Source organism: Berghia stephanieae, chromosome 1, assembly GCF_034508935.2.
Source record: "Berghia stephanieae isolate SIO BIC M18660-M18661 chromosome 1, UCSD_Bste_1.3, whole genome shotgun sequence".
Taxonomy (NCBI): Eukaryota; Metazoa; Mollusca; class Gastropoda; order Nudibranchia; family Aeolidiidae; genus Berghia; species Berghia stephanieae.
The window spans coordinates 33,068,138-33,135,219 of NC_088360.1; the positions used below are offsets into that span (position 1 = coordinate 33,068,138).

At 36.0% G+C, this 67,082-nt stretch overlaps 3 protein-coding genes and 1 long non-coding RNA gene across 7 annotated transcripts in view; 2 read left to right on the forward strand and 2 right to left on the reverse strand.

Moving 5' to 3' along the window:
- LOC144972263 (transmembrane 9 superfamily member 4-like) overlaps positions 1-16,365 on the reverse strand; it is a 33,031-nt gene extending 16,666 nt beyond the window's left edge. The window contains exons 1-8 of one of the 3 annotated variants that reach the window (XM_078913326.1): positions 16,316-16,365; positions 12,997-13,104; positions 11,342-11,444; positions 10,148-10,191; positions 9,586-9,719; positions 8,483-8,582; positions 7,958-8,010; positions 7,687-7,728 (exon numbers count right to left, since the gene is read on the reverse strand). In XM_078913326.1, the coding sequence (XP_078769452.1) occupies positions 7,687-7,728; positions 7,958-8,010; positions 8,483-8,582; positions 9,586-9,719; positions 10,148-10,191; positions 11,342-11,444; positions 12,997-13,104; positions 16,316-16,327 (596 nt within the window). In that variant the 5' untranslated portion in view covers positions 16,328-16,365. Of the gene's footprint in view, positions 1-7,686; positions 7,729-7,957; positions 8,011-8,482; positions 8,583-9,585; positions 9,720-10,147; positions 10,192-11,341; positions 11,445-12,996; positions 13,105-16,076 lie in introns of all 3 variants that reach the window. The other 2 variants (XM_078913336.1, XM_078913346.1) reach the window with 2 other exon arrangements.
- Positions 2,933-6,850, reverse strand: LOC144972281 (uncharacterized). Of its 2 annotated transcripts, none has more exons than XR_013645328.1 (3): positions 6,720-6,850; positions 3,900-4,006; positions 2,933-3,054 (listed from the first exon to the last, which is right to left on the reverse strand). It is a non-coding gene; the product is annotated as an uncharacterized LOC144972281 (long non-coding RNA). The 2 variants fall into 2 exon arrangements; XR_013645330.1 differs by lacking the exon at positions 6,720-6,850 and adding an exon at positions 6,432-6,555.
- A 7,085-nt stretch (positions 16,366-23,450) lies between the features above and the next one.
- LOC144972300 (small ribosomal subunit protein uS10-like) lies at positions 23,451-43,233 on the forward strand. The gene is made up of 4 exons (XM_078913389.1): positions 23,451-23,590; positions 38,221-38,338; positions 41,412-41,611; positions 43,107-43,233. The coding sequence occupies exons 1-4, from the start codon at positions 23,588-23,590 to the stop codon at positions 43,161-43,163; spliced, it is 378 nt and encodes a 125-aa protein (XP_078769515.1). The 5' UTR covers positions 23,451-23,587; the 3' UTR covers positions 43,164-43,233.
- Positions 43,234-50,147: 6,914 nt separating this feature from the next.
- On the forward strand, positions 50,148-54,692 carry LOC144972291 (uncharacterized). The gene is made up of 3 exons (XM_078913382.1): positions 50,148-51,555; positions 52,089-52,211; positions 52,569-54,692. Exon 3 carries the CDS (start codon positions 53,681-53,683, stop codon positions 54,452-54,454), a length of 774 nt encoding a protein of 257 aa, XP_078769508.1. The 5' UTR covers positions 50,148-51,555; positions 52,089-52,211; positions 52,569-53,680; the 3' UTR covers positions 54,455-54,692.
- Positions 54,693-67,082: the final 12,390 nt, after the last annotated feature.

Genomic DNA, 67,082 nt, shown 5'->3' on the forward strand with positions numbered 1-67,082 from the left:
GCTAAGGCACTTTACCGCTTACCCCACTCGATTGAATGAGTATCTGGCTACAGAAATGACGGGTAGTGACAGGTTTAGTACACAAGGGTCGCTTAACAGGCTGTATGACAAAGAAATATGGTTCCATACGGCTTGTTGAAGTGGGGGGGGGGGGGGGGGGGATAAATATGAAACATTGTGAAGCGCATTGCTCACGGCTATCTGAATCTGTTGAAATGCGCTGTATAAATATTCATATTTATGTACTTGGTCCAACTGTTACTATTTCTACTACTAGACCTCTACTACTAATATCATTATTAATAACAATAATAATAATAATAATAATAATAATAATAATAATAATAATAATAATAATAATAATAATAATAATAATAATAATAATAGTTATTATTATTGTTGTTGTCAATATCATCGTTTAATGGTAAAAGTGTTAAAGATACTTGCAAAATGTTGGTGTTGTGTGTGTTGTAGCAATCGGCCTCCAGCGACGCAACTCTGTCTACAAGAGACGCACAAGACCGTGGCACTAAACATCCCTGGCATGCATTTAGTCATACAACATGAAAGCAACATTCACGGTAGCGTTAACTACATCAAAGTCAAAGACAAATCAATAGTGACATACAACCAGGACATGACAGTAAGTGAGGTGGAAATTCTCAGAATTGAAGGCAGACACTTCAATGTGATATCTGTCAACAAACCTCCACCAACGCCATTCAAGTGGCCAGTTACATCCACCACTAGTGAGAAACCAATGATTGTGATAGGTGACTTTAACAGCCACAGCACCAAATGGGGATACAATGAGAACAACGAAGATGTAGATACTGTTGAGGAATGGGCTGACCAATATAATCTGACACTCTTCTATGACGCATGAATCATCCTTTTCAAGCGCTCGCTGGAGAACAGGTTACAACCCAGACCCTGCATTTGTGTCTTCCAGCCATGTCAAAAACTGTCGGCAACCCCATACCAAAATCACAATCCGGACCAATCGCCATTGAGGTAGGATCAGTCATCTCTACGAGAACAAACAAATTACATGAACTGTGTTCGTGGACCTGGCAGCTGCCTATGACACAGTAAATCACAGGAAACTGCTCCTAAAGGTTGCAAGGGTAACTCGTAACACAAAAATAGTTGCAATAATAAAATCCCTTATGTCAAACCATCACTTTTTTGTGAAATGGATGGGAAGAAAAGCAGATCACAAAAGAACGGACTCCCTCAAGGATCGGTAATTGCACCTATCCTTTTCAACGTTTATACCAATGACCAACCTCAGTTCGAGAACATCCAGGGGTTTCTATATGCTGATGATCTGTGTCTCGCGTCCCAGGCCTCTGATTTCAAGACCATTGAGGAGAGACTAACGGATGTCCTGGAGCCACTCTCTGAGCCCACATTTAAAGAACTCACAAAATGCTAACCCAGGAAAAACTCAAGAGTGTGCTTTCCATATAAAGAGCCGCCAAGTCTAAAGAAAACAGGAAACTGAACATCTCCTGGAATGGGGACATATTGGAGAACAACACATTCCCCGTGTACCTCGGTGTTACCGTAAACCGCACAATGTCCTTTTCTCAGAACGCAAAGAAAACAAAAGCAAAGGTGGCCAAAAGAAACAACTTCCTAAGAAAAGAGAAGAAAAACTTACACGGGGAGCAGATCAGAAAACAGTCAGGACAACCATACTAGCCCTCTGCTATTCAACAGCCGAAAAGGTCTCACCAGTCTGAGTAAGATCCTGCCATGTCAAAATAACACCTGCCGGATCATTAGAGTAACTTGAAACCGACTGCAGTTCCAGTCCTCCATCGGCTGGCTGGCATTGCACCTCCCCACATTCGAAGAGCCACTGCTTCCAAAGCCCAGAAATATAAACAGAAAATGGACCCAAGGCACCCCCAACATGACCACAGCCCAATAAAAAGTAGACTGAAGTCGAGAAAGAGCTTCATGACGGAAGAAAGCATCAACCCTGACCATGCAGCTGTATACAGGATTTCCACACAGAGTGGGACAATCATGCAAATGAAGCTGTTGGAGATCCGAGAGAAGAACTGTCCTACGGAACCGAGCTCCCCAGGAATGAATTGGTAACACTGAACACAGCACGGGCAAAACTTGTGAGAACAACTGGTGGCATGAAAAAGTGGGGGCTGGCTGAGACTAGCTTGTGTACATGTGAATGCCCAGAGCAGACATCCTTAGAGAATGCCAGGATGGGCTCAGCTGCACTGACCATGACCTAAGAGTCTGCTCCCCAATGCTGTGGAGTGAGTTTGGTGTTGGTGCGACAAGCTATGATGATGATGACTTGCAAAATTAATAAGTCTTACACCTGGCAACATATAAAAAAAAAAGTAAGATGACAAAGATTAAGATTAGAATGTTAGGATGATGATCTTTTTAATATCAAAATACTTTTGTAACCCGGCATTGCTAACTTTCATGTGTAACCCAGAATGAAAAGTTATTACAAAAGACGAATGCAAGATATTTAGATAAATTGCTAGTCTATCATTGTGGTAGACGTAAATGTATTAAACTTACATATCCAATAACCTGTAGGTTAACAGAGAAGGAAGGGCGCACAAGTTCATTGTAATTTGAAATTGAGGAGTTGGAGTTGGAACAAAGTTGATTTGCATTGAGTCAGAATTCAATCAAGTCTTAGATTGAAGAAAAAAGCCCAAAGAATCTTTCTTTAAAACAAGAAACAAAAAAAAAAACCCCAAAAAACCTACAGCGTGCACCAGAATGAATAAAACAGGACAGTCTTTAAACTGCATCAATGGAAATCACATCTTGCATACAAGACCTCTAGTGCTATTGTGAGGACTGGTTCTCAGTCTCACCCGTCCTGCCGTATCTGAGGGCCATAACACAACTTGTGAAATCGAAATAAATTAAAAGCAGATTATAAATTTATATCACTTTTATTGTCATTTCATTCATATTCATGTTATTCAAACTGAAAATCATTTTTAAAAATATAGATAAGATGTTTCTCCATTATAAAGGTATGCTTGTATTCTCATCCTGTGAAAGAGAAAGAAAAAAAATAAAGAAAATTGATAATTATTACTGAAACTGTGGAGTTCCATTTTTTTAAATCTGTGATTTAAGAGCCTTAGCAAAAGCTTTGATTAAGAAAGGTTCTGATATGCAACATCACATGGTCCCATCTATCAAATTCTACTACCATTACAAATCAGCTACATAAATAGATTCATCAGTACTCTTATCTTGTTGATAAATTAAATTATAAATATAGAAAAGGATATAATAAACTTTTAAAAATAATTAGAAAGTTAAATGGTAGACAAGATAAAGAGATATTTGCCTATTTCTTTTTAAATTTCTTATTCATAACCAAGGAAGCAGGTTTCTTTTGCTATATTCTTCTTGACTTCCCTATGTAAATGTTTCTTTCGAGTGTATAACAAGCTCACAGGGCATTTGTATAAAGAAACAGGAGCCAATACCATTAAAATGGAGATACCACTGCCAAAAATTACAACGGGATAGAAATGCATTGGTTTTAACGTGTATTAGACGCTGTCATTAGAAAAAAGTTTTTTAAAATCTTTACAAACTACAGTAAGCTGCTTTTAAAATTAAGAAACGCTCGAAAGCAAAATATGGTCCTGTTCTCTCAATCACCGCTCTCTAGTCTCTAGATTATACTTGGTAGGTCAATAAAGCTGAGAGGTTTTATGAAGAATATAGAATAAAAACATTAATTCCATTAAAAAAACATAGAAGGGTCCATAATGATATATGAGGAACTCTATAAGATACAGTAACAAATGAAAGCCATTTTGATAATCTTGAAGGATATGACTCAATGATGATGATGATGATAATAATAATAATAATGATACTTCTTCCTGAATATAAATTGTTTAATTCCCATGGTATAGGCAGGCCAATGCTTCCAGAACAATTAAAGGAATGCAGAGACTCATTCTTGTTGTAATGTTATTTAGATCTGAAAAAAAAAGATAAGCATGGCATCCTAAACCATTTTCCCATGGTCCCATAAAAAGCAATATCATCTCACACAAAATCATAAAGTAAAATTCATATGGACCAACCAATGAATAAAAGTTATAATTATCTTATTTTATCAATTATTATCATTGGATTTATTTAACTTTATATTTATTATTATTAATTAAATGCCAATTTGAAATTAAGATAGCAATGTTTGAATGAATAACTGGATCTAACTCTACAAGTAAAATGTAAATGTGCAACTTATTCAGAGTTCATCAAGCACTTGTTACAGTCTGTTGCTTCATGTTACAGGAAAAACTCCAGTTCCATGAGCCTTATGACTCTAAAGGACCAATTATTTCAAAGTAAGATGAAATACCATTTATTGTTTAAAGAAAGTTATCAAGCACTATTTAAGGTCTGTTGCTTCATGTTACAGAAACAGGAATAACTCCAGTTCCATGAGCCTTATTACTCTAAAGAACCACTTATTTCAATGTAAGAAGAAATACCATTCAATGTTGAATATATAGACATGACCTATTTCTTAATGGTTTGCTTATATTCAATAAAAACATTAGAAAACATAATGGACCTGGAACTCAGATACCACTAGGTTGTTAAAACTAAAACCGTTGTGTCAGGTCTAATTTTATCAGAGATTTATGATCATGAAGGCAAGATTACATAACCAATGTCGATTAGCTTTTAAAAAATGGGCTTTTATTTACCTTCTGGTGAACTCATTTGATCAGTATTTCCTGTATTTAACTTTTGATCACATAAGAAAAGTCTAATAAACATTGAATATTTTTTAATGCCTCTAGATTTCACTTTAAAGTCAAATAAAATATCTGATCACAAATAAAATTTTTGATAATTCGATCAATAGAGAGAGCTTTTCAAAATTGTTGGCTTATCATTCCTCAGGCAAAATTTAGATAAGACATCATGTCACATATCATGGTGTTTCCTATGAATTACAAAATCCTAAAAAGCTTCTTCTTCATAAAAAAACGTATGAAATAAAATTAGGTAATCTAAAGTAATCAGAGAGGTTTAGTTTTCATTTCAATCCAAGGTAAATCCGTAAAGAGTTGTGGGACCAGGCCCCACTTGATCATTACCCCCAAAATAGATTGAACTAACAGGGATGTGTATAGATAGTATGCAGATGACGTCACTCAGGCCTTTGTTATTGTTTTTGCCATCCGCGTTTGTGAGTTGTTCTCACTAAACTGTATTAACCAGACTATAAAAGTTCATGGTTACACAGAGTTTGTGTGTTGGTCCGTTATACTTCCGGATGGCAATGTTGTGAACTCCTTGGCCAACCGCATTCTATCTATAAGTATAAAACTGTAACAAAACCCCACGACCCCCCACAACACTCATACAAAAACTTAAACACAGTTTTTTTCATTTTCATTCCTCTTGAGCCAAGGGAAACTCGTTGCTCATTTTAGCTGCACAGATTCATTCAATCGCTCTCCCCCCACCCCCCCCCCCCCCCCCCCCCTTTTTTTAAAAAATCTTTTTTTTTTTTTGGAGCGAGTCTATTCTTTTATCCTTTTTTGTTTGGCCTTGTTCCGTTTCTGAGCATGAATTTCTTAAATTGTTTTTATTTTTTTTTTAAATAAAAAAATATTGTTTTTTTTTTTCCTCTATCGGTCTGGGAATAACCAATTTTCGTTATTGGCAGACCCTGTCTGGGAATAATCATAGCGACGACGAAAATATCAGACCGCACTCCCTGCATTTTACAATTGTATGTTTTCTTTCACAGAGCTACCGACCAAATAAGGCGAAACGGCTTGGAAGATCCAAAACGTCATACATGTAGTTTGACACCTGCCAAATATCAAAGATGCGAGAAGGGGTTGAGTGGGACATTTTCTTTTCCCAGACATTCTCATTTTTTCACCCCTTCCTCCCTCTCTGCCATTCCTTATCCCATCGACTCTCAGCAAAAACAATAACAACAAGTCTTATGTGGCAAAAACGGCTACCAACTTAAATCCCTCAAACAACACAAGATATTGAAAATCGGTGGCAGAGACCCTTTGTCTTGTTCCTTTTCCAGTTCCAGTCATGAATAGATAATGAGAGAATGAAGACTGTTTCGAAATCTATTATTATTATCAGGTCAGGAAAGAGCGAGAGTCAATAAAATATGACAAGCGGTGAAAGCTACGCGCCACGAAAGATGAGGATTTAAAAAAACAACTTTTGTTGAGATTTCAACTACTGAGGAGGGGGGTGTCTGCTCTTTTTTTTGTTCCTTTCTGTTTTGTTTTTCGGTCAAGTTATGACTGACGCTGACACTGACACACGTTCTAGACTGTAAACGTTACCCATAAAATGTCATAAATTACGAAAAGTGTGTTCTCTCACAGAGTAGTATTCGAATCACTCACTGAATGAGCATGAAGCAGACATGAGTGAAGGAAACGTAAACTCTGTAAGTGAGAATCGGCGAGTGAAGCTGTACTGTAACTGTAACTGTAATTTGTAATGACTGACAGCAGTCAAATTGCGAAGTGAAATGAAAACAAATAAACAAAGCATTCTAAAATTATGCCGGTGAGACATCCAAAGTTAAATACCCGAACGCTATTATGGATTAACATTGAACTAAATCGTTTCCTTCTCTCAAAACCAATCGATACAAATTACAAACTCAAACACTGAAATTGGCATCTTACCTTTGCATGAGTTGGACTGCCATTCTTTTCTGGTGATTAGGAACTTTAGCAGCCGGACAACGTTGCGCACAAAACAGGTCTCCCGTTTTTGTCGTTCAAATTGTAGATAATACTCAGTCAGTTAAAAACAAATACGTACAAATAAAATAGTTATTTATTTAAATTCTTTGTATATGGCTAAATTATTCCGAAAACCAGATTTCAAATAGTTCTTGTTTTGTTCACACAAGCGCATTGATTTTGGAGAATGAGATTGACCGTGGTCTAAAAATAGACCGACAGTAATTTTTGATAAATTTTACGATTTGTTTAATAAAAAATCAATATTTAGATATTATTTGACGCGTGATCGAGTATTTATGAATATGTGTTTCTTTTGCCACATAACAGCCAAATTTTAAAGGTTATTTTTTTCTATAATTTACATTGGAACGTGAGCTGTCAAGACAGGAACATGTGGTCTGCCACGTGCTTCTAGACCTTGTTTACGTTTGGGGCACCTTCCTTTACTGTTCTATAGATTCAATTTTCATCATCTTGCTCACTCTCACATTAAATAGTGCTCGGAAAACTTAAAACGTGTATCCAAATTATCATTTTAACATCCTTGTAATAAAAAAAAAACAGTTATAGATAACATAATGATACTAATGGTTGAGGAGAAAACTTTACCTCCATATACAAGAGTAATAATATTATGGAGCCCTTAATGACTCTGATGGTAGAAATATAAGCACAGAACTGTATGTAAAAGATCAAATATAAATTTCAAAATTCAAGTTCAGTTGTGCACATTCTTGTAAATGTTCACTTAGTTGCATATACTGAGTCAATGTGAGTATTAAGATGTGCTAATTCGTATTGGAATTGAATGTTACAAAAAATCCAGAGATCAAAATCATAAATCTTCATCATAAAACCTTTTTGATGTCTTTATAATATGAATATTCAAAATAATAGAACTTACCTTTTGGGTCTCACTTCAAACCCGACCACTCTGTAGACACCCCTATGAAAAATAAAGAAAGCTATAAGTTGGATCTCTGACGGTAGAATCTGACTTGATTTATTTTTATATTTATACAATGAGAATATATGGAATTATATTAGGATGAAGCTGTTGCAGCTAATTAATGGATGAGAGTTCAATCTATAACTCTTGTCCAGGTATAAGCATGACTGAGACAAATCTTTAAAATTAAAAAGAAATAAGAATTTATTTAAAAATCTCAACTTACTGTTCTCTTTCATGGTACCTCAAAATAAATTCTAAGTGGTTATTGAGATATACCTGAGGAGGAGGCAAAAGTTACATTTGAGGTAAACTTCACACACAAAAAAAAGAGTGAATTAAGCTAAAAAAAAAAAAGATTGATAAGGGTTTATCATAACTTAATACAAAGAAAGAGCTATTTTCCAGTTCTCAAAGACTATAGGAAATTTATTCTTTAAAGAAGGAATCTAGCAGAACCTAAGAAACGAACTAGGATGATGAAAGAGATCTATGCCATGTTATTAAATAGCTGTCTTCTTTTTTTTTTTAAACAGGGTTTTCTATTACTTCTTAACTTAAAGCATAGCTATTATAAGCAACTTAGATGTCAAGAAAAAGAAATTTTATTAAATTAAAAGATTAGGAAAGCCTGAGAAAAATGTAAGTTGACAGCTCATGATCTATTAATGCCTCTGTTATTTTGAGACTAAAATCAAAGAAGCCTTTGAATGTAATACACAAAAGATCCCTATATGCTTAGATAACCTACCTCATTTCCACGGACATAACCAAGTCTATAACCATTTTCATACAGGTTTTGGCCATCCGGCATCTTTATATGAGTAGCACACGGAAGATTGTCAGTTATCCTGAGAACAAAAATTGAAAAGCAAAGTAAAAGGTTTCTTATATTCACATAGCAGGTTTAGACTCAAAAAAAATTTCAATGATTCCCTCAATGCAAACTGCAACAATTCCCTCTTGGACTGATAAAATTATTAATTTTAATCACAAATGGATTTTTTTTTAAAGTGACGGTCCAGTCAGTCGAAAGGCGCTTTCAATCAGATCTGACAGACAAAACTACCCATCGATAAGAACAATAAAAGAGCTAGAGCAAACAAAAACAAGATAATTGTTCAACAATATCCAGCCTCACACAAAATGTAAGACAATGAAAATGCAAGGTTTGTGACCAATGTTATCTTGATGATGGGACCAATGACAGCCAATGTAATTGTAAGTTAATGAATCAATGATATCTTTCTCCATTGATGGAATAGATGCTGAAATGACAAGAATATCTGATCCGATTATGAAGATGAAGAAACTGTCCTACCGAGAAAACCTTTATCAAGCAAAGCAAGAGCATAAAATTGTTATCCTATTCGACAACTGCCCAGGCTCAAATCAGAGTTTATGATACTGTATGAGACCATCATCACAATTGAAAGAACTGAAAGTCAACTTCCTCATTGGGGGCCCAAATTATCCTGATTAAAATTAAGTTGCAACAGCATTTTACTAAAAAGTACAGGAAAAATATTAGTCACGGATTCAGTCTAGATTTCTTCAAACCCTGCTGTATGCCCAGAAATAATTAGGTTGATGAGTAGATGGATATGTTTGACCTTATGAAACATACTCGGAAATATACTGGCATTTCATCCTCCTCAAAAAAATAATAATAAATGAAGTTATGTTTAATGTACAAAAATGAATATAAAAGATTCAAAAATTAACAAAATACTAAACAATGCATCTGAATTAGACACTTTAAACTTTATTGAGACACGACAGAAAGTTAATCAGTGCAACGCACAACACAATTCTACAAACATAAACATTCTCACGAGGAATAACTTTACTTACAAATGAACATAATAATCCCGCTTGATTTTTTCAATAAAGGCTTGGCTTTGGATCTGGCTCAACTTGATGGGCTTATAGGTTTTGTCACCTCCTTGACATAGAGTTAGACATTCTTTGTCCTCGGCCATTGTCATCTGTTATTTTTTTTTTAAAGAGGAAAAAAAACATTTAAGCTCAATGGACATATGAGTATTTTACAATCTATTTCATTTTTTCATCAATAGTAGAAGCTCATTTAATCATTTAGACTGATCACAATAAAAATCTAATAATCAAGAAAATTGGGATTAAAAATTGGAACTAATACATTGTTTTCTAATGTAAAATCTAAATCCACAGGGAATTTGAAATACTTAAATGCTTCTTTCATGAAGAATTAACAGATCAATTCAAAATTACAATTTTCTAAAATACAAATCTTTTTTTTTAATCATCAACATAAAACTTGACACCGATGATAAAATCAAAATTTCTAGAAATTGCTCAGTTGCCAGTTCAAAGTTTCCTATGGAGTCAAACATAAATTATAATAAGTGAGAGAGCGAAGAGAGTGCAAACTCACATAATAAGGAGTGTTCACAATGCGATCACCTCTTAAGACCTCACCTGCAGAAAATACAAATAAGAATATGTAGAAATTATATATGTGATCATGATTATGATCATTTTTATTTATTAAGTTACCACTAAAATACATCAACAGACTTAATCATAATTATAATGACGCAAATCATATACTCCACATCTGTTCTATATACAAATGACTTCCGATGCTCTGTTTACAATACCAAAATGCAGGTACATGCACACACACACACACAAAAAATTGGATCAGACATTCTTACTAAGATAAATGATGTAAGGAGATATTTCTGTCCATCAAATATTTACTGATGAAACAGGTTTTATCGACAACCAAACTTATCCCTAAAAAGAACTTGGAAACCCTGTCATTAAATTATTGAAAATTAAGGTGATTCCAGCAAAAGGTGAAAGATTTTAAAAATCTATTCTGTCAATTTTAATCGTACATCTTTAAAATGTTGATCAAAAATTTTAATCCACACCAAATACTTTGATTGAGCATATTAAATTGTTCTTCATTATGATTTCATTTCAAATAATTTTTAAAAATCCATTATTCCATTCAAATCAGACCTGTAAAATGCTGGAAAATACAATATCCAGAACTTTTTTCAAACTCAAATTGCTTTTTTTACACCACTCTCAATAATTTAAAGGTCAACTGAATGACCGACATAAACTTCTGGTACTTTGAAATTGAGGCAAACTAGATTAACACTTGAAAGAACTGTCAGCAGTTAATCCATAAATCAAAAGTCGAGTAAAGATTTAAACAAAACCCCTTTTCAACTTACTTTGACATCATAAAATCATAGTTTCATTCAGCACAAGAAAACTATTTCAAATTTTGCATTGTCGAGAGAAAACAGCGAGTCAACACTTTGTAGAACTACAGACATTCTTTAACTTGCTGGATCAAATCACATAAGGAGAGCTACTAAAAGTAAAGTTTGCAAATCGACAATGCTTTGTGGTGTGGGAGGATGGACGGGAAATTGCCACACTCAAAATAGCACTTGGAGTGGAGCATTTGGCTTATCCTATTTTTCTCTTTGTAAACTTTCCCTTTTTTCCAATTGACTGAAGAGAGTTCCAGGATCGATTCTTGACCTATACTGGTGAGAAGGAATTCTGATTATAGACATTTTGAGTTCTGACAACTACAGCTTACCCAAGTTCTCTGTCTTGTATACAATGCCATTCTTAGGGTGACAAAACGGCAATGAGTAGTAGTCATATGGCAGTTGCGTTTTTGAACTTGTCAATTTGACGGCCTAAAATCAAAAAAATTTTTAAAAGAAAAAAATTGAAGTAAAAAGTAATTCATATAAAGAGTTGCAGAAAAATTGATTTCTGGGTATTATGTTTAAATTGATTTACTTACTAGCAATGGGTCTTTCCCTTGAATAATAATAATTCCATTCCATTGCTCTGTTAAAAGTTATCATAATTAATTATAATATTAATAACACAGAAACATTTAGCTTGCTCAGGTTTTAACAGATTCATATAAGCATAACTCACTAATAATAAATCATACACTTTATACATCCTTCAAATACCCAATTAATCCAACATCAAACCTGTACCCTTATTGACATTCTTTGACATAGAATGTCACATTCTGACTTGCCAAATTGAAATTTAATAAAGCCTAATCAAAAGAAAATCAATAAATAAATAAAAAGCCAAAATACCAAAAGTCATGAATATAAAAATGATGGACAAAAAAAGAAAGATTATCTTGAGAAATGAAAAAGAAAAGGATAGAAGTAATAAATACAAAATACGCTGGTTGATTTTTTGTTGTTGTGTCTTTCCCGTGATGAATAACATTAGTTGTAGACTCATTTAATACGCAAAATGCACTTGATCTACATTTCTGTAATATCTTGGGCACATTAAATTGATTCATAATATTCAATTTGAATTGCAATCTCATTATGTAAAACAATTTGAAATCCTTAAAAAAAGAGTCATTAGGCCCATGGAGCAAAGTTTATCCTGATTTCTATAGCGCGAAATGGACAATAGCAACTGCTTTTTAACCTTTGGATAGGACATTAGTCTATCGCTAAGTAATCTTACAGACCCAACTAGCTAATCACTGCTGGGTGGACAAGGGTGTCAGAAAAAAATCTCAACTTCACCCGAGATCCAACTCAGTCCCTTTGCGTGTGAAGGGAGTGCGCTACCAACTGAGCTATTGTTTTGTTTGTTTTTAAGAGTTTTAAGGCACTTGCAACACATTTAGATTATATCAGCGCGAGTAAAATGGTATAGTCAAATTCTAGAATTACAAGAAAAAGTAAGACAAAGGGAAACTGGGAACAAATTTAAATAGGGATCAGATGTAGATGCCAAGAGCATACCATCAATGTACTTAGTTTGAGATCACCTACAAGTCTCATCCGGACACCAGCACAAGATCCAACAAAGAGGAATACACTCAAATGCTTACATTATACATTCAAAATAACAAATATAATAATACATAACAGAGAGAAGATTTACAAGAAAAAAACTACCATCTCCCAAAACAATAACTATGCATTTTACTGTTTCCCTCCCAGCCAAGGACTCCGGCCAGGGCCAGGAAAAATCTCATTCCAAGACAAAGAAAGAAAGCAAATTAAAAAACAGCTATGAGGGGATAGAGGAGACTGTTGTAAGTGCCACCCTGCCCACAATGGGACGCCAGGAACCCCACCCAGCAACTGAGCTATCAAAACCCGTGGAGTTACAGAGAAGTGACTGTATTTACCTTGACAGACACCTCTCTGTTTTAGTATTAAGACTAACAATGAACTCCTGTCAATTTCATACCTTCACATTAACTACATCCCCTTTCTGGAACTCAGACGGAGCAACACCAGGAAGATAAAAGGAGTCTGTTAAACTCCATATTGACAGCAAAGTTATGTAGAGAAGCATCTGGGGAGATGACATTAGAGAGAAAAACACAGCTGTATTTGGCTAAAATTCTGTTGTTTTCTACAAAACATATAACAATTATAATAATAATAATAATAATAATAATAATAATAATAATAATAATAATAATAATAATAATAATAATAATAATAATAATAAAAATAATAATAATAATGATAATAATAATAATAATAATACTGTGGAGTTTTTATGCACCTCCGTTAGAGGTGGAAAATAGCACACCGTCTTTATGCACCTCATTTTGAGGTGTAAAAATAACCCACCATTTCTATGCACTGCTGTTAGGGGTGTAAACGAGCAGTGTAAAAATAGACCTACAGAAAAAATAGGCTTCTCTTCTTTTAAAATTTTTTCTGCTGTGAATAGACTCATCTACGTCTATGAGGTTTAGATAATTTTTAGATTGTAATTTAGCATGCTGCTTAGTGATTGCCGATGTATGTTGATACAAAGGTAGTAATTAAATAATAATTTTAAAAGATCAAAGGGGAAAAGAAACATGGGACTGATGACAATGACCAAAATATAAATAAATAAATAATTTTTAAATTTTTTAAAAACATGATAAAAAGTTTAAAAACAACAAAAGAAAACAAACAAAACAAGACAAAATTAAAAATGAGGTAAACAAATACTGATGATGATGATGATTAAGTATTAAAAAATGATAATCGATGATTACATATGCAGGTCTCACATCCTAATGCAATTATGTTATGGGCCTAGTTTAACATTGTTGAAATGGACAATATTTTGCGTCATTTTTAAAAATTTCTGTTACAACTTTGAGCCTATAATTATAATAAATTGGGTAATCAAACTTATAAGTGCATGTCGATTACAATGGTACCAATGTTGTTGTTTTTTTTATAATAATTATATTATAATAATAATAATAATAATAATAATAATAATAATAATAATAATAATAATAATAATAATAATAATAATAATAATAATAATTCATTCGAAGTATTAAAAACATATCTAGATAATAACTATAACAATAAAAAAAATTTTGTTAATTAATTGTCCAAAATGGGAATCGACCCCAGTACCGTCAAGGTTAGTGTCTCAAAGCTTAACGACTGTGCTACGGAGCCTCCTGGCAATTCATGATATTTAATCAACTTTTTCTTGAAAATTATTTTACCTTCAAGGCATCTTCTATTTTGTGGTTATAAATTTCGGCTGCATTTCGTCAGCACTTCTTGTTTTATAATTTTTCTATTAACAAAGACACATACAGATGTCACAATATAACTTTTGCCATGTCCAAATACGGAAACACATCATCATAATGAATAGCATGGATTACACAGATGTGCAATGGCGGAGCATAAAAATGATCCGTTAAGATGATATAATAATATATTAATAATAATAATAATAATAATAATAATAATAATAATAATAATAATAATAATAATAATAATAATAATAATAATAATAATAATAAATATATAATAATATGTTTTAGAATAATAATAATAATAATAATAATAATAATAATATAAAAATAATAATAATAATAATAATAATAATAATAATAATAATATATAATAATATTAATAATATGTTTTAGAATAATAAAAATAATAATAATAATAATATAATAATAATAATAATAATATAATAATAATAATAATAATAATAATAATAGTAATAATAATAAGAAGAAGAAGAAGAAGAAGAATTAATAGTTGCAAAAAAGTTGAAACATGTAAATAAATTTTAATAGAGATTAAAATTAATATTAAATATTATTAATAGTCTAAACTTTGATCTTCCTATTTTATTATTATTAGTATTAGTAGCCTAAATGAGGGGGTGTCTGTGTCATTTTGAGAAGACCTCTCTAATATAAATACGTAGTGTTTTTATGCACCTCCGTTGACGGTGTATTTTAACGGATCGTTTTTATACACCTCCGTCACGCATGCGCATCCCACCCAATTTCATCAGCGATATTGTGTTTTTGTATTTGGACATGGCAAAAGTTATATTGTGACATCTGTAAAATGCGTTTGTTAATAAATTTCTATAAAAATAATAATAACTTTAAAAATCGAAATATAAAACCAGAAAATAGAAGTTGCATTGAAGGTAAAATAATGTTTTAGAAAGACCTTATTAAATGTGATGAACAGTCGGGTGGCTCTGTAGCGCAGTGGACAAGTTGTCAGACTCTAACCTTAAACATATTGGGTTCGATTCCCATCATAGACAAAAAATTTTTAAGTTTACTTTATTGAGAAAGACATTTTTTTTTTTCTTTCTTTTTTTTTTTTTTTGTTTTGTTTTTCAAAACCTTTTAATCATGTTTTTTTAAAAACTTTGATTATTTATTTATTTGAGATCAGTATTTGTGTGCCATGTTTCTTTTTACTTTTGATTTTTAAATTTATTGTTATTATTCTTTAATTTATTATCATTGTATAAACGTACATCGGTAATCACTAAGCAGCGTGCTAAGCTACAATTTAAAACTATTTAAACCTCATGAACGTAAGCAGCAACATTTTCATTAATTTACCATCACCGCCAACGGAGGTGCATAAAAACGGTGCGTTTTTAGTTTTGTACACCTCCAACGGAGGTGCATAAAAACGCCACCATATAAATAACATAGTCTGACATAGCCCATAGTGAATCGACGCTTTTTACTGACTCTCAACTAGTTCGCCTAATAAAGGTCAGTTGTATCTATCTCCTCTCCTCAGCCTCAAAAACTGGAATAGATACTGATACTGTAGTATGTATACTGATACGACAGTCTACATCCGATTTTCTCAACCGACGTCTGAAAGTCTTGTGGCCTGAGTCAGATTCAGAAAAATATTAAACTGTAAACTATGATGATATTTTGAAAATAATAAGCCCCCAATCAAGTTGGCATCAAACAGAAAACTGATCTAATCTACTCGGACTCGGGCTGGATTAAACTCAACTGTCACTGTCACCGGTTCATTCAGTCCGTTCTTCACAATCTTCACTCTCTGGGAAATTGTTCTTTGGAGCTATTTGAGCAGCATACAACTCAACTGCGTCCTTCTTAGTGGTTGAACATCATGGAACCCTTAAGAATCCCAACGCAATGATACCTTGATAAAACAAATAAACTTGCTTGGATAACAACTAAAACGGTATTAGAAACCATAATACGTAGTCTGTCTGATAAAATACTTACTAAGGACGCCATTTTAACTACAAACGTGGAATACGTGACGTCATTCAACCCGTTTCATTGGTGTCGCATTGCACATTCGCCTATTGGCACTGATGACAAACGATGACCGCTAAATCAAAATGAATAGTGTTATTTTAAAAATTAAGATATCTAAGTAAAATCTTCTTTTAATTAAAACTGATCGGGTTGATCGGCTGATTGTGATTTTGAGAAATACTTGTACCTAATACTGACGTGAAGATGTAGTGGTGACGACTGTATTTGGAACGTCGCCTTATCGGAACAGCCGCTTATTTAGACCATCTGTGATTTTTTATATATATATATAATATAATTTCCACTGGTTAATCAGAACACATGCATGTCAATTGGAACAATTTCAAAGCATCAGCAAAAGTTTAGAGCATTTTTTTTCTTTACAAGTAATCAAAAAATATAAATATTCCTATTGAAAGGAACAATAATGGAGCCATCCCACGTCTTCAAATAAACCAAAAAGTTGGTTAATTAGCAATGGCATTGTGTCTATCATCATCCATTCCCTTTAATTCGGTAATATCTTCTTCTTCTTCTTCTTCTTCTTCTTCTTCTTCTTCTTCTTCTTCTTCTTCTTCTTCTTCTTCTTCTTCTTCTTCTTCTTCTTCTTCTTCTTCTTCTTCTTCTTCTTCTTTCTTCTTCTTCTTCTCTTCTTCTTCTTCTTCTTCTTCTTCTTCTTCTTCTTCTTCTTCTTCTTCTTCTTCTTCTTCTTCTTCTTCTTCTTCTTCTTTCTTCTTCTTCTTCTTCTTCTTCTTCTTCTTCTTCTTCTTCTTCTTCTTCTTCTTCTTCTTCTTCTTCTTCTTCTTCTTCTTCTTCTTCTTCTTCTCTTCTTCTTCTTCTTCTTCTTCTTTCTTCTTCTTCTTCTCTTCTTCTTTCTTCTTCTTCTTCTTCTTCTTCTTCTTCTTCTTCTTCTTCTTCTTCTTCTTCTTCTTTCTTCTTCTTCTTCTTCTTCTTCTTCTTCTTCTTCTTCTTCTTCTTCTTCTTCTTCTTCTTCTTCTTCTTCTTCTTCTTCTTCTTCTTCTTCTTCTTTCTTCTTCTTCTTCTTCTTCTTCTCTCTTCTTCTTCTTCTTCTTCTTCTTCTTCTTCTTCTTCTTCTTCTTCTTCTTCTTCTTCTTCTTCTTCTTCTTCTTCTTCTTCTTCTTCTTCTTCTTCTTCTTCTTCTTCTCTTCTTCTCCTTCTCTCTCCTTCTCTCCTCCTTCTCTCCTTCTCCTTCTTCTTCTTCTTCTTCTTCTTCTTCTTCTTCTTCTTCTTCTTCTTCTTCTTCTTCTTCTTCTTCTTCTTCTTCTTCTTCCCCTACTATAGAAATATGTTATACTTTAGCCATTTGCCAACTTCGATTAGCAACAAGTGATTAATGAGAGAGTGAGTAATGATGCAATGATTGACTTGTCTTTTGACTAGACATGCCGCGTTGATTAAAATGGTATTATGTGATATGGATTATTGCGGAACATGAATCATGTGTCATTGTTTCATCTTGGCCTCTCAAATGATGATTACACATATACAGAGGTGATCGCCTAAATGCCCGTTGATTGGGAAGCAGAAAAAAAAAATCCCAATAAAACGGGCATTTAAACGAAGTTGATCAAGAGCATGATAAATACATAACTTATGAACATCCATATCACGTATTTCAATCGATTCACAATGACAATTGCGCTCCACGTTGGTTTATTTGTTCCACAAGCAGACTAAGTTTAACTAAATTTCCATTCCAAACGGTACAAATTGTCTTCTAGTAAGGGTAGCGTGGCTCAGCGGGACAGTCTTTGCCTCGTACTCGCACCCGAAAGGAACCGAGTTCGATCACCCGCGTTGTGCCGTGTGGCCTCGAGCAAGTCACCTCGCCCCATGCCTCGCCCTAGCTCAATTTGCGATGCTGCACTGCGGCTAACGCCTGGGTTATTCCAGTCTTCTCTTGGAATAGACCCTAGAGACAAATTTCCCCTCTGGGATGAATAAAGGGATTTTATTTTAGAAGCAAGAGCAACCAATGTTTCTAACCGGTCTTCTATGTGGTGTGAGGGACCTCTCCCCTGCACCAAGCCTAATTTATGATACTTTCGTTCCAAAATGTAGGTAGTAAAAACACACACAAAACCTTGGACAGAGTACAAAACCAAGCCCTTCGCTTCATCTCCGGTGCCCTGAGATCGACACCCACAGCAGCATGTGAAATACATACTAATGTGGAACCACTTGGACTTCGCAGAGAATCAGCAGTGCTTGAAATGGTTGAAAGATACAAACGAAAAGAGGAAAACCATCCAAACAGAATTCTGGCAGAGAAATGGAAACCAAGAACAAGATTAAAACAAAAATCCCTGCTACACATTGCTAACAACTTGAATGAAAGACACAGACTCCCAGAAAACAGAGAAAAATCTATTTTAATCAGTCAAAAACCTCCATACGCCGAACTAAAACTTCCAAAAATAAAGACTAACCTCGTAGAAGAAACAACAAGAAATAAAAACAAATCAGATATACAAACATTAGCAATGAAGACAATACAAGAATACCCAGACAACTGGATACATGTTTACACAGATGGATCTGCCCACAAAGGAACTAAAAATGCTGGGTATGGGTTTGTAGTAGAATACCCAGATAAAACCTGTGATAAAATCCACAATTCTTGCGGAAGCTCCTGCTCAAACTACGAGGCAGAGGCAATTGCAATAGAAGCCTCACTGCGACACCTCTCTTCTGTTTTCCAGCTAAACCCTTCAAAACTTCAAAACACTGTCATCTTCACAGACTCCAAATCGGTTCTCCAAGCTCTCGATTTAGATAAACTCTCCTCAACGTTCAATAGTTTAAGATCTCAACTAGATGAATTCCTTACAACACACAGAGTAGACTTATCTCTCCAGTGGATACCGGGACATTCAAATATACCAGGAAATGACAATGCAGACAGACTAGCCAAACTCGGATCAACACTTTTACAACCATCAATTCCAGTTTCCTTAGACACAGCGAAACAAATAATCAAAACAAATAAGAGAGAAGAATGGATGAACAGTTGGGCAATGAGCACCACGGGTAGATGTATGTTTTCCCATATGACCACTCCTGTAAAGACTGATTGCCTAAATAAGCTCAGAAGACACCAGCAAAGCATCATCTTTCAACTAAGAACACAACACATACCGCTCAACAACCATTTAAGCAAAATTACAAAAGACACATCCCCTTCCTGCCCCCTATGTCAACACCCCAATGAAACAGTAACACACCACTTGCTTGAATGTCAACCTCTTGAAGACCTGAGATGCACATTCCTCCCACCAAATCCAAGCATCAGTAACACACTTTATAGTCACCTGGAACAACTACAAAAGACATCTAACTTCTACGTCATGGCACAAGACCGAAGGGCTAGAGCTCAGGTGGTCGCTGGTTCGGATAAGTAAGTAAGTAAGTATGATACTTTCGTTCACGTTCAACTTTTGAATGACTAAACTTCGACTTTCAATACATATTGAACGTTATACAACGTTGAATGCACTCAGGACAAAGTTGTCTGCACTGAGGATAGTCATATATTTTTCGCTTCTTGGTTTGTGCATTGCAGTGGTGCTGCAAGAAAATACGGTAGAAAGTCTGTTTTTTAAATACGGGTCTCGTCAAAAGTTCTCTCTGAATTTTGTCATTCCTGAATAGTTTTGAACATCGAAATAGGAAGGTTTTGATGAAAAATCTCTGGTTTTGAAGATCAAACACTTCTTCCGTTCGTAGAACTGGCTGTATCGCTATTATTATTATTATTATTATTATTATTATTATTATTATTATTATTATTATTATTATCATCATCATCATCATCATCATCATCATCATCATCATCATCATCATCATCATCATCATCATTATTATTATTATTATTATTATTATTATTATTATTATTATTATTATTATTATTATTATTATTATTATTATAGTGAATTCATCTTCTTCATATTTACATAACTAGATTGTCTCGGTCTGAGCATTAGATACTGTCGATGTATCATATTAAAAAATCTTGTTAAAATACCTTACTAATAGTCTATAGTGCATCTTAACTTTAAAGGTGTTTATATTGCACAGAAGCTTGATACCAGCAGGTAGGTTGTTCAATAATCGAAATTTATTTGGGGAAAATTATATAAATATGACCGTCAACATTAGTTGGGGGAATCCTACTATACCCTGACTGCCTAGTTTGTATTTTACTTGACTTCATTTGGTATTGATCTACTAGTATCTCTCTAAGACCACTTAATCCATGGCACAATGTTGTACGGAAGAGTCACCCTCTCCCCGGCCAGGCGGAGTTTTCGTACCAGTAAGGTCGCGGGTTCAAACCCCCATCACCGCCACGAAACTTTTATTCAGAATGCAGATTTGTAGAACCCTTTATAGGAGCGCTCCTGGCACTTCTAGAACGGGAATTTGGCAGTTATTTTTCTCCCTCCTCTTCTTCATTTATGAAGTAGCTCCTATTTATGAAGGATCAATCGACATTTGATATCTACACGAATACAAGAAAAGAAAGAAAGAAAAAAAAAAGGGTTGGGGGGGGGGGGGTAACACTTTTACTGACGTCACTAATCTGTGACACAGAAGGAAACAATTATTGTCAACAAAACACGATGAATGAAACACTGAAGATGAATTCGTCATAAGTGTTTCATTCACAGTGTTTTGTTGACAATCGGGAAACTCGAAACGTCGACACCTTCTTCTTCTTCTTCGTTCCTCTGATGGACATCTATGGCTGCAGTCCGATATCTGCTATGAAGTCTGTGGTCCGCTTTAGGTCCTCAGCCTCACCATAGAGCTTTGTGTTGAGTGTTGTAGGGGTGACCCAGTGGTTCGAACGTTCTTCGTTAATTATATTGATGCTTTCCTTGAGGCCATGAGCTCAACATACAAACGCCACGAAGTTTGTAAGCCAGCAGTTAAGCTTAATCTGTCATGGCAGTTTTTTGCATCGCCTGCCGCAAAAAAAAAAAAAAAAAAATGGCAAAAAATCGCTGAATTGCATTGCGGCCGCAAAATGTGCAATTTTTTGCAAAATTTTGCAAATTTTCGAGATTTTGCTAAAAAAAAAAAAATATTTAAAAAAAACGCATTATTTTAAAAAAATTAGTGGGGACCAGTGATGATAATTTTCCGCGGATTTTTTCATATGTTCGTTTTTTTTTTTTTTTTTTTGTCACGTTAAACATTTTCTGCTAAGTGGTAGTTCATGAAAAAAAATATGCCTTCGATCATTTTTTGACACCTCTGCTCAGTTGCATGAATTTTGGTGACACTCCTTTATTTATGACGCTAGTCTAGACACACTGGCGCCAAATGTCAAAAGTAGCACAAGACAATTGGGGGGCATGGATGAGAAGATGATCGAAAGGGAAGGGAATGGAGCAAATGGGTGTAAAGATTTATGTACCTTTTAGCTGTATCATGATAGTACATTTGGCGATGTTATAAGTTTTATAAGCCTGTCTTTTTTATTTTTTTCTTCCTTTTTGATTTTTTTGTTTTGTTTTTCTTTGATTGTTCTGAATTTGTTAATAGTATTCAATACAACTTGTGTCTAATTATAAAACAATTTTTAAAAAAATATATTCATCAATTCTCTCTCTCTCTCTCTCTCTCTCTCTCTCTCTCTCTCTCTCTCTCTCTCTCTCTTTCTCATATCCATATTACTCTCTCAGCCACCCTTCTATCTTCATATTATAATGTTTATAGATATCATTTGGTAATAGAGAGATAATAAGTTAGGCTGGTCGATTTAAGAAATGATTGTTTAAAGGCTGATTTAAATTTGATTTGTTGATGGAATATGTTTTGCAATTAATTAAAGATTCGTATTTATAAGCTGCATCATCACAAGGTTGCAATAATACAGACGCTAGCCGGGTTTGTTATGTAAAAACAAATACCTCCTGGTCTTTTGGCCAGAAGTTTATCATAATCACTTGATATAGTGGGCGACATTATAGGCCTTTAAAATGTTTAATTGGAAATGACAATTCATTAAATTATATTGGCAAAAGGTCAGGATGTGTCTAATGATCAGAAGTGTTTTAGTACTAATAATATATTAAATGACTATGAATAGCTATGTTATATTTGCATTAGATTTGGGTTTGACTGACTGGCCGGTAGATTTTCCTCCTTTTTGACAAATTTTCATTATCATCACTGGGGGGGACCTGTGCTTGTGTCAGGATGAAACAGTTAGATAATCTCAAAATAAGTACACTTATAGCGTGTTCTTCCTATTTCTTGGGTACTTTAATTGTAATTCTAGAACTTTTAACTAGATCCCATTTTCTTCCATTTTACTGGCGCTGATATGACCTTACATTTGTTGCAAGCGCCGTGAAACCCTTAAAAACAAACAAATAACTTTCTCTTTCATGAACGAATTATGGGTTTTTAGGAAAATTAATCGCAACTTTTTGCAAAATTTTTGCAAATTTTGTGCAAATTTGGGATTTATTTTTGCAAAAAACCGCCATGTCAGCTTAATAGCCATATTCTCAACACAAACATATAACATAGAGACGATTGAGACATTGAGTAAGCTCCGATTTCAGACGATATTGAGGGTGAATAATAATAGTTCAGAAGTACTAACCACTTTTTTTGAGTGGTGGATGGCTTCCTGTAGAGCTGATGGAGAGACTTCGGATGAGAACAGTACAGACAATGGACGTTTCGGGTACAAACCCTTCGTCGGCACAATAATAAACAAATGAACGTGGGAAACAAATACAATAAAATGCATGTATAAAATGTATCGATACAAGTAATATTGCATTTTATTTTATTTTATCCGAAGCCCCTCCATTATCACTCTTTCACTTTCGTTAATATTTTCACGATCTATTTAGGCGGAGTTGTCGTAACAGTAGGAACGTGCGTTCGAGCCCCCATCACCGCGAAGTTTTTATTCTCTATTGTCTTCTTGCACTTTTCTGCTCACTTCATTTCTTGATATAATCAACGCACGTGCCTCTCTTGGTTAAAATCACAACCGGTCTTTCAGTTAGGCGTTCTATCGACCATGAAGGTGTAAGTAGCTACCTCATTTTTATTTCCTACCTCCTCGTAAAGAGATTTTCTTTCTTCCTTTTCTGCCTCACATGCAACCAAGCCAGCAGGCTCACCGCTGTTCAGGAAAATAATTTATACTTTTTCGTGATTACGTCGGCCTGATTAAAGAAAATAACCATGGTAAGTTCTAAAAAGTTAAGAGTCAATTCGGGCAAGCATTGTTGGCCTTTTAAAAACATTGAAACTTGGTATAACTAGGGTGGAATCGTGAAAACCTGTTATCGATATCGATTGGTTCATGTGTGAGTAGGTACTTTGGTAAAAAATTCAAATTGGATTGAGCTCAATGAAACCTATATCATTTTAAAGTGCTTTTCAACACGATTCTAATGATACCAAAATTGTGAAAATCAGATAAGCAGAAAAAAAGTTGTGTTAGTTTAAAGGCTGAAAAATGGTCTTCTATTTGCCTTTGTTATTTACTGACGGATTTTGTGACCTGAAAATTGTTGCATTTCCGGTAGTAACCACCATTTGGATTTCAAAACTGGTCTAAAATGGCCGCTACGATTTGAGTAAGGATTTTACTGGAACGAATTTCATGGATGCGGTATACAACTTTGCCCTGAATTTAATTTTATAAAAAAGTTAAGATGTTAAATAAACGTGCCAGCATGAAATTTTGATTTACCAAGTTCTAATCTTATAATTATCCAAAGCAAAATTATACTCTATTTTATCCATAATCAAAAGTTATACTAAATTGTCATTGACTTTAAAATAAACTACACCAAACGATAGAGTAATTTCTCCTGAAGAAAATAAGACATAAATCATTAAAATCCATCCATAAACAAAAAATCTATGGAACTTTTTCTGAGACCCATCACTCAAAAGTCCAAAAAATCGGGTCACAGCCACTAGGCCATTTATCGGCTCCCTGCTGGAGGGCCAAATGGACGTTTACCAAAGTACCTAGTGTGAGTGTGGTTGGTTATTATGTTATTGTTGAAAATAAAGGCGTGTTTATGACTTAAGCTTAATTAAAAAGCAAGTGAAAAAAGAGGGTCAATTTTTATAACACCACCACCATCTCTTATCGTCATTCAAATCTATTTGTAAGTATCTATCTATTTAGTCTGCTGATGTACAAGTACAGGTGGTACAACAAGTCAGGAACATTTTATTTTTGGCGCAATTTTCTTTAGGTTATTCTAGGCACTTTGATAACTCCAGTCCAGTGGCCGCCGATAGGCTCACTGTCAGGTGAAACTCGTTTTTTGGAACTGTATCATTATATAAAGGGCGCAAAACAAGCTTTCTAACTCTAACGGTGTATTTTATTCTTAATTCCTGATTGTATTTCTCAGAAAGCTTATGTAATAAAAATTTATAAATTTTTGAATTATAATAATAATAAGAACTTTTTAGATTATGGATACATTTTAATTATGGTGGCGTTTTTATACACCTCCAGTGGAGGTGTACAAAAACACACCGTTTTTATGCACCTCCGTTGGCGTTGATGGTAAAGTTGCTGCATATGTCCATGAGGTTTAAATAGTTTTAGATTGTAGTTTATTAGCACACTGCTTAGTGATTACCGATGTACAATGATAATAAATTAAAGAATAATAACAATAATTTGAAACATCAAAAGTAAAAAGAAACATGGCACACAAATACTGATCTCAAATAAATAAATTTTAGAAAATTAAAATCGAAGTTTTTTAAAAGGCTGTCATTATTCTCCGCCGGGCGGAAAATAGTACATCTTTTTATTTTCCGCCGGGCGGAGAATAAGAAATTTGGTTATTTTCCGCCGGGTTTTTCAAGTTGATATTTGAGACTTAGCGGACTCCCATATTCTGACCTTCGTGGTGTCGTGTAAATAATCTGGTCGTTATTTGCCCCTCACCACCACCCCCCTCCCCCTTCGTTATTATTAGGGAATCAGTGGGTGATAGCGGTGGCGGTAGACGGTAGGAAATCAGTGGGTGATAGCGGTGGCGGTAGACGGTAGAGAATCAGTGGGTAATTAACCAGTAGATTTGAGACACACTTCAAGTTCAAGCTTGCCGGACTAAAATAATTTGGAGAATGAAGGGAGTTGACTTAACTCTGCTCTTTCTCACTGCCAGTTGTGTGATTAGTTCTCACTAGTGTTGCTCAATCAGACTACAAACGTTAAAGGTTACACATCGTCTGTACTGTGATGGGAACAAATAACCACTATGTGTCTATAGCGCTGGTGGTAGGGCCTCAGTGGGTACTCTACTGTGTGTCAAATCCCCCCCCCCCATCATGGTAAGGATGCAGTGGCCTTTAGTAATAGAGCAGGCGGTAGGGACTCAGTGGCTAATATTATTAGTAGGATGGTGGCTAATAGAACTGGTGGTAGTAGAGACTCATTGGCTAATACTAATAGAGCTGATGGTAAGGTCTCAGTGGACAATAGAGCTGGTAGCAGGGACTCAGTGGCCAAAAGTTTATCATAATCTCTTGATATAGTGGGCGATATTATAGGCCTCTAAAATGTTTAATTGGAAATTTTTACTGGCGCTGATATTCACTGATATGACCTTACATTTGTTGCTGTGCCGTGAAACCCTTAAAAAACAAACAAATACCTTTCACTTTCACTTTCATGAACTAATTAATGGGTTTTTAGGAAAATTAATCGCAATTTTTTATTTTTTTTAAGCTTGCAAAATTTGGGATTAAAAAAAAAAATCCGCCATGTCAGCTAATATAGCTGTCATGGCAGTTTTTTGCATTCTTGCGGCCTATTTCCGGCCGCAAAAAATGGCAAAAATTCGATGATTTGCATTTTTTTTGTGCAAATTTTCGAGATTTTGACCAAAATAATAATAATAATAATAATAATAATAATAATAATAATAATAATAATTTAGTGGGGACCAGTTATGATAATCCTCCGCGAATTTTTTCATAAATGTTCCATTGTTTTTATCATGTCAAACCTTTTCTGCTAAGTGGTAGTTCATGAAAAAAAAAAATGCCTTCTATCATTTTTTGACACCTCTACTCATTTGCGTGAATTTTGGTGACACTCCTTTATGTATGACGTTAGTCTAGACACACTGGCGCCAAATGTCAAAAGTAGCACAAGACACATGGTGGCCATGGATGAGAAGATGATCGAAAGGGAAGGGGATGGAGCAAATGGGTGTAAATATTTATGTACCTTTTTAGCTGTAGCATGATAGTACATTTGGCGATTTTATACGTTTTATAAGCCTGTCCTTTTTTTTTTTTCTTCCTTTTTCGTTTTTGTTTGTTTTGTTTTTGTTTGATTGTTCTGAATTTGTTAATAGCAGTCATTCAATACAACTTGTGTCTAGTTATAAAACAATTGTAAAAAAATAAATTCATCAATTTCCCTCTCTCTTTCATATCCATAGTTCTCACTCAGCCACCCTTCTATTTTCATTTTATGTTTAAAGATACCATTTGGTAATAGAGAGATAATAAGTTAGGCTGATCGATTTAAGAAATGATTGTTTAAAGGCTAATTTAAATTTGATTTGTTGATGGAATATGTTTTGCAATTAATTAAAGATTCTTATTTATATGCTGCATCATCACAAGGTTGCAATAATACAGACACTAACCGGGTTTGTTATGCACAAATACCTCCTGGTCTTTTGGCCAAAAGTTTATCATAATCTCTTGATATAGTGGGCGACATTATAGGCCTCTAAAATGTTTAATTGGAAATGACAATTCATTAAATTATATTTGCAAAAGGTCAGGATGTGTCTAATGATCAGAAGTGCTTTAGGACTAATAATATATTAAATAACTATGAATAGCTGTTATATTTGCATTAGATTTGGGTTTGACTGATGTGCCGGTAGATTTTCCTCCTTTTTATCAAATTTTCGTTATCATCACTGGGGGACCTGTGCTTTTGTCAGGATGAAACATTTAGAATATCACAAAATAAGTACACTGAGCGTGTTCTCCCTTTTTCTTGGGTACTTTAATTGTAATTCTAGAACTTTTTACTAGATTCCATTTTCTTCCTTTTTACTGGCGCTGATATGACCTTACATTTGTTGCAAGCGCCGTGAAACCCTTAAAAACAAACAAATACCCTTCTCGTTCATGAACGAATTATGGGTTTTTAGGAAAATTAATCGCAACTTTTTGCAAATTTTGCTGGGTTTTTTTTTTTAGCTTGCAAAATTTGGGATTTTTTTATTTTGTGCAAAAAACCGCCATGTCAGATAATAGGGCTGGTGGTAGGGACTCAGTGACTAATAGGGCTGGTGGTATGGACTCAGTGGCTAGCACGTCAGTGGGAGGGACTCAGTGGCTAACAGGGCTAGAGGTAGGACTCAGTGGCTAACAGTACAGGGCTAGTGGTAGGACTCAGTGGCTAACTACAGGGCTAGTGGTAGGACTCAGTGGCTAACAGTTACAGTACAGGGCTAGAGGTAGGTCTCAGTGGCTAACATTACAGGGCTAGTGGGAGGAGTCAGTGGCGAACAGTCCAGGGCTAGTTGTAGGTCTCAGTGGCTAACATTACAGGGCTAGTGGGAGGAGTCAGTGGCGAACAGTCCAGGGCTAGTTGTAGGACTCAGTGGCTAACAGTTACAGTACAGGGCTAGTGGTAGGACTCAGTGGCTAACAGTTACAGTACAGGGCTAGTGGTAGGAATCAGTGGCTAACAGTTACAATACAGGGCTTGTAGTAGGACTCAGTGGCTAACAGGGCTAGTGGTAGGACTCAGTGGCTAACAGTACAGGGCTAGTGGTAGGACTCAGTGGCTAACAGTACAGGGCTAGTGGTAGGACTCAGTGGCTAACAGGGCTGGTGGTAAGGACTCAGTGGCTAACAGGGCTGATGCAAGGAATCAGTGGCTAGTGGTATTTGTATGGACTCAAAAGCCAATAGGGCTGGTGGTGAGGACTCATTGGCTAATAGTAATAGGGCTGGTGGTAGGGACTCAGTAACCAATAGGGCTTGAGGTAGGGACTCAGTGGCTAACAGCAGTGGTATGGACCCAGTGGCTAACAGGGCTGGTGTAGTGGCTAATAGTAATAGGGCAAGAGGTAAGGACTCAGTGGCTGACAGGGCTACTGGTATGAACCCAGTGGCTCACATGACTGGTGGTAGGGACTCAATGACTAATAGCGCTGGTGGTAGGGACTCAGTGTGTAATAGCCCTGATGATAGGTACTCAAGTATGTGATAGTACTGGAGATCAGAACTAAGCAGTCAACTTATGTCACAACTGGCAGTGAATACATTTTATTATGAAAAAAAAATTTATCTCACGTTGGAACGCACTACAGTCCGCTTAAAACAAACCCTCATCTGAGCTAGAAAATATTTCACCTTAAAGGAGAACATGTAGTCAAAAATCCATTTTTTTTATCGCAGTGCCAATATTGGTATTCCCCTGTTATTTCAGGTGGTAGGTCTATTTTGATGATTAACACACATACACACAAAAAAAATAAATAAATAAAAAGCTAAAATCAAATGTGTGGCTATGTGGTTTTATGGTATAACAGACGCTTTCGGATCGGAAGGTCCTGGGTTCGAACCTCGCTCGGCGCATAGTTGAGTCCTTCGAAAAGGCTCTTTACTCACATTCTCTCAACATACTCAGATGTAAAAGGAGTACCCGGCTGTTAACAGTATTGTCTCTGTCCAAAAAATTGTAATATCGCATAACAAGCGTTGCTGTTGACCAGGGCCCCCTTGTAAAGCACTTTAAGCACATTTAGTGGATATTGCGCTATATAAAAAGCTCAATATATTTAAATGTCTTCAATGACACAGACAATATAGGCTAAAATGAGACCAACCCCACCCACCCCACACAAAAAATAATTTCCGACACATGCACCGAAAACCAACGAAATCTTCCAAATTTACTCACAATGTTTCCTACAAGAGCTACATCACGATGGAAAGGCTTAGCAAGTCTTGAAAAATTTATTTAAAGAATTGTTTTTCGATAACCATTGAAAATTTGACATGGAACGATAAGAAAAAATCCAATTTAAAAGTTCATAAAACTACCAAATTTTAGTTTAGCCCAAAACCAAATCCATCATGATGCAATACCCATCATACGAAAGATTCTGACCAAATTTGAACACAATCTGATGGGAAACAATCCAGATATGAATGTCAGAAAATCTGAAAATGATATCTTGAGAAAAAAAAACTAAATGTCTTTATTAATTTGATAAACAAGCTAATTTTGCAGACAACATCCATCAAATTTCAAAGTATAATCAATATGGAACAAGAGAATAGTCGAATTTTGTAAATTGATCAATTTCTGAAAAAACAAAATTGATTCACTAACCCATTCACTTAGAAATATTGAATGATATCAATTTTTCATTTTAAAAAAAAAAAATTTGGTGTTCAAATATGCTTCATAGTTACGGTAAATTCATAAACTAATAATGTGACGATAAACACACCAAAAAACCCCCAAAAAAACAAAGAAATACTATTATTATTATTTTTTTTTCATTTTAAAGGGGCTAAAATTTGATGTAAAACCCTAAAATATCTAACATAGATTAGATGCACCAAAAACCAGCATATAAATTTCTTTCAAATTTACACACAATCTTTATTAAATAAATAACTACATCATGATGAAAGAGCTTACCACTAGTCTAGAAAGAAATGCTGTACAATATTTTTTAATTTCGGCTGAAATTGTGGTGTGGATCGACAGGAAAAACTTAAGTTTTAAAAATTAAAAAAACTTCTAAATTTTAATTTACCCCAAAATGTTTCCATCATGATGCAGAACACATCATAAAAAAAAATAATCTGAATAAATTTGAAAATAATCTAAAGGAAAATGACATATATGGTTCTTAGAAAATCAGAAAATGACACAAAACGGAAATTTGAGAAAACACTTATTTGACATAAGCTGATCCATAAAATTTTCAAAATAATGACTATCATAGGACAAGAAAACACGAAAATTGTGTAGATTGATTTGTCTAAAAAATGATTCGCTAACCCATTCCCTAAGAAAATAAATGCTGAAAAATTTAAACACTATTGTGGTCAAATATGATTTATATCTTACGAATTCATCACTGTAATCACAAAAACTAATATGATATGACGCATTACCCTCATGTTTTTATTTTTTAAAATGCTGCTTGTGAGATAAGTATCTAATCAATTTGAACTACAAAATCAAATCTATTTGAGACAAAAAACAAAACAGGTAAATGGCGAAAATAGATTTAGCTCCAAATCAAATGCAATTTGCTTTCGCAAACTCCCAGAAAAATTTTTTTCTTTTGGCTCAATACAGGAAAATTCAACACCTCTTGTTTGCAACCATTTTGTCTGATGTTCCACAAAGATGGTTGATCTTGCTCTGGTTTGAAAAATGGAAATAGAAAAGAGGCATTTCGTTAGCAATTTTTGGAAAGGTCTATATAATCAAAATCATTGTCATAAATTGAATTTGTCAAAGACGTACCAATTTTTTTTAAATGGCCATCATTCTCACCATCACCAACACAGTTGAAATTTCATTGGCTTTACCATACAGGACAAAACTCTTGACAACAAACTATCATTTAGATTAACGTGCATTTATACTCAAGCATGCAAATCTCGAAATCACGGAAATCTCAAACTTGGTACAATTCCCAGTTTTAATCCCTTTATTTCGTTCATATAGTGGACACTCCCTTGCGATCTGTTGAATTTTTTTCCCCACTAATTGATTGTGTTGAACTGACAGAGAAAAGGAAATTGCAGTCTCACTATCGACTCTCTACAGAGTTCATAATAATGGGGAGTTATCATTATACATTATAATTATAATACGAATTTTATCAAGACCACCCACATTTACCTCCCTCAAATCCTGTGTAAAATACTCAAATTGGAAAACTCAAAAGCACGGAAATCTCGAACAAACAGGCATGGTCCCGACTTGTTCGAAATACCCATGCTCGAGCGTACTGTATTGATCACCAATAACAGAGATGCCAACCTAGCCTTTTGAAAACCCATATTTTCAAGACCAAAAACCTGCATTTTAGGACAAAAACCTGTATTTATTGCGCCGTGCAGAAATCGATATCAACCCGAAAAGGTCGAATCGGACTTCGTTAACTCGTACTCAAAAAAGGGCAGTGAATTACTCATAGTTATATAGCAGTAGGCTGGGCAAGATTCGCAAAATTCAGTATCGATAATGAAAGCTCTTCTGCATGAAAACACTTTTCATGTTGTGATCGCAATTTCGTGGATTTTTCACTTCAACCAAATCCCGTATTTTTCATGATAAAACCGTATGCCCGTACTTCGGAAGAAAAACCGTACAGAACACGGGAAACCTGTACTGGTTGGCATCTCTGCAATAAAAATGTAAGGCGCTATATGAAGATTTCAAAACATTACTAACCAGTTTCAAAAAGTGCATGCAGATACTCTGCTCTGCTGGCACAGATGATGGTTTGCTGATTAATAAGATTGCCACAACACATCTTGAGCCAGCTATCTTTCTTGATTGTCAGGACACCAGTACCGTCAACTGGACTCTTTCATGTTAGTTGTCAATGAAAAAAAAATTTTAAAAATTAAATTCACTGCAGTGAAAATGGCACATATTTTGTTTGTTTGTTGCTTTAGGTCTCTTCCAACACAATTGAGGTTATATGAGAGACCGCTGAAACAAAAAAACAAAAAACAAGCAATCTAACAAAAATAGTACAAATGTAAATCAAAATCATAACCTAAAGATACCATAAGCTAAATTATAAATAACCAAGAACAAACAGGCAGAAGATTTACAGAAAAAAAAAATCCCCTGTCAAAAATACAATCACAAACCAAAGAAGCAGAATAGGCTAGTAAAGAGAAGAAGAAACGACATCACTATCGGATCGTACACCCATGCGAACATCATAGGTGTATATGATTCAAGGGTGATGCTCCCATCCAACCACCCGCAAATGGCACATACCAATGTCATGGTTTAAGTGAATAATAATAATAATAATAATAATAATAATAATTAATATAATAATAATAATAAATATATAATAATAATAATTAATAATAATAATAATATATAATAATAATAATAAATAATAATAATAATAATAAATAATAATAAATAAAATAATAAATAAATAAATAAATAAATTTGTTAAAAAAGTAATGGTTAAAATGATATCGTTTTTCATTACAGTACTGTATATCTTATATCATTGTCATTATCATCATCATGAGGCATCTCAATTTCACTCCAAAGTTCTAAAAATTGTGTCACCGCTTCCACTGCTGCTGAAAACTGCCCAGTTGTTACAGTTACAATTACAATGCACACAGTTACACAGTATTAGAAGTAAAATCAACGAAGGATTAATCCATAAAGATCACATTGGAATGCCGAACACATGGCACACGTGACAGTCGGCAAGGCGTGTTGTTATTACAATACAATTATATTCTCATTCATTCATCTAGGCTCCTCATACTCATATCGCCATCGGCATTGCTCGATATACACTTCACTGTCCTGAGTCCGAGCCTTGTTAAAAACAAAAACAAAAAGAAGAAAAGTCAAATTCTTACCTCTACAGAATCCTGACGAATAAAAATGGTATCAGCCTCAGTCTGCAATTGGTTAACTGCATTTTTGCAATTGTTGATAAGATGAAAAAGTGCTTGGAAATCAAGAGTCACAATCATTGACAATCGAATAAAACAATCATGGCTTCGCGGTTGGCGCCACGGTCGACCGGATGTGACCTTTGACACGACCGGAGGTCACAAGACCCTAGGATAAGCCCGGCGGAGAATAAGAAAAATGGGTTATTTTCCGCCCGGCGGAAAATACTCACTCCCTTTTTAAAAACATGATAAGTCAACAATGGGAATCGAACCCAGTACTTTCAAGGTTGGAGTCTGACAGCTTGTCCACTGCGCTACGGAGCCACCTGACTGTTCATCACATTTAATAAGGTCTTTCTAAAACATTATTTTACCTTCAATGCAACTTCTATTTTCTGGTTTTATATTTCGATTTTTTAAATTATTATTATTTTTATATAAATTTATTAACAAAAACATCCTACAGATGTCACAATATAACTTTCGCCATGTCCAAATGCAAAAACACTATCATGAAATTGGGTGGAATGCGCATGCGTGACGGAGGTGTATAAAAACGATCCGTTCAGATACACCGTCAACGGAGGTGCATAAAAACACTACGTTTAATTATACTTCATGCATCGATATATATACAATTAATTGAAGAATATCTCTGCCAAATTTCATCAAAATTGATACACTCGCTCATTATTTTATTTTTCCCGCCATCAACCCCACTTTTTAGGACAAAAACCTCATTTTTTCCCATTTTCATTTATCCTTAATTTTTTCCATACTTTCCATCCATGAAAATGATTTATATGAAAATAAAGCTCATTTTCTGACCTTTAAAATGATACCTAACACTTGCCATTTATTTTTTAATTGAAACAAAATTACTGACAACAATAAGTGGGCCATGTTGACCGCAAAACTCAAAATTTCCCGATCGCCGCGAGATGCTGGTTTTGAGGCAGCGGTGAAATCACAGATTCTCTCTGTAAAATTGACAAAAAATTTCAATAGAAAAATATAAATAACTCTGGAACCGTACAAATAAGGTATCAAATTTTATGTTTTTTCAAGTCCCATCCCCCTGACTGAGTCAAATCAAGATATTTTGAGTTTGAAAATTTTATCAAAGTGCCTAGTTATTCGACCGTGATAATTTATCATAATCTATACTATTGGGGCGTGTTTGTGCACTCCTTTTACTTTTGGAATCGACATTCGACAGCAATATTTTCCTAATTTTAAAAAGATTCTTGTAATCTTAACATTTATTTTGTCTCGACAAGACTTTGATTTTAATTTTATTAATTATTATTTCTAATTACACAAAATTTGTTTTGTGTTTGTGTGTGTTATTTGCTGCAATTTTCAAAATGAAAATCCATTACTACATTTACTTCGCAACATCAGGCAAGGAAAATTTTTGTTAGGATCTACTCAGTCATAAGGCCACATGGAAACAAGCTTCCTTTTACTAGGCAGTTTAGTGAGCAATCGAATTGTGACCCAACTCGCCCATAGAAAAGTTGTGACCGGAAATTGCTGTTCGCGTTTAATGATAATGATCTTTATTGTCCAAAGAGGCAATTATTGTTAGGCTACAGTTACAGCTCTTGTAATTAAAACAGTAGTAATAATGATGATAATAATACTGATAGTAATGATGATAATAATGCAATAATAATTATAGGGGGGATGGGGGTTCAATTAAAGTTAAATATGCATAACTTCGTTATAAAGAGAAATATCGCAGATATTTTGGTATCATTTTTTCGTCTTTCAATTTCCTTTTAAATGGTGCCAAGTAACGAAAAATCCATAAAAATTTCCAGGAGTTATATTAGGCAGTTTAGTGAGCAGCAGCAGTGGCAGTCAAATTGTGACCCAACTTGCCCATAGGAAAGTTGTGACTGAAAATTACTGTTCGCGTTTTGGGGGATTCAATTAAAGATGTATAACTTCATTATAAAGAGGAATATCGCAGATATTTTGGTATCATTATTTCCGTCTTTCAATTTCCTTTTAAATGGTACCAATTAAGGAAAAATCCATTAAAAACTCCAGAAGTTATATGAAGTTAAAATTTGGCAATTTTATTTTTTTATTACAGCGTGTGTTAAAAAAAAACGTTTGTTTTTAGAATAACATCTAAACTCTATTCATGCCAAATTTCAGGGCTCTATATCTATGCGCAGACACTTTTTAACTGTGCGCCAAAATGCCATGTTTACATTATCTTCTCATCATGGCTGCTTCACGATATCGATGTTCATATCGATATTTTAAATTTAGTTATGTATTATTTTGAATTTAGTCCATAATATTTTCAGTACTATTATTTACTATGTTTTTATTTTGAATACATACTTTCCAACTTTTTTATGAGCGTCTTATAGTTTTGTTTTAAAAGTTTGTATATTTCTTTTCTGTGTGAATTCTGATATTGAATATATCAATATTTTAGATATTCCAATTGCTTCAACTTTAGTTTTATTTTATTTTGCCATCAATTTTCTTTCCCATATGTTTAGATATGGCTGCCTCTATTCTCATCCTGGGTGAGAATAGAAAAACATTCGATCTTTCATCCTAGATGAGAATAGAGGTATGCAAGGGGGTGATAGAATACCAAAGATATTGCCTGGATGTTGTAATAGTAATGCATAGTAACTTAGTACCTGGTTCTAAACTATCGGATCAATGGCGGACACCCTTATGAAATACTTCTCCGTCGAGCATAAAAGTGTATCCAGAGGAGAAAAACATAAATTTGATCATGTTTTGATTTTTATACATTCGGATCACATGGCATGTGAAAAAGTTCTAGCCAGCAAGAAGAATAACAAGTATCGATTTTAAATTGATATATTTAAATTATACTTGATACATCGATAGACAATTAATTGAAGTATATCTGCCAAATTTCATCAAAATTGACACACTCGCTCACTATTTTATTTTACCCCCTATTTAGGACAAAAACCTCTTCTTTTTTTTTCCATTTACATTTAACCATAATTTTTTCCATGCATCAAAAAGATTTAAATAAAGTTTATTTTCTGACCTTTAAAATGATACCCAACACGTGCCATTTATTTTTTAATTGAAACAAAATTACAAAAAAACAATAAGTGGGCCATGTTAACTGCAAAACCCAAACTTTCCAGATCACCACGAGATGCTGGTTTTGAGGCAGCTTTGAGATCACAGATTCTATATGTAAAATCAACTAAAAATTTAAGCAGAAGAATATAAATACAGTGATGCCAAAACTCCGGTCTGGAGCAAAAAAAGCTCCGGGCAACTTCCGTCAAATTCAGGTCAATTTGTTCCAAGGATACACCCCCCTTCCCCCCTTTCCAACTACCACATCATCATCATTGCCACTAGTATTACAATCATCACTACCACTACTACTGCAACCACATCATCATTACTGCCACTGCTACTACAACAACCACCACCACCACATCATCATCAGTACCACAACTACTACTGCAACCTTCACATCATCATCATCATCATCACTACCACTACAACTACCATCACCATTACAATCACCAAAACCTCATCATCATCACTACCACTACTACCACAACCATCATCATCACTACCACGACTACTACAACCACCTGCATCACATCATCACTACCACTACTACTACAACCACCACCACCACTACATCGTCATTACCACTTATGCTACAACCACCACCACCACCACATCATCATTACCACTACTACTACAACCACCACCATCACATCATTACTGCTATTACTACAATCATCACCACCACCACATCATCATTACTGCTATTACTACAACCACCACCACCGATACATCGTCATTACCACGACTACTACAACCATCACCACATCATCATCACTACCACTACTACTACAACCACCACCACCACATCATCATCATCACTACCACCACTACTACAACCACCAGCACCACCACATCATCATCACTGCCACCACTACTACAACCACCACCTCATCTTCATCACTACCACTACTACTACAACCACCACCACCACATCACTACCACTACTACTATAATCACCACAACCACATCGTCATCACTACTACTATTACTATTACAACCACACCACCCTACCACATCATCATCATCACTACTACTACAACAACAACCACTAAAACATCATCATCACTACCACTACTAATACAACCACCAGCACCACATCATCATCATGACCAGTACTACTACAACCACCACCTCCACATCACCACTACTACTACTATAACCACCACCACATCATCACTACCACTACTACTACAACCACCACTGCCACATCATCACTATCATTTGTACTACAACCACCATCACTACCACCACTACTACAACCGCCACCACATCATTATCATCACTACCACAACTACTACAACCACTATACCACCACCACATCATCATCACTCACTACCACTAACAACAACCACTATCACATCTTCATCATCACTACCATTATTACTACAACCACCAACATCACATCATCCTCACTACCACCAGTACTACAATCTCTACCATTAGTTTTTGGCGCTTTACTTCATTTGAAATAAGGAAGCTTTGGGATTGTGTTTGGCAATGTGTTTATGTATCATAATATAATTCTTATCAGTTATCTATACAATATGAAAGCACAATACCATTCCAATTCCTTTTTCTTGTATGCGGAAATTCCTCTTTCGGCATTGAAATTCCTACGAGTGGTGTCTGAAACTCCTGTGAGCCAAATTTAAAGTTGACGTCTCTGTAAATAACTCTGGAACCGTTAGTGGTAGAGAAACAAATAAGGTATTAAATTTTATGTTTTTTTCAAGTCCCATCTGCCTGTCAGGGTCAAATTAAGATATTTTCAGTTTGAAAATTTTATCGAAGCGCCTACCTAAACTCCACTTCTGTTTCTGCTTCCCTCCTACATCTTCCACATTTGAGGACAAGATCGTGTAATTTTTGGCTTGCATGTTTTCATTGTTCGCAGATTTTAAACATCTCCAAGAGTCCAAAGATTACTTTAATATTCTCTTTTTTTTTCAAGTAACAGTCAGTCATCTTTTGACAATGTTAAATCTTGATTCATTGATCATGGTATACCGCATCATCACTAATTTTATTTTCATCAAATTTTTTTACAGTCCTTTAAAGATGCTTCAGTGGCCAAGGAAGGCTCTATGAAGGCACCCGTTGAAGAGGCTCCTGTTCACAAGATCCGCATCACTCTGACAAGCAGAATTGTCAAGAGTTTGGAAAAGGGTAAGGACATGATTGCGCATATCGCATTTACAGTTCTGTCATTACAAGGCTTAGAAAACATGCATGAAGAATGTTTAAATTTCCGTGAAGATATTTTATTGCTCATACACATCCTCTGTTTTCAACAAATTTCTTTATTTTGGAATATGTGCAGTCATTGACATTTTGCAATTGGAAATTTGATTTTCAAGTAGGGTCATACATAGTGTCAACCCTCCTGATAAAATCGGGACTGTCCCGATTGGCAGTATAGAGGAAAAGGAAGAGTAGACTGCTAATATAGTATGTATGGAAATGACCCCATGTCCCAGTATTACGATTTTTTGACCACAAATTAAATTAAGGAACAATGTAAAGCGTAGTTTAGTGCTTAGCGATCTCAATCTAGATTATATTTTATAATAGTCCAAATATTCTTTCATTTTTTGTCATGACTGTTTGGTGCAATTGATAGGGTGTCCTGTTTTGCTCTTTGATATGTTGGCCTCTATGGGGTTTGCCTATCACGTGAGAAAGAAAGATTTCTTTTATGCTGGTCTTGAAATAGTCTATATTTTAAATTGAATAAACCAGGCTAGATTTAGATTGCAATGTTTATTGCATATCAACCTTGCATTCCATGATGCAGGGATGCCACTTTTCCGGTTTTAGCCGGAAATCCGGTTTTTTTACCACCAGCCGGTTTTAATCCGGAACCTCTGGTTTTTGTCCGTCGTCACTATTAAAAAAAAATAAAATTTTTTTTGTAAAGAACAAGAAAAAAATCGCGATCGAGATTTGAGCCGGAACTTTTTTGCCGGGTGAATAATTTGGGCTGTCACCGCCGGTCGAATATTTGGGCACCTAACTGGTAGTTTATCTCCGCCCATCCCCATCACAGTTCCTCCTTAAAAAAAAAAAATGATAAATAAACAGTGATTTTGAGAATTTCTCAGAAATTTTCCGCTGATTTTGCCGTGTCAAACATTTCCCTCAAAACCACAAAATCACTATTATGTCTTATGTCATATTTTGACACCTGTGCAATAATCTCGTGAAATTTAGTGACGGTCCCGTTTTTATGACGTCGGGCCAGACTGAATGGCACCAGATGTCACAATTGACACAGACGACCAGCGGTGTTCTTTGATTAGCTAGTTGATGGGTGAAGGGAAAGGGGAGGGACAAATATCTCTCTCTCACTCTCTCTCTCTCTCTCTCTCTCTCTCTCTCTCTCTCTCTCTCTCTCTCTCTCTCTCTCTCTCTCTCTCTCTCTCTCTCTCTCTCTCTCTCTCGCAATCACATTCATTAAATCATCGGGTTATACAGAGATAATACATTAGCGAATAAAGCAATGGTGATTGGCTTAGTTTATTCTTCTTTCGTTTTACCTTTTGACTATGGCTTTAAATTTGTGAGATTCTTAGGTTGTATTTATAAGCTGAATAACCACTAGGTTTCGGTAAAAAATAAAAGATATTGTAGCCTGCTTTATAAAGTAAAAATCAAAACAAAACAACACTTTTTGGCCTTTTATTTGAATAACATTGTAGGCCTTTAACATGTGGAAAGGACAATTCATTAAATGTTTACAAAAAGTAAATTTATGTTTAATGATAAGAATGGATTTATACTAGATAGTAATAGTAATATATTACATAATACCAATACAAAACTATGTTCCTGTTATTTTTACACTTTGCTTGCATTTGACCGATAGACGGAGACATTTTCCTCCTTTTTGACAAATTGCTATTATTATCACTGAATAAAAAACAGTCACCAAAACCACTACATCATCTCTACCACCACTACTATTACAACCACCACCACATCATCATCTCTACCAACACTACTACTACAAATAACACCACATCATCCCTACCACCAGTGCTACTACAACTACCACCACATCATCATTGCTACCACAACTATTACAACCACCACCACACAATTATCTCTAAAAGACCACCACTACTACAACCACCACCACATCATCATCCCTACCACCACTACTACTACAACCACCATCACATCATCATCTCTAAGATCACTACTACTACTACTACTACTACTACTACTACTACTACTACTACTACTACTACTACTACTACTACTACTACTACTACTACTACAATCACCACCACATCATCATCCCTTCCACCACCACTACCACATCATCCCTACCATCACTCCTACTACAACCACCACCACACCATCATCCCTAGCACCACTACTACTACAAATAACACCACATCATCCCTACCACCACTACTACTACAACCACCACCACATCATCAACCCTACTACCACTACTACAACCACCACCACACCATCATCCCTTGCACCACTACTACTACAAATAACACCACATCATTCCTACCACCACTACTACTACAACTACCACTACATCATCATTCCTACCACAGCTACTACAACCACCACCACACAATTATCCATACGGCCAGTACTACTATAATCACTGCACATCATCCCTACCACCACCACTACTACTACAACCACCACCACATCATCATGCCTACGACAACCACCAAATGTAATTACACTTTCAACTTTTGAAATTCTCCAAGTCGTGTCAGAAATTGCTGCGAGACAAATTTTTGATCGCATCTCAGTGAATTTGAGTGAAGTTCAAATTTATAGGTTATGGTTGCATGGGTGGGTCATGATCTTCACAATGAAAAAGTTTCTCCTTTTATGTGACCAGTCCTGATAGCTATTGATATTAATTTGTCTATATTTTGTTTTCAGCACCTTATTTTATCAATTTGAAAACTGTTAACTCTCCTTTCTTTTGTGTGTTATTTGCTCTCAATTGCAATAATAAGTACTGAAACAATATTCCAAATTTGATATTTTTCAAATCCCTACAAAGCCCTTGACATTGATTTGTATCTCGTCCGTGCAAGTTTTCAGGCTTTTTTCAATTTGCCTGGTGGCATCCCTGATGATGTAACATTTTTTTGCTCTAAAGTGATGTTTAATTTTCTTGACCATATTACTCATGATTTTAGAAACTTTTAAATATATAAAGAGGCTTGGTTAACAAATTTAAAAAAAATTTTTTCTGCAGTCTGTGCTGACCTCATCAAGGGAGCTAAGGACAAAAAACTTGATGTGAAGGGACCTACCCGTTTGCCTACCAAGACTCTGCGTATCACCACTCGTAAGACCCCTTGTGGTGAAGGATCAAAGACCTGGGACAGATACCAGATGAAGATCCACAAAAGAATTATTGATCTGCGCAGTCCTTCTGAGATTGTCAAACAGATTGTATCCTTTTTAAAGTTTTTAATTTTAAAAAAATTGTTATATAGCTTCAATATTGTAAGGATTAACGTTAGTTAATTTGAAGTATTAAAATAAATTTTGAGAATTGTCTTATTTGATGATTTTTATCTGTTTTCTGCATCATCTTTAAATGTGATACAAACCTGCCTTTCAGTCTGATTTTTAGAAAATTTCCAACAGTGACTTTGGTTTTCCCATCTATTTGTTTTTTTGTTTGTTTTTCTATTATGCTTTTTTAGTAATAGACGGCAACTATCATGACTAGTAATATGAAATATCTTAGTTCAGGGCTGCCAACTATCTATTCACTGTTTTGTGATTTTTCTCTCAGACTGCATTTTTAAAACTGAAAATCGAATCTATGTTAGTGTATAGTTGTTTTAATTCTGTTTCTAATTACATTTCTTGGCATTCTCCATTTTCTTTTTACTGACGCTGATATGACCTCATTGTGTTGCAAGCGCCGTAAAACCCTTTAAAACAAAAACAAACAATAGATTTCAGCATCACAATTTTATTTTCAAATCTTCTCAAAGTTCCTGACAATTTTTCACCCACACAAACTTGGTACAAGCTTTAATTATTTATATCTAATGTTACCCAACAGCAGGGAGTGGTATGATTGAAAGGTTACATTTTCAAGTTGTACATTTTTTCTCCAAATCTTAGTTGTCTGTGTTGGTACATTATATCTGGTTGGCGGATGTTGTGAGCATTTTGGTTAAATGCACAGGATCAAAAGAAGAAAGAATGAATTTGAAGTCACTGAGCTCTTTGTTATTGTTTGTATACACCAACTGGCTAATTAGTTTTCACTAAATTATATCAATCGGACTTGATTTTTATGTGAAATACTCACAACATCCACAATTGGCCCATGAACGTGATTACAGTCGATAACACTGAGGGATACTGGTAATTCTCTTGTTCATATCACTGTGTTGACTGACGAATGGTTCGACCACACACCCGATTGGCTGTCTTGATAGACACATTTACAGGATACATGCTAATTCTATTGTTCACACCTCGGTGATCAACGGTACGACCAAACACGCTGTTAACCGTACCATTGGACTATTTGTATTTTATGAGATATCGTTTTAAATGATTGAAGACAGCAAGAGCGCTCTTTTATGGTAAATGCCTTATTTCGTCCCCATTAAGCGGTTGAGTATGACTTATAGAAATAAATCCGTTCCCAAGGAATCGCCAATACCGGCTTGGTTATTATTACTTTTAATATTGTTATTGTTGTTGTTACTAATTTTGATTTGTCATTAATAATTCTTAATACTAAGCCTTTTTTTTTTGCTCATGGTAATTATAACCATGCATATTTCCAAGTAGCAAATGTTTGAGTCGTTTTGTTTTCTGTTAATATTCATTTATCATGAACCTGCAGAAAATTTTGTTTTTTTCCCCCATTCTTTTTAAATTTTGTTACATTTTTCTTTTCCTTAACTCATATTTTCAGACATCCATCAGCATTGAGCCAGGTGTGGAAATTGAACTCACCATTGCAGATGTATAACTTCATTTGAAGTTATTTTTGATGTTGATGTGAATTTTAGGACAAATAAAAAGATGGAAGTAAAGAATAATTGGGTTATCTGCTTCACTTCTCTGATTTTTAAAATTAAAATTTTTATTTGTCATTATTCAGGCATGGCATAACTAACATCTCGTCACTTGTAGGTAGGCATGTCCTTGGGAGACCTTACTTTCACTTCGATCCAATTATGATAATCCATATACAGTGCAACACACGCGTTTGACAAATTCATTGGTTCAACGAACAAGGGCAGGTTCCCAAATTGTATCCTTCATTGTCTTTGTAAATTTTTCATGCCATAAAAGAACAGTTTCACGGTTTCGACGTACTAAACTGTGACTTAGGGCCAACACACTGGCCAATAAGTGAAAGAGAGAGAGAGAGGGGGGGGGGGGGGGAACAGAGCAAGTTGCTTTGAGCTGTAGCCGTTTAATGTTATAGCCTGAACCTGATCACGAAAGAAGATATGAATCTACGATACGCGCAAACTTTGAGATCATATTCTACTTGTCAGATAGCAACATCACAGTTTGTGTCTCTTGTCTTACAGTCCTGTTCACATATTCAACAAACTTATCGGGCTGTCCCATGTAGTTTGTCGAATGTGTGTTGCGCTGTATCCTACCTGTGCGACTTTGTGGTTTTGTAGCATTATGCTCTCATTCAGACTAGTTAGTTCCTTGTTCTGAGTCTCACTCTAGGCAGTGCAAAGAAAGCTCTTTATTCTTCAGATTCAGGTGTCCATTGATTCCCTGGGGGATAACATCGTTCATTTACATCTGGATGAAGAATATAATAATTAAATTGCGTCTTGCAGATATCATGTCTCATGTTGCTGTTGCTTTCGCACTTTTTGTGCATTGGTTGGGTTCTTTTGACCTTCCATGGTGGACAACACCTCTGTGTTTCTGTCCCCCATGTCTGATTTCCCTTTCCATGTTGCTCTTTGTCTTTTTTTCTTGATTGACATATTGTGTTTTTACTGGTGAGGAGGGGGGGGGGGGGGGGGGAATTAAATGTGTAGGTTTTGTTTTTTTTTGAGACAAAGTCTGTATTTTCCCCTTATAACTCACCTCTCTGTTCTGTGCTATATTGGGGTTGATTTTTAGTACTGTGAAAACTAAGCGCCTAGAGCTGTTTGTATATGTGGAATAGGCGTGGTATAGATGATTTACGCTATAAAACATTTGAGTGTGCATCCTTCATAGGGATTCTTTGCTTGTGCCTAATCAAAACGAAATCTTCTGTTCCCACTCTTTCTTTGGTGCTTTTAACTGTTTTAATCTTTGCCTCATAATTACTTAGGTAAGACTGCAATTCTATTTTTGTATGTTTGGGTTAGTCATCCTACACATTTCAATCTTGGCAGTCATGCTTGATAATTGCTTGTCAACAAACAACAACGTGCGACTTTTTTATATATCCTATCCATTGTTACCACTGTTGACATGGTTAGTGTTGCATTGACAGCAAAACTGTCCCTTGTTAAGCTGCTTTACACGCAATACCCTACTCGAATCGGATGTATATGAGTCCTGATCTATTCCTAGTACAGACCATGCCTTCATAAAGCCTGCTATATATCTCTTACCTTAAAACAGTAACTTTGGCTTCAAGCACGCTTATTCTGATTGTTGATTGTTATCTATTCCCTTTCACGGCTTTCACAGCTGTGTGAGAACAAGAGATGAATGGAGGAGAGAAAGGCAGACGCATGCACACAGGCACACTAACTAACAAAGGAAAATGACTCATGAAATTTAGTTCATGGAAATTTTGGATTATGTCTATAACTTAGGCACGATTTGGCATTTAAGCACGCCTGAACCTCCTCCCAATGACCATGCTTAAACTTAAACGCGTCATGGACTGTAACATAAAGGGGACCTAACAGTAATAGCCAACTTGTTCTGTAGGACAAGGAAATTTTGCACTGTTGAGAGAATGTAGAAATTCATTCTCCAAGAACATTGCCACGATTTGGTCTCATCGAAAGTCAATATTCTTCAGTCAATTATATCCAGAGCAGTAATGGTACAGCAATTGGTTAGATCTGGTGAGACTAGAAGAAAACAAAATCAGAACGCAGTTCAAACAGGTTTTTGCGTGATGAGTAAGTTGTCATGCAAAAATCGCGTCTTAATGTTCAGTTATTATTTTATCAGGATCGCTCCAGCAGGGTTTCCCCAAACCCATTTGAATGTTCCTAATTTTTTCCTTGTTCTGTTATCATTCCATCCCCTCCTCAAACTTAATTTTCCTGGTACATGGTTTCCTCGAAATACTTCACCCAGATGACATTTTATTAAAAAAATGTAGGGTTTTTTTAAAATGCGGTCAATGATTTCGACCACTGATGATTTACATAAGCTGGGTGGGGTTCCTGACCTCCTATAGTGGGCAGTGGGGTACATACTGTGTCTTCTATATATCTGTTTTCCAACATGCTTTCTGTCTTTGTCTTGGAATGAGATTACTTGGTTTTGTCTTGGTCCTGGCCAGATGCCCTGGCTGAGAGGGAAACAGTCGAATGTATAGTTAGTTTTGGGAGATGATATTTTTTTCATTGTAAATCATCTCTCTGTTATGCACTGTATTATGCTTTCTTTATATATATATGCTTTGTAAAACATTTGAGTGTGTTCCTCTAAGCGGGGACCTGTGGTTGTGTCTGGATGAGACTTTTAGTGATCTCAAACCAATTACTTTGGTGCATTTGGAATCTACACCTGTTTCTTATTTGAACCAATTACCCTTTGTCTTCCGTTATCTTGGATGCTTTATTGTATTGTAATTCTAGAACTTTTTACTATCCCATTTTCTTCCTTTTTACTGGCGCTGATATGACCTGAATAGGGGGGGCGTTGGATTCTGTGGGAGTTGAAAGTCTGCAGCCTATCAGCTGATCGGAATATTCGAACTTCTATAATATGGGGTTATTTGTGGAAGGGAGGTTAGGTTTAGGTTTTAGGTTGGGTGGGGGAGGTTTCTGAATTGTTTATGTTGAGTACACGGGCCAATCGTCTTGTGGGCTTATTTATTGTTTGTGGTCGGTTGTTGTACTTGGGCTATTGTTAAATTATGGGAGTAGATTGGAACTGGTAATGAAGGTGGTTATGTTTTTAAAAAAGAAACTTTTGATTAATTTGTTAGTAACCTATTCCCTTGCTCCCTAAGGAATCCAAGGGTGGCCACCCACTTTCCCCGCAAAGGAAAAGGTAGAATTAGTTATATACAGAAAGGTTCTGATATTATTCCGGAGGCCGAAGAGTTTGGAGGATGATCGATTCATTGGATTTTGTATCGTTTTCAAGGCTGAGAGAAAAGGGTGGGTGGGGGTAAGAATAGACATGGACGCACCTTGTTGGTTGTGTAACCAGGTTGTTTGGCAATGATTATTATTATTGGAGTTCGTGAAAATGTTATGGATATATCAGTGTGGTAGAGAGGGCGAAAAGGAAAGTTAATACATATAGAAAAGGATAATAATACATCAAAAATAAGGGAAAGAAGAAAAACTAAATACTGGGAGTGGGGAGATATATATTAGTAAGCGATCAGTCAGGTAAATGATCGATAATAGAGATGTAAATAATATATGTATAAATAAAGTTTATAATATTATAATGCTAGTTCACTCGGGAGAGGGGGGCGGAGGGGAGGGGTAAGGTCAGGTTGTGGGTGTGGTGAAGGGAGTTGAAATGTCTCGGTGGATGGTCATCTATCTGAATTGTGTTATTAGGTCGGTATATTTGTGCCATGTTGTCTCTCTCTTTTTCTAAATCGTTTTTGTATTTCTTTTGTATTATGTTAAGAAATATGAATGACATGTCGGTATTAGTGGTGTTTTGTCTGTGTACTTGACCTATCCATGCTGTCCATATCGCTTGTCTTGCTGCTGCTAGGATGTGTATGTTTATTTCATGTGTTGCATTGCCAGTTTTGGGGATAATATTGTGTCTAAATGCTATTTCTGTATGTATGGGTTGTCGTATTGTGTTTATTGTGGCTCTAATGCAGTTTGTGAAAATGTGTACATTTTGTGTTGGACAAAGCGCACGGCACAAGGCGCATCTGGGCGTGTTGTTTGTTGGTAAGGCGTTGAACATTAGTCTGTATGTTATATGCTCACTATCAAGAGGCGTCATGTTTGTGTAGGTTTCTGAGGCCACTCTCATGTTATCTAATGTTAGTCCTGATGCGTGCATTAGGTCTTGTTCTCTGCGTTTCTTTGGTGTGTTTATTGTTCTGTATATCAATATCTGTTTACTGTCTAATTGTTTATTTATTGTGTTGTGTATTCCATTCCTTGCGGGTGGTTGGATGGGAGCATCACCCTTGAATCATATACCTATGATGTTCGCATGGGTGTACGATCCGATAGTGATGTCGTTTCTTCTTCTCTTTACTAGCCTATCCTGCTTCTTTGGTTTGTGATTGTATTTTTGACAGGGGATATTTTTTTTTCTGTAAATCTTCGGCTTGTTTGTTCTTGGTTATTTATAATTTAGCTTATGATATCTTTAGGTTATGATTTTGATTTACATTTGTACTATTTTTTGTTAGATTGCTTGTTTTTTTGTTTCAGCGGTCTCTCATATAACCTGCGGGTGGTTGGATGGGAGCATCACCCTTGAATCATATACCTATGATGTTCGCATGGGTGTACGATCCGATAGTGATGTCGTTTCTTCTTCTCTTTACTAGCCTATCCTGCTTCTTTGGTTTGTGATTGTATTTTTGACAGGGGATATTTTTTTTTCTGTAAATCTTCTGTCTGTTTGTTCTTGGTTATTTATAATTTAGCTTATGATATCTTTAGGTTATGATTTTGATTTACATTTGTACTATTTTTGTTAGATTGCTTGTTTCTTTGTTTCAGCGGTCTCTCATATAACCTCAATTGTGTTGGAAGAGACCTAAAGCAACAAACAAAAAATCTCATATAACCTCAATTGTGTTGGAAGAGACCTAAAGCAACAAACAAACAAAAAAAATAAAATATTCCATTCCTTCCTCGGACTAAGTTTTACCTTGAACTAATTTCAACCAGCCACCATAAGAAACATTATTTACCTTAATGCTTTTTTTTATTTTTATTTTTTTTGGTGCTCCCGGTGATTTCGACCACTGATTACTTACTGTGACATTGACAGTTACGCATGTGTGTATCTGTCTACGCTGTATATGTGTGTATGCAGTTTGAAAAACAAGGAGATACTCACACACTCCATCGCCTTTTCACATAAAAGTAAAAGGCACCTCTCTGCTTTTTCTTACCATTTCGTCATTAGTTCCAATTCCAATGCCACGCGCCATGATTATGGTTGGCTACCTACCACGGTAAATTAATGTTATGATACAGTAAACCCCGCCCCAAACACACACAAACACCAACCCCTTGTAACAAAACAATAAAGCAAATAGTGATAAAGTTCTCTTTATTAATACTCGAGAAGAAACTTGTCTCGGGGACTATTTAAAGGGAACACTAGAATAACTTAGGTGTCAGCCGCAGCACAGCGCCACATAAGTTATAGGGTGTTGTCACGGCCAATATCTAGGCATTTTCATATCTTTGATTGTCAAGTGGCTAATGTATCCAAATGCCTTATTTGAACAATTGTCGAACCATAATTGGCTGATCTTATCATTCAATACAACTTGTGTGATATGTGACACCCCATTGCTAGTATAAGTATGACGGAAAAAAAGATAATCAGAAAGCGGAGTGGCTATTCGTCAGTACTGACCCCCAGGCGCTGGCACCTGCGGGTCAGTACTGACGAACAGGCACCGGCGTCTGGGGGTCAGTACTGACTAATACTATTACTAGTACTGATGCCAATTGGTCAGTTCTGACCTGGCCACGGGCGTTGACGGTACCAAAGTTATGGAAAAATGCCATTTTTAAAAATAACTTGCTCTACGACAAATAAATCAGCATTTCCTGTCCCATACTACTAGTCGCAGGGAAGCCCTTGTTTTCACTAAATTTTTTTGTCGGTTTACGTGAGATTTGTTTAATAAATATATCAATTAATTAAACAAGTGAAATTGTCCAATCCTGAGAAAAAGACCAAATTTGGTGTTGATACGCCAAACTGGAAGCCCTATATTTCGGTTCATCCAACGCACATGCTCACTGCACTGATGCGTGGCGCCAGAACTGAAAGTGAAAGTAAAGCTCTTTCATTGTCTCGTCTTTCTTCATTCCTGTCATTTGAAAGTGCTAGCCCATTTGAAATTCGGCTTGCTCGCATCTTACTGAGACAGGAAAAGTAGAAAACGGTAAGGGCTGCCTGAAGCCGGTGATCGTAAAATACTAACGAAAGAGTGAAAATGAAAGGCTTCGTATGGGAACAAAACAGACAATGGACGTTTCGGGTACAAACCCTTCATCAGCACAACAATACACAAATAAACGTGGAAAACAAATAAAATATAATGAAAAATAACTTGTATCGTCTGTACTCAATGGTGGTTGCAGTATGAATGAAATGTTAGCGTGGGTAGTAGTGCGGGGCGGTCCTTGGCAAGCTTAAGGACCACGGTCCTACGGTCCTTGGGAAATGAAGACCGCAAGGACCGGTCCTTTTCGACATTGAACATTCCTGAGAGACTGTTGGAAATTCGAACCGGTTTGACCTTTGAGAGTGTGGGATCGTTCATTCTTGAACCGTTAAAGACCGCTACACGATGAAAACCGTGGCCTACAGGAGTAAAACACACGGAGTAGTCACACTCATTTCAAATTGTAACCTAATTAGAGAAGAGGGGTGATGCCTTCTTTATTTGCTCACCGTACTTCATTGTTACTTCGATAATTTAATAAAATTTGAAATTTATCCCCATTAACGGAGATAATGGCATCGCCCAAGGCGTTGATCGAGTTGTTCGTGGCGTTGATACACACACGCAACTCCTACCCCCCCCCCCCCCCTCCCCCCCCCCCCCCCCCACACACACACACATTAGAGGGCAGCGAGCATTGAAGAGTAGAGAGAGACGTGAAGTTATAATAAGAGTGAGGGGGTGGATGAGGTGATAAGAGGGGTCGATGGTGACTTTTCGCCAGATCTAACAAACTCAGCTACCCATTCATTGCTGAGTAGACAGGGATTCAGAAAAAAATCGACTGCACCCGGGATCGAACGATCTCTGGCCCTTTGCGTATAAAGAGAGTGCTCTATCAACTGAGCTATCGGGGTCCCCAAATATTCTATTGGACTTTTTTAAAATTCAGACGTTATAACTGGGTTTTTTGGAAGGAAGAAACTAATGAAACTCATATTATTTGATTAGTAATAATACCAAACGAAATTTTAATATTATTGTATTATTTTAAATGACAACACTGCGATAGAAAGGAGTGGTGACAAGAGATGGACAAAAGAAAACAAAAAATCGGATTTGCTACTTGCTAGGTTCGACACACACACACACACACAAACAAACACACACATCTTTTGTAGTCACATACATTTCAAACAATAACCCATTAGAGAAGAGGGGTCATGCCTTCACCATAGATCATTGTCCATTGCGATCATTATGGTGTAGTAAATTTTGAAATTTACCCCGTATAATGGAATCGTCCAAGGCGTGCGCCTCCTGTTCCCCCCATCTCACACACGAAATAGTCCGTTTTCTTAGCGGCAAGTTCCGTGCGTTTTGTGCACTTTTTGTAACCAGCAAACTAAGTATACAAATTGGTGCAGAAAATTATGAAGATTCGAAAAATAGGTGGCTCCAAATACCATTTTTATTGAAAAGACCTTAAAATTCGTCGTAAAGTCTAGTGAAAACGCGCACTTTGTGACGTTTTGGCGCTCGATGACAAAAGTATTTTAAAAAAACATTCTCACCCATTAAGAACATCTTGATTTGTTTTTGATCGTGGAGATATTTTTGTTTTAATGTTTTCCATTATTATTTACCAAAAATCTAGCTTTTAATTATTTTAAAACAACTTTTTGTCTTCTGACCGCAGACAAAAACCCCCAATAAAAATTGTCCTTTTTTGCCCGTGCAACAAAACTATGAGTCATTAGGACGACCTATCCTTTACTAAGTATGTACTAGGATGTCTTAGCGCCTGTAAACGAAAAAAACAACAACAAGAGACTAAAAAAAATATTTAAAGCAGTTAAAGAGGTTTCTTTCACCCAGTGTGTACAGTACAATAATGCTAAATCGAAATGCGGTTTTGTCATCTGTCACCGCCCCTCCCTTCGAGATAACGACAGCTCCATTTACCGACAATGGCATCATGTGTTGTCTAAAAAATAACTGAGAGAATGAGTTTTGTCTTTTGAACGATGTCAACAAACTACAATTTTATTTTGTGCAATCGATATTCGTTGAAAAGGTAAGGAACAATATTTTTCATCTATTATAAATGTCTTATATCATCGTGATGTTATTTTACTGTATGCGCATGCTAGTGCGATAAGTATCGCGCAATGTATGACAAAAGAATTGAGTTGTGAAAAAAGAATTGGGTCAGATCAAAGCTGAGTCACAGTAATATTATTCTACACACACAATAAGCCTCCAGGATGCAATAGATAGAGTAAGATTATGGCCCATGCTTGGATCTGATCATATTTTTTCTATCTTAATATAATATAAGTTGCATGTGTTATGTCAGTACTAAATTTAGACACTTTTAGATTCGATTCGATATAGATTGGCCTGTCGATGATTGATGATAGAATAACGGTGTTTATCAATACTGCTGCCCGAGAAAAAAAAGATAACTAATTTATTATTAACTCAGTTGATCACACATAATTCTGCAAATACACGCTAATATTCACACACATTGTTTTACCTTTTGCTTGTTCAGGTTTGTTTTTTAAAACAGTGTATTGACTTGTTTGCTACATTTCTACTTGCCAGCCTCACAGTCCTTTGTTTCCTTAAAATTAATAAGCATCATGCCTGGAGACCTCGTCAAATTGGAATGCTAGTTTGATTTGTTGAATAGTCAAGATTGCAAGGACTAAAGTTCCATTTTAACAGGTATTTGGAAGTATGTGTTCGTTGTGTGTGTGTTGTTGTTGTTGTTGTTTTGTTATTTTTTTGTTTTGCAGAGAATCTTACCACTGAGCTATCCAAGCCCCGTCAACTAATGTGTGTTTAACCTTTCTCACGCAAACACACACACAAATACACACTCACACGCATACACACACACACACTCGCACGCACACAAACTTGTTCATTCTGTCAGCTCTCAAGCTACCCTATATCGCTTTAAGATGGTAACATTTTCTGTAACTTGATAAACTACGTAATTCACACTTTGTAGGAAATAACTTTAAATATTGTCTCTTGAGTATGTCATGGGGTTTTGTTTTATTTTTCTTTCCTTCCTAGAATGCGCTGATATGGCAGGAGGAAAGAAGCGGCAGACATCCATTGTCTACTGTAAAAATCTGAACAAAGTTCCAAGACTCGATCAAGCTTCCCCTGAAATTGACTGGTCGAAGTGCCTGTTTTGTCAAGAAACCATTGAAAATTCTCCTCTCACAAACCCTAAAAAGCAGCCAAGTTAAATTGTATTGAAGACACGTATGTTGCCATTTCGGAGGATATCAAACTTTTTCATAACTCAGGTAGATTGCCAATAGCATTGAAATTCAATATTAACCAACCTGTGAAATGTCTTGCTAATTTTTTGAGAGACAATGATGGACTTTACCATAAGAATTGCAGACACAGGTTTCATAAATCAAAACTCAAAAGGCTTGCAAAGAAGATAAATCAATGTAATAGTGAAGCCGTTGCAAGTCCTGATACAAGAGGCACATTAAACACATCACATGTAAGCAAACACTGCTTGTTTTGTAAGGGTTGTGAAGGGGAATTGACGGAGGTCCGGACTCTTGCTCTCTCACAAAAAGTCTACTAGGAAGCTGTCCTTCTTTCAGATACAAGTATTCTTAGAGTATTTGCGGAGGGTGATCTTATTGCGGTGGAAGCAAAGTATCATAAGCCTTGCCTTATACTGTTCCACAGAAGAGCAGACGATTTTAGATGTAAAAATACTTCAGACAACAAATACAAAACACACATTGCAGAATGCACACAGGATATTGTCAATTTTATTGATCAACAACAAGCTCGCACAGACACAAATGTTGTGTTTAAGCTGAATGATCTCTACAATTTACTTTTGTCAAAATTAAATGCCATAAATTGGTCGGATGTATATGTACATAAAACTCAATTCAAAGAAAATTTACTATCGAGAGTTCCTTCTTTAATGGAATACAGGGATGGGCGGGAAGTCTTGCTTACTTTCAAAGAGGGGAATATTATTTCACAAGCAGCTATTGCCGATTTAGATTCAAATGATGATCTTGCAATACAAAAAGCAGTTGATATTATAAGAGCAGAAATAAGAAATCATACATTCATATCACCCCTCAATATAGATCATGATAGCATTGTCAATAGTGTACCACACAAATTAGTGAAAATTGTGAATGGCATTTTTTAGAAATGGAAGCGAGTGTCACTTCAATTCTGGGGTTACACGAACAGTTGTGGTTATCATTCTGTTATCACAGTTTGCTGCATTGGGAATGGAAAAGTTGTTTGTCAACTACGGTACAGGAAAACATAGAAGTCTGATACCTATCCACTCAATTGTTGAACCCCTTGGTCCTGAAAAATCTCTGGCTATATCCTTCTTCCATGCCTTTACGGGGTGTGACAGTGTCAGCTCATTTGCAGGGAAGGGAAAGAAAATAGCATGTTCAGTTTGGGCCGCATTTGATGATGTTACAGACTCATTTAAAGCTCTTGCTAATCAACCCTCTAAGGAAGATATAGCCAGCCATTTCAACATCATCCAGAGATTTGTCTGTTTGTTGTTTGACAGAGCAACCAACTTATCTGCTGTCAATGAATGCCGGCGTGAACTTTTTACAAAAAAGTCACGCCTTCCAGTCAATATGCCACCAACTCGTGAAGCTCTCAAACAGCATTTAAATCGAGCAGTTTACCAAGCTGGTTATGTATGGAAACGCTCTCTTGCTAAAGACCCTAGTCTTCCTTCCAAATCAGATTTTGGTTGGAAAGAAGATGGGATGCCAAAGTGGTCCACTTTGACTGACCTTACACATGCCTCACAAAATCTGATTAAATGTAACTGTTCATCAAAGGGATGCTCCAAAAGATGCAATTGTGTTAAGGCATCTCTTCCATGTAATCTGTTATGTACCTGCAATGGTCAATGTTCTAGAGACAATGATTGACGTTAAACACGTTTTTCAATTGTATGTTTTCAACAAACTATGGAATTAAAAAGGGATGTAAATCTATAATAATACTGCTGTTAAATATGTACACAGAAAAAATGTTTTAAATGGTTCAATTCATCATTGAATAAATATGTATTGTACAATATATATAAATTTAAACGTGTTATTTGCTATATGATAGAAATACATTGTACTCTTATGTTTGAGAGTGATTGTACGTGTGTGTCGGGAGGAGAAGGGGTACTTGCCTAGGCAGTTGAATTGTCTTTTATTGTTTTTTTTAAATCAAATTAATATTGCTTGATTTTAGAGGATGTGAAGATTATTAAAAATGTTTTTGAAATGCGTGGCATTTCAAATATATGTCAGATTCTAAACTATTTAAACAGTTTCTAGGAAGGAGATATATATTTTTTTTACTTTCCTGAAAAATCCCATTTGAATTTCGTATTTTCTTATATATTTCAATAAAATTCAAATGGAAAAATAATTTGTGAGTCCAGAGTACGCAACAGAATAACAAAATATCCACATTGTTATAAATATTTATAAAACTGTAAATTTTTGAGGAAAAAATTATTTTTTTTTTAAAATGCATTTTGTCACCTTTAAAGGGCAATAACTCTTGGTTCCAGCTATTTTTCAACTTGGAGCCACCTATTTTCGAAATCCTCATAAAATTCTGCATTTTGTGTGAAAATTTCATGCTGGTTACACGATTTGCACAATTTTTCCATTAAAGGAACGGTTTGCGGAGTGGAGGTTGGTGGTCGTCTGCCTGTATGGTCGTCTGTGTCGTTTAGTGTATGGTAAAGGGGGGTGGGTGCGATTAATTAAGTGGGATGGGTGGTGATTGGTGGAAGATAGGCAACCGAAGCAACGAATCGCTGGGGAAGTAGTAGGCTATGGCGCGAGACCGTAGGACCGTGGTCCTTGCAAGGACCGCCCCGCACTAGTTGAAAGGTGATAAGAAGTGAGGACCGGCGCCGGTCTTCCCCTCTGGGACCGGTCTTCGGTTCACAGCTAAAAGACCGTCGGACCGCGGTCCAGACCGGTCTTCAGCGCGGCACTAGTGGGTAGAGGATAGGGTGCCCCAGGGGGGTGATCTGACTGATAAGAAAAGGTCAGCGTCAGGGAACAGAACCTTCCAGAAAATAATGGAAGATAAAAGACATATATAAGTGGTAGTAGTAATAGTAGTAGCAGTAGTGATAGTAGTAGTGAGTGGTAATAGTAGTAGTAGTAAGTAGTAGAAAGCTGTAGTGAAACAGTAGGGGGCGTTGAATGAACGAAGGTCGAATCTTCGCGAAGGAAATACGAACGGTCGGATGGCTGGCGATGTGATAGTAAAGTGGAATATAGATAGATAACTATGCGATTACGTGTTCTCTGTGGGATTGCTTACGTTGGTGAGACCGGAAAGAGGCTGGGTGACAGATTCGTGCAGCACTTGCGCGTCATATCGAACTGTGCAGACACTTCAATCTGCCGGACTACTGCGATGTACAGCGTGTGTGTGTGTGTGTGTGTTTAGTTTTTGCCATTCGGACACTTCCACCCGCCGACGTAGGGAAACTCACCTGATCAAGTCGTTGGGAACGCTGACTCCACGCGGACTCAACACCAGGATTGACCACCACTAACCTCCACTTCGTATCCCGCTGTGCAACCACCTCTTAGTCAATACTATCTTTGAGCCTTTTCGATGTCAACGTCACCCATATTCATAACCACTGCTGCCACTACAGCTACTGCTGCTGCTACTAATACTACTACTACTACTACTACTTCTACCACCACTACTACTACTACTACTACTACTACTACTACTACTACTACTACTACTACTACTACTACTACTACTACTACTACTACCGTTATACTTCCGGATGGCAATGTTGTGAACTCCTTGGCCAAGCGCATTCTATCTATATTCCTTTTTACTATCACATCGCCATCCGACCGTTCGTATTTCCTTCGCGAAGATTCGACCTTCGCTCATCCAACACCCCCCGCCCCACCTCCGCCGTGACTTTTTCACCTCGCCCCCTCCAGTTTCACTCCAGCTTTCTACTACTACTTCTACTACTGCCACTACTACTACCACTACTGCTACTGCTACTACTACTACTATACTACTATCTACTACTACTACTACTACTACTACTACTACTACTACTACTACTACTACTACTACTACTACTACCACCACTAATATGTCTTTTATCTCCCACCCACGTCTTATAGTCGGTGTTACGATTTAAGAAGCCGTACTTTAAAACTGCGTTATCGTTATCAAGTTTCTCCTCCTTTCCGTTATTTATTATTATTATTATTATTATTATTATTATTATTATTATTATTATTATTATTATTATTATTATTATTATTATTATTATTATTATTATTGTTATTGTTATTATTATTATTTTGCATGACAAAAAAAAAAAAAATAATAATTAAAAAATCCTCATCAATAGAATAGACAAAGTATTATAAAAGAATCGTAACAGGAAATATTATATAACACATTTTCCTCTATTTTTCTTTAAATTAAGCTATAACGAAAATATACTTGGGAAAAAACAATAAAAAAAAAACAAAAAAACAACAACAACAACAAAACCCAAAGAAATAGAATGGACAACATAAAATAAAAAAGAATCTTATGGTGGCTTGAAATAACGAGTCATATCGTTGCCCCAACGGCATCTAACGCGTTAGAAATCAAACTTATCTAAGTGACCAAGTGTTACTGTGTGCCATCGGATAAGTTGGCCTGAGAGCCTGGGATTTTAATTGTTTTGTTTTTTTAATGGTATACTTTAGGAAGTGACGAATAAGTGCGAAGAGGTCTTTGCACTGACGAACAGGTCCGATGTTCGTCAGTGCTGATCAATGGGGTGGGCAGTGGCACAGACCGAATAGAGGTTGTCTGTGGGCGGTGGCACCTGGGGTCTGATACATGGAGCGGGACTATGGTAGTCTCAGACTAAAGCAAAGTCTGAGACTTTGTAGTCTCAGACTTTGGGAAGTCCGAGACTACGGAAAGTAAGCACATATGATTTTGAAATTTAGTCCCAGACTACGATATTTACGCCTGCTAAATCGCGGGTGTAAATTTCACCCGTTTAGTCCCTCGTTTAGGCTAAGACTTCGTGTAGTCCGGCTTCATGAATAGCTTACAACGCGTTTTAGTCTGAGACTACGGATTTAGTCTCGGACTATTGTCGTAGTCCCGCTCCCTTATTGGTCAGTACTGACCTCCAGGCACTGGCGTCTGTTCGTCAGTACTGACCCGCATGTGCTAGCGCCTGGGAGTCAGTACTGACCAATAGCCCTAGCCATCAGAAAGTTTTAGGAGGAGTAAAGGCTATATTCATCCATCATTAACTTTTTTTCTTTTCTCAAAGAGATCTCAGTAGATTTTTAGTATGATCATCAGCATAATATGTGCAAGCAAACATAATAAATCTAGCTTAGTTCCAATTTCATCCCGACTACCCTCTTTATTAGCTATTGGACTTTTCCTGCATCATTACACAAACAATGAACATTGATTTTGTTCTGTAATTTTCTTTCCTCTTGGACTGGGGTGGTTTCATAAACACCGCTCAGATCTCTTGCACTGAGGAATCAAATTAGTAATGTCTTGGGCATATCTCATCAAAATCTATGCAATTTGCCTAATCATAAATAAAGGAGGGGGGGGGGGGCATGCCTACAACTTTGTTATAACCTGTTTAGTATACTCCAGCACGGTTTCCTCGAACTCATTCAAATGTCCCATTTTCTTTTTCATTTTTGATCATTCCATTCCATCCTTGAACTAATTTTTACCCTGAACACGGTTTCCCCGAGCTAATTTCACCCTGCCAACGTAAAAAAAAAAAAAAAGACTAATTAAAGGTTTGTTTTTTTTAAATGCTACCGGCATTTCGACAAGGCTAGCACTATTCAGTATCTGATACTGAATAGTGGTTTTGCACTATTCAGTATCTGATACTGAATAGTGGTTTTGCACTATTCAGTATCAGATACTGAATAGCGGTTTTGCACTATTCAGTATCTGACACTGAATAGTGGTTTTGCACTATAATACGGTGTTTTTTTTTCCCGAAACCTGACAAAGTTATGGGAAGAGGGCAGCTGTGGGAGTGAATATGGGACTCAGAGAAGTGTACACCAGTGGGGAGTGAACCTGGGACTGGGTTTCGGCGGGTTTTCAAATAAAAAGCAATTACTTTTTTACGAAACACGACGACACCTGGCAATATCCGACAAAGTTATGAGAGGTAGGCAGCAGCGTGTGTGTGTGTGTGTGTGTGTGTGTAGGGGGGGGGGGGGGAGGAGAGGATGAACCTGAGATTCAGGGAAGTGTACACCAGTGGGGAGTGAACCTGGGACTCTGGGTTTTGTAAAAAAGCAATAACAATATGGGGGGGGGGGGGGGGGGGGGGGGAATTACATTTTTACGAAACCCGACAATATGCGGCAAAGTTGTGGAAAGTAGGCAAAGCGTGGGGAGTGAACCTGGGACTCAATGAAGTATACACCAGTGGGGAGTGAACCTGAGACTATGGTTTTCGGCGGGCTTCAGCTAGTTTCATATAAAAGCAATTAATTTTTTACGAAACCTGACGAAACCTGGCAATATCCGAGAAAATTATGGGTAGTAGGCAACAGTGATGGGGAGTGAACTTGAGATTCGGGGAAGTGCACACTAGTGGGGAGTGAACCTGGGACTGGGTTTCGGCGGATTTTGAAAAAAAAGCAATTACTTTTTGTTTACAAAATGCACCAAATCCCAACAAAATGGGGCAAAGTTATGGGAAGTAGGCAAATAATGGGGAGTGAACCTGAGACTAAGGGAAGTGTACACCAGTAGGGAGTGAACCTGAGACTATGGTTTCTTTCGGCGAGTTTCACATAAAAGCATTCACTTTTTCACGAAACCCGGCAATATCCGACAAAGTTATGGGAAGTAGGCAACAGTGGGGAGTGAACCTGAGACTCAGGGAAGTGTACACCCGTGGGGAGTAAACCTGAGACTTTGGTTTTCGGCGGGTTTCAGGGAGTTTCACATAAAAGCAATTACTTTTTTTTAGAAACCCGGCAATATCCGACAAAGTTATGGGAAGTAGGCAACAGTGGGGAGTGAACCTGAGATTCATGGAAGTGCACACCAGTGGGGAGTGAACCTGAGACTCTGGTTTTTGGCGGGTTTCAGCGAGTTTCACATAAAAGCAATTAATTTTTTACGAAACCAGGCAATATCCGACAAAGTTGTGGGAAGTAGGCAACAGTGGGGAGTGAACCTGAGACTCAGGGAAGTGTACACCAGTGGGGAGTGAACCTGAGACTCTGGTTTTTGGTGTTTTTCAGCGAGTTTCATATAAAAGAAATTACTTTTTTACGAAATCCAACGAAACCTGGCAATATCCGACAAAGTTATTGAAGTAGGCAACAGTGGGGGATGATCTTGAGATTCAGGGAAGTACACTTGTGGGGAGTGAACCTGGGACTCTGGATTTTGTAAAAAAGCAATACCAAGGGGGAGGGGGAATTACTTTTTACGAAGCCCGCCACAACCCGACAAAGTTATGGGAAGTAGGCAGCAGTGGGGATTGAATCTGGGATTTGGACACCGATGAGGATTGAACCTGGGACTGCGAGAGGCTGGTACCAGTGGACAGTGAGCTCAGAATGTACTTTTATTTCGAAACCTACTGAAATTGCCAAAAGTTATGAGAAGGGGGCACCATTGGGCAATGAACCGGGATTCAGGGAAGTGCACACTGGTTGGGAGTGAACCTGGGACTGTGAGAAGAGGTTATCAGTGGAAATGAACCTGTGACTATGGAAGATAGATACTAGTGGGAAATGAAGCCGGACTATGGGAGTTGGGTACTAGACGAGAATGAAGCAATTACTTTTTTACAAAACCCACCGAAAAACCATAGACTTAGGTTTACTCCCCAATAGTCTACACTTCCCTGAGTCTCGGGTTCACTCCCCCACTGTTGCCTACTTCCTTTCCATAACTTTGTGGGATATTGTCGGGTTTCATAAAAAAGTAATTGCTTTTTTTACGAAACCCAGTCGCAGGTTCACTCCCCAATGGTGTACACTCCTGACAGGTTCACTCCACTGCTACCGACTTCCCATAACTTTGTCGGGGTTCGGCGTGTTTTGGCAGGTTTCGTAAAAAAAGAAACACCCTAAAAATACCCTGTATTCAGAAAATAGATGTCAATTGTAGTCTAATATTCAGTATATCTATTTAATCATTATTATTATTATTATTATTTATTATTATTATTATTATTATATTATTATATTATTATTATTTATTATTATTATTATTATTATTATTATTATTATTATTATTTATTATTATTATTATTATATTATTATTATTATTATTATTATTATTATTATTATTATTATTATTATTATTATTATTATTATTATTATTATTATTTATTTTATTATTATTATTATTATTATTATATTATATTATTATTATTATTTATTATAATTATTATTATTATTATTATTATTATTATTATTATTATTATTATTATATATTATTATATTATTATTATTATTATTATTATTATTATTATTATTATTATTATTATATTATTTTTATTATTATTAACGTAAATTTTAATATAATACGGCAATTAATTCACGGAAGTACATCGCTCAATTAATAATGGCAGAAAGTCTGGCCACATATTTATAATGAATCGGGTTTGTCTTAGATGACCAAACAAACAAACAAACAAACAATAACAACAACAACAACAACAACAACAAATGAGACAAACAAAAAAAGCAAGATTTTAAAAGGTAATAAACAATAGAAGAGCACATCAATGAAAAACAACAACGAGATTATAACACATAAAAGATATTCGTAATAAATCGATAACTGATTAAATTACTCGAACTACTTGATTAAAAAAAATAATAATCATAATAATGATGATGATGACAATTACAACAACAACAACAATAATAATAATAATAATTGTAAGTAAGTAGAAATAATAATATAATAATAATAATAATAATAATAATAATAATAATAATAATAATAATAATAATAATAATAATAATAATAATAATAATAAAAGAACAATAGTATAATATCAACATTAAAGCATACTACTAGCAAATAAAATTATTAAAACAAAAGTTTAAAAAATATCAATAGACAGAAGGAATTTTTAAAATATTGAGGAAAAAAAAAAAAAAGTTATCCCTGCCGGGATTTGAACTCTCGAACCTTAAGCTCAGAGTCAAACAGCTTATTTCCACCAAGCCATGGTGTCACTGAACATTTAGTGACATTTAATCATGTGTATTTAGATATTTAAAAATGTATTTGAATACCACTCTTACTTTGATATTTTGAACTATGTTAATTGCACTATAGCAGAAATTAAAAAATTACGATCAAAATATTTTTACAACTTTGAATCGGGCTGTCAGTTACTGCACGTGTTCAATCTGGAAGTAGGTCAGTAGTTCGACCGAGATTGTCGCACTTTTCACTCTCTCTATAAAAAAGAGTTCCTTGTGGATACTGAATAGTGGCAAAGCACTATTCAGTATCAGATACTGAATAACCACTTCCTCGACAATTGATGATATACCTCTGACAAGAAGTGAAGCAAGGAAGGTGGCCAAAGACCATCCTAGTGTACCTGTGACGGAAGTCCTGTGCTGCAGAGGAAGCTCAAAGGAAAAAGTAAACTTAATCAATCCCCTAGAGATCTACTTGCCAATGATGGTGGCTAAAAATATCACTAGGACCCCAAGAAACAATTGTGGACATTCTTTTATAATTTAATAAACGTAGGTTGGTTGGTCTTGACTTATAAAGTTGTTTAAAAATAGAAACTGAACTGTTTGTTTTGTTTTAAAGAGTTTTACGGCGGCGCTTGCAACACATTTAGGTCAAATCAGCGCCAGTATAAAGGAAGAGAATTGGATAGTAAAACAATTCTAGATGATGATGTATAATTAAAAGGATTTGAGGAAAAGTATGACAAAGGGTACAGATGTAGATTCCAAGAGCCTTTGTTGCGGTAACTGCAGCATCTTATGTGAAATAAATATCTGAAATCTTTTGGTGTGCGTTTACATCATGTAATTTTGACAGTCCACATTTGCTCTCACTTGTGTCAATAAAGGCATGAAGTTCAGAAAGAAAAATTGGTTTACTCTGAAAATATATACCACTTACCTACAAACGACTTTTATTAGGGAAAACCGTGACACTGTCATTGACAGTATTAAGTGTGCGTTTACTCGTGAGCAGGATATTAATTGATCATGGTGTTTTCCTCTGGATGCTGACTAAGGACAGTTGTTGTTTTTTTTTTTTCAAAATATTAATAATTATGATGACACATTAGGGAGCAGGCACTGCTGTAAAATAAAGATCTAAGGGAGAAAAAAGTGTCTTCGAAACAGTGCCAGACAAAGCAAGAAAAAATAAACCACTCCCTTTAAAAATTGCTCACTTTTTTTCCAAAAATATAAATTGATAATAAATAGTAATAGTCTTTTAGAGTCAATAGGTTCATTGAGCCCAAGTCAATAACTAGTTTCAATAAAGAAAAAAATTGCGTGATCTCCACCGAATATACTCAAAATCAAAAAGCTTTACAAGGGGACGCAAAAATGAAAACGCTTGACACGGAGGACGAGACATAATGATAACAATATATTTCTTTAGCGCCTAAGCATCCACTTAAAAGTGCTCTGGAGACATTATATAGGAAATTTATATAGTTGTCATTCATATGTATTGGAATTGCCCTTATAGATCTTGATTTATACTTTGATTTGATGAAACTTGGATGTTTGTATCTTTATTCATTGATTTTATGCGAAATTTTGAAATTGACAATTTTTCACATTTTTTGTCTCCCTTGGCGATTTATGGGAAATATGCATTTTTTTGCGTTTTCGTGGCGCTTAAAATGTAATTAAATAAAGAGCTAGAGTTCTGAAAAAAATTGGAGTTGTTTAATTTCTATGAGACTCTAAGCAGTTGAAATTTTGTCATTGTGAGCCCGATACTTTTTTTTATACGAAGCCTCGAAGTTGGGTGCTGAAGCAGGGTGTCGCGACGACGAAATTGTCAAATTTTCAAATGACCATATCTTCCTTAAAAATTGAGATACAGGTATGATATTGGTATCAAAATGCTCAGAATTGCAAACTCTTTTAAGCAAAAGTGACTAAATTGAGCATTGTTGGGTTTGAAAAATCAGTTTTCTGTACCTATAAAAAAACAAACAAAAAAACAACAACTTACAGTTGGATTTAATAGTCTGATGTCACGTCGAGCAGCGTGGTTCTAAACAAAGAAAATCGGTACTTTTTCTTCTTCTTCTTCTTCCTTTGATTGCCCACAATCAATTGGTTGATTATTATGGCAAATTAATATGAAACTGCTTTCTAATCTCTCTGTATTCCTTGTTTATAATCGTTAGTCTAAAATCAATTTCCAGGGGGACATTCAGGGGTCGTCAACGTTGGTTCTGATGGTTTGTGTAAGGTCTAAGTATCTGCATAGCAACTTGCCACAAAAGCATCAATTGTAGTGGCTTCGGTCACTTTAGCGTCAAGCTGGTTCCAGTCCCTGACCGTACGCGGCAAGAACGAAAAACCACGGTATTGTGTTCTGTGTGTTATGAGGCTGTATTGGTTGTTGTTACCTCTTTTCTGTCTCAAAGGTGCTGGTATTAGTTTTTTCTTGATGACTGGGCATTCAGCGAGGTGGTGCTTGATCTTAAATAGCATTGTTAATCTTGCTGATTTTCTGCGGTGTTCTAATTTCGGCCACTGTAGTTTTTCTAGCATGTTTGATACACTTGAGATGTTGTGGTGTCTGTTCAGGACGTAGCGTGCAGCTCTTCTTTGCACTGATTCAATTTTTGAGACGTATTTTTGGGTGTGGGGATCCCAAACAGTGGAAGCATATTCCAGAACAGGTCTTACAAATGTTTTGTATGCCTTTTCTTTGATTTTCGAGGAGCTAATTTTTAGGTTACGCCTTAAAAATCCCAGTGTTTTGTTTGCCTTACTTGTGATCTTGTTAATATGCTCATCCCATGTTAGGTCTTTTTTCATGCTAACACCAAGATATTTTGCAACATTCAGTGTCTCCAATGTATGTCCATGTAAGTGGTATTCAGTTATCTTGGGTGTTTTTGATCTTGTTACGGGCATTGATTCGCACTTCGCTGGGTGGAACTTCATATCCCAGCTTTCTTCCCATATTTCTAATTGACGCAGATCCGCTTGCAGTTTGTCATTGTCAGTGCTGTATACTGCAGTATCGTCTGCAAAGAGTCTGGCTGTTGTGGTTAGATTAAGTGGCAGGTCATTAATGTATGCCAAGAATAGACAGGGTCTTAAGACAGATCCCTGAGGGACACCCGATCTAACATCCGTTAACAATAACAGCTTGCTGGCGTTCATGTCGGAAGTTATTAATCCATGTTTGGGTTGTGCCCTGTATGCCGTAACTACGGATCTTGTGCATAAGTAGGCTGTGATTCACACGGTCAAAGGCTTTGGCAAAGTCCATCATAAGGACGTCTGTATGGACTCCCTTCTCCAGATTGGTTGTCAGGTCTTCCGTAAATTCCAGCAGTTGGGTCTCGCAAGATCGCAAACGTCTGAAACCGTGTTGGTATTCGGTTAGTACATTGTGTTGTTCAAAGTGGTCATGATGTTGCTGACGATGATGTGCTCCATTAGTTTGCAGATGATGCATGTCAAGGAGATGGGCCTATAATTTGCCGGGTCGTAGTGTTCTCCTTTCTTAAAAACGGGTGTTACATTGGCATTTCTCCAATCTGATGGTATTACACCTGAAGCCAAGGAGGACTTGAAGATGGATGTGATGCCTGGGGCAAGTTCTGGAGCCAATTCTTTTAAGATGCGGGGGGATAGGTTGTCAGGACCACTGGGTTTAGTTTAAGTAGTAGTTTCATTACTCCTTCTTCTGTGATGGTAATGTCATTCATTATAGGAGTGTTGGTGGTCTTCAGTGATGTCTTGTTAAGAAACTCTGCATTTGAAAATTCTTTTCCCTCACTGAAGACAGATTGAAACTGTTTGTTAAGGATCTCTGCCTGCTCTTTGGGGTCTGAAATGAGATGTCCTTCCTTTTTTAGTGGTGCTATGCCAACATTATTAGATTTTTGGTTTTTTATATATGACCAAAATCTTTTATTATTTTGTGATTTATTTTCATTTTCATCGCTAAAGATGCCGTTGAGGTGAGACCAGTAACTACGTCTCATTTCGCGCTCTATTGTCTGCTTCAGGATGTGAATTTCTGTTGTTAGTTTTTCGTCACCAGACTTTTTCATCTTTCTGTACAGGCGATCCTTCTTTTTAAATTTGATGTTATCCATGGCATGCTGGTCTTGCTTTTGGTGGTCTTGTGAGGTATGAACTCCTTGACGGCTTCCAGTAATGTGTTTTTGAAGTTGCACCATAGGTCTTCAGTTGTGGACTTATATTGATTGGTGAGAATATTGCAGCTGATATCTTTTGCAGAATTTCTTAAGTTTTCCTAGTTTGCCTTGGCGTAGAAGGGAATTTCTCGAATAGGATGAGCCTTTTTTGTTGTATTGAGGCTAAACTCGCAGTATGGAATATCATGATCTGAGAGGCCTGAAATGATTTCCACCCTTGGTATTAGTTGTGGTGAGTTGGTAAGAACTAAGTCTAGTGTATTTTCTCCCCTCGTGGGTTCATCGATTATCTGTTGTAGTCCATGGTCGTAAACAATATCCACGAAGTTAAGGTGTAGGTTTGGAAATGGGCATTTTTCTTTTAATTTCATAGAGTTCCAGTTCCATCCTGGGAAGTTGAAGTCTCCACCAATAAGGAGGTGCGCATTCTTCATCTGGGTTGCTCTTTGTAGGGTTATTTGGAGCCCAGCAAAACTATCAGTGTCAGCAACATTTGGTCTATAGAATGATGCAACATAGAGTGAGCGCCTTCCTTTTAGTTTGATGTGTGCCCAAATTATTTCATAATCTTCCACTTCCATGTCTGGTACTTTGTAGCTGTCAATGTTGTCTCTAACCGATATCAAGAACCCTCCTCCATTGCGATTTCGATCCTTTCGATATAGCTTGAAGCTTTGTGGGAAAATTTCTGCATCCGAAATGTCAGGGTCTAGCCATGTTTCAGTTCCAATAATAATATCTGGTTTTAGACTGTCAATGAGATGGGGGAACTCTGCTCTTTTGGAACTTACAGACTGAAAATTCATATTGAGTATTCTTAGTGGCCTGTCTTTCCATTTGTTTTGTTGTCCTGCTCTAGAATGGGTGGAAGCATGGAAAGGCTTGAATGTTTTGGTGGGGGTGGCGCCAAAAGAAGAATCACTCAGAGTTGAGAGAGAATGGGAAAGATTTGCTAATGAGTCAACACCATGGAAGTCAAAAGCAGTCCTGCTGTTGGGATTGCCACATACGGCACAGTACCACTGTTCACTGCTATCATTTAGTTGGTTATATGTTGCTGACCCGATACTCTGACAGAGTCCATGGTACCACTGATTACATCTATC

Bases quoted from the DNA above. Each gene is read 5' to 3' on its own strand.
- LOC144972291 (XM_078913382.1), top strand. From the start codon at position 53,681: ATGGCATTTTTTAGAAATGGAAGCGAGTGTCACTTCAATTCTGGGGTT.
- LOC144972300 (XM_078913389.1), top strand. The intron at 38,339-41,411 runs GTAAGGACATGA...TTTTTTCTGCAG, and splicing joins TGTCAAGAGTTTGGAAAAGG to TCTGTGCTGACCTCATCAAG. The intron at 41,612-43,106 runs GTATCCTTTTTA...TCATATTTTCAG, and splicing joins CTGAGATTGTCAAACAGATT to ACATCCATCAGCATTGAGCC.